At 49.4% G+C, this 70,987-nt stretch overlaps 2 long non-coding RNA genes across 3 annotated transcripts; one reads left to right on the forward strand and one right to left on the reverse strand.

The window, feature by feature from the left end:
• Positions 1–20,765: 20,765 nt before the first annotated feature.
• Positions 20,766–50,237, forward strand: LOC132653773 (uncharacterized). Of its 2 annotated transcripts, XR_009591642.1 has the most exons (5): positions 20,766–20,941; positions 21,080–21,249; positions 44,304–44,433; positions 47,714–48,233; positions 48,913–50,237. It is a non-coding gene; the product is annotated as an uncharacterized LOC132653773 (long non-coding RNA). The 2 variants fall into 2 exon arrangements; XR_009591641.1 differs by having other exon boundaries at positions 20,766–21,249.
• LOC132653774 (uncharacterized) lies at positions 44,517–46,689 on the reverse strand. The gene is made up of 3 exons (XR_009591643.1): positions 46,381–46,689; positions 45,295–45,365; positions 44,517–44,710 (listed from the first exon to the last, which is right to left on the reverse strand). It is a non-coding gene; the product is annotated as an uncharacterized LOC132653774 (long non-coding RNA).
• Positions 50,238–70,987: the final 20,750 nt, after the last annotated feature.

The following is a 70,987-nucleotide window of genomic DNA, read 5'->3' on the forward strand; positions in this document are numbered from 1 at the left end:
CAGAGGACAACCATGTGGGTTCTAGGGGTTGAACTCGGTTTTTTAGGGTATGTCCTACAGCAGGGCAAGTGCCTTTACTGTTGAACTATCCCAACAGGCACCAATCTACCTCTTACATAAGGGATTTGAACATTCCTGCGTTTGGTGTCTTCGGGAGGAAGGAGGTCCTGTAAAGTAATGCCTCTCAGATGTCAAGGACTGAATGCATCTGAATGTTCTCATCAAGTAACTTTGATGGCCATAATTTTACAGAACAAGTTTCAGGGGACTTTTTCTAGGGCAATTTCCAGTTGAATCTTCCCTAGAGGGTAAACGCCCACTGTCACTGGTAGATTGTTAGCAAAAATGCCTGCACCTATCTTCCTGAGGGTCAAACAAGCTTTCTCTCTCTGTCTCTCTCTCTGTGTTTTTGTCTCTCTCTGTGTGTCTGTCTCTCTCCTCTTCCTCCCTTCCTCTTTGTCTCTTTCTGACAAGGTTTCTGTTGTAGCCCAGGCTGGCCTTGAACCCATGATTTTCCCTCCCTAGCCTCACTAGGGTGGGATTACCGGTGTCTGCCACCATCCTGGGATCATAGTTCAAACATGGCCCTTGTTCCCAGGGAGAGATGGAGTCAGTTTCCTACTTCTTGAAGCTACAGCCCTTAAGATTTGGCTCACAGAATGTGGCAGAAGCAAGCCTGTGTCCCAAGAGGCCCAACAGGTTTCCATGTAATCTGCCTCAGCTGGCCTCTGGAGGATGAGAGGACAAAGGAGTGAGTAGCCACCCTAGCAAAGCCTGTCTTGGGCCAGCTAGGCCCTAGACAGGTGAGTGGTGGCTCAAGATGTGTGGGGGAGGCCCAAGGGAGGCAGGCTGAGGCCAGAGCAGACTTGGGAGTATGAGTAAACCAAACAGGAAGGAAACAGCACAAACTAGAGAATGTAATTTGCTCCCTTGAGCTTCCAGCTCCTAACACAGTCTATGTCCAGCAGTCCCCAGGGCCAATGAGGGCCTCCCAGATAGCAGTGAGGCAGTCCAGTAGAGCTGGCTCCAACCTCAGTGGCTGACCAAAGAAAACATGCATAAACAGTTAAGCAATGGAGTCTGCTGGCTAAGGTTAAGATGTAAACGCTGAATGTGGTGCCCAGCTCCCACAGGAGTCCCTGCTGCTCAAGTGAGCTATCCTGAGGCAGGACTCTAGGTGAGCTGTCTTCTGTCCTCTGCTGTTCTTCAACGTGAGGCACAGAAAAGCTGCTAGTTGCCTGCTCCAAGCATCTTTGCTTATCTTATCCCTTAGTAGTCATGATGTGGGCTTCTTTGGTCTGGTTTTCCTTGATGACCAGTCTATGCAGAGATCACTGGGTGGGACCCTGGCCCAGCAGGGAGGCCTTGCCTTTCCCTGCCCTTTCCTCCCATGCCCAGTCTGTCTCATGCTGAGGCAGCCCTGTTATGACTATCTTACAGACAGCAGCCGGTTGGCTGTGCTTTGGGCCCGTTAGTAATATCTACTGGATCTTCATGGCAGCTTCTAGAATAGTTTGTGAAGTCATCTAGATGGCTGATCAGCTCCTTGCTTGATGCAGAGGGGCACAGTGGATTGGGGGCTCTGCAAGGCCTCGAGCTAGGGCTGGGCTGCCTGGACCTTCTGCAGACCCTCCCCTCTAGGACATCAGAGGGACAGCGTTTCCACGTGGGTCTATTCCATGTGCCTTGTTCCCTGTGTTTAAGGAATGTCAAATGCAGGTCATTCCGTGATGCTTTCCTGTGAATGTGGGAAAGTTATTTCTCTTAGTAATTAAAACCCCTAAGATCACTGTCTACCGGGACATCCTTCTCTGTCCTTGAAGGATGACCTAGTTCATCCTAAACAGGTCCCCATCACTGGTGCTCAAAAGCCACAGACCTACCTGTGATTTGCCTGTGCATCCACGTGCTCCTGTTTTTGCACCTGCAGGCAGGGTGCCTGATGGTCTCTTCCTGTCTGAGGCCACTCCAGAGGCCCTCTGTTTGCAGCTGTCTGCCCCTGTCCTGGACTCTCTGTAGCTCGGTATGGAAACTCACGCAGAGCAGATGTTTTTGGCAAACCACTGGGCTGTAGCTAACCTGTCCAGTGGGGTGACTGCACATGTGTGAGGGTTCCTTTCCTTCTGTGACCATCTGGGCTTTCTGGTGGAGGAAGCAATAGATGTATTTATAGTGGCAATGAGTATGGAGGCCCAGTAATAAATAATGGCAGCTAAGAATTTTGGAAGCATGCCATCCTTGGAATCAAATTTCTCCCAGCTGCATCTAGGGTCAGGAGGCACCTACTGCATGCTGGATATGAGCCCCTGGTTAGAGTTGAGAGTTTCCTCAACTCTTCCTCAACAGAGAAGGAAACGGGGGCTTAGAGCAGAGCAGGAACTTGATCCAAACACCCCAGATCTATGGATCTTGTTGGGTTTCTTCCAGAATCTGGGCAAATTGAAGCTACTCCCAGAGCTGGGCGTTGGGAGACCTTGTAGGTTCAGAAGAAGCTCTGGGGAGCCCTTCTAGACACTGGGTTCCTGGTGCTGTGAACAATCACAGGCTGAGGGGACAGTAGGGTCTTCTAGGCCACAATGGCAGAGAAAAGTGCCCTTGAGAGCCTACTCTGGGGTTGTATCTTCAGAACATGTTCTGGGGCCCCCAGAAGGCCCCCAACCCTTGGGAGGCATCCTGAGGAGGAGGCAGACAACTCCTTGTGAGATGGTTAAGTCAGGAAAGTTTTGCTAAGTTTCTATCTATCTATCTATCTATCTATCTATCTATCTATCTATCTATCTATCTATCTATCTATCTACTTATGTATCCATCTCTATCTGTTTATTGGTGATTGGTTGGTTTGTACCCAGAATAAAATCCAAGGTGTAAACAAGGCAGGCAAGCCCTCTACCCTAAACTGTACTCCCATCTCCAAGTCTCATTTGAAAGTGAAGCAGAGCATGCCTTTGTGTGTGGTGTGTTTATAATAGTTACAGCGTACGTGTTGTATAAACATGTGGGTGCTTGTGGGATATGTAGGTTTGTATATACTTGAAAATGAGCTTCCGTGTACTTCTGCGGGTATATACACACATGTATTGTGGGCTGGCTTGTTAGAGCAAATACACACGGTTATGTATATAATTATAAGGATGCATGTGTATGTTTACACACATATATGTGTATGTTTACACACATGTGTGTATGTGTCAGTGAAGAACAGACCAGACCCTGGCATCATGTTAGATCTGTTTTTATTCTTCTGCAAGGGAGCAGGTGAAGGCACCGTGACAAGCCATTGGTGCCAATAGCTCCAGCCTCCTCCCAGCGTCTTTTTGCTTCAACTTTCTTGCTGAGTTCCTCATCTGGGGCCTACCACCATTTTGTTGCTGTCTAAAGATGACCAACAAAGCAATGCATGCTCCTTGTTAAAAAAAATAATCTAAAAAGTCTGCAGGCACACAAGGAAGATAAAAGTTGCACTTCGTACCCAAAGCAAGAGTCCAGCTATTGCTTAATAGAATTTTCCTCTTCAAGGTACTGCAGTGACTTAAGTGTTAGCAGAGAAGGCAACACCAATGCTGTCATTACCCAGGCCCCTGCCCTCTGACCTCACGATGAAGTCTTTGGAATCTCAAGGACTCTCTGTCACCCTGTTCCTGTTGTTGTTGGATTCTTCACGAATCACAAAGTCCTGAGTTGACTAGTCTTGTCCAAGCTGTGGAGATAGACAGGCAGCGCTGGGTCTAAACCTGACAGTTGCCTCATTTTGCTGACTCAGCCGTCCAGTCTTTCTAAACATCTGTGTCCTCACCTCTAAAATGGGGTTAAAAACAACCATCCTCAAGGGCAGTTGTCTGGGTGGGAACAACACCTGGACTTTTCTGCCTGCTTTTGGGCCTCCATCCACATCCCCACCCCACCCCCACCCCACCTGCCACTTTCTACCTTCGTTCTATATTGTAGAGCCAAGGCTCCCTGGGCTTTGGCTGCCAGATGGGGTTGGTCAAAAGAGTGGAGAGCTGAAAGAGTGGAGACTGAGGAGGTCAGGGTGTCTCTCTTCATCATCCTCTGCTTTCAGCGGTGTCTCCAACAAGAGTGCCGACTGACGTGGCTCCAGTTCCTGCTGGTGGCTTCAGATCACTGGCTCAGGTTCGTCTGTCTGCCTTCTTCCCTTGTCCTCTCCTGTCCAGGTCCTCGGCGGTGACAGTGACTTCCAGCTATCACATGTCCAGTCTGCTTTCTCAACCACTCACAGACCAGTTCCCTACATTAAGTTCCTGTGTTGAAAGGCCCGGGGCAGTTGTGCTAAAGCCCCGAGCAATGTGGATATGACCAGCAGGGCTGTGTCGGGAGGTGCTCGGTGATTTCTCATAGCCCTGTGATCTGCAGCTATGGCCCCTTATGAGCCTGTGACATTTTTACCAGTTAAATCAAGACTGTCATAAGCCCTTTCTTCTTCCTCTCCACTCAGTAGTCTCTTTTCCATTTTTGAGGTAGCACAGCCCAGGAGTAAGGGCACAGTGCTGGAGGAGGGGAGGCAGCTCAGGTTTGAATCCGATTCTTCGTTACTAGCTGGGTGACCTTGAGCCCCGGTGGGGTTGGTGTAGTTTAGTGGTAGAGCATCTTCCTAGAATGTTACCGGCTCTTGGCTTCTATCGCAGCACCGAAACACAAAAGCAAGCCAACAGCTCCGCTGCAGTATCTATAGCTAGGGTGTAAGGCCGGCTAATTAATGGAGATGATGCTTGATCACATTTATTGACCATTATGATTAAATTGCCACCACAGCCCCTTCTTTCAAGAACACAGGGGTCTTTTCACTTCGATCTGGGTCACTGGACATAAAAATGACTCACGCTCATTCTTCCGGCTAAGAGCTCAGTGGGTACGTCTGCACAGGTGCCAAGAATCCTGGGAAAAGACAGAGAACGATCCACAGCCTCCCCTTCCAACATTGGCCTTGGAGCACCCATGAGTTAAGATCACAGGATGGGAACCTCTCCGTCAAGTACAGCTGCGCATGACTGACGGACCCCTGAAGGGGTCCCTGGTGGGCGGAGCCAAGGCCTAGGGGCGGAGAGTCACCCCTAGCAGCGAGGGCCTGCGCTTTCAGGAGTGCAGACATGGTATGCTGCTGGACATGTGCTACTGCGCCTCAAGACACTTAGAAGCAGCTTTTGGACTCTCCCTGCGCCTTCTTCCCTCCCTCCAGGCTCTAGGCCGGCTTTCCCCGCAACATTTTCATTCCTTGTCTGCCCAGAAAACTTCTACAGATCCTTCAAGAGCCAGCCAAGTTGGCATCTCAGGCTTCTTCGGTGACACAGACATAATTAAACACATTCCTTCTGAGTTCTCAAGCATCTGCTACGGCACTTTCACTTCTGTGTACCCTTAATGACTCCTACATCCTTTTATCATAACACCTACAACAGCGACAGGCACAGAGGTGGCTGGCCAAACCAACAGCCCCAGCCTCAGGACTGTCGGTAGCTGTTTAGAACTCTCACCGAATGGCAGACACCACACCGATGCCTGGCGTAACATTTCCACCGGGACCCTCCCCGCTTCTCTATGAAGCCTGTGTATTTTACAGATGAGTACACAAACTGGTGCTCAGATCCACTGCACCCTGGTTCTAAACACCACTGTTTTCCCTGAAGCCCCAGCGGAAAGACAGGGGACTGGATGCTGTACCCAGATGCTGACCGGGCGCCTGCTACCAGGCCGTCACCCAAATGCCGCACGAAATAAAAGGGCATTCCGTAGCACTGACGTGCAGGGGTTCGTTAAAACGATTTCCCACGTGTTGCTCTATTTCCGGATATTCTCCCTTTCTTGGACTGAATTATTTCCTTTGGGTCAGTTCCTGGGAGTGGAACGACTGGATCGGAGATGTGGCGCTTCCTCGCTTCGCCACGTCATCTTCCGCCTTGCCGCGACCCGCGGACCGAGGAGCCAGGCGCTGGGGGCAGCCCCGGGAGCCGGCCTCCCACCTCGACCCTGGCGCGGCTGCCCCGCAGGTGCCTGGGCGCCCAGGGCCCGCGCTGCGGCGCTGAGATGGCCATCAGGGCCGCGGGATCCGCGCGCTCCCGCCGCGGCGCCTCCCCTCCCCCGCCCACCCCGCCCGCCTCCCGCCGCAGCCAGCTGCCTCGCTGGCGGCTGGATTCGGCCTGGGGGCGGGGACCAGAGCCGGCGGCCGCGCCTGGCCGTCGCAATGCTCTGCTGCCTTATTTGGAGGGACCAGAGGTGGGGAGCCAGAACGGCCAAGACGGTCGGGGAAGGAAAAATGTAGGGCAGAGGGAGGCGAGGAGACTGGGCAGAGCATCCCTCGCGGACAGGTGTGGTGTGGTGTGGGGTGTGTGTGCGTGTGCGTGTGCGTGTGCGCGTGTGCCTGTGTGAAGTCCCTTTTGCCAGCATCCCCGGGGACAGGTGGTGTGTGTGTATCTGAAGTCCCGTTCTGCGCCACTCCAGGGCTGGAACGTGGCAGCTCTCCACCCTCCTGTAGTCACCCCCAAACCCTTAGCTCACCGCAGGGAGGGGACAGCGCTGGAACCCCTCCAGCGGCGCAGGCCCGCCCCTGTGGCTAGCTGTGAGTGACAGAAGGCTCAAGGATCCTGGCTCCACTTAACCCCCACGCGTGGACCTCCTCCAGCAGTGCGGTCTTTGTATTCCACTTTGCTCTATCTGCTCTGGGTATTTCTTCTCTGGTGTAAATCCCCAAAGTCCAGAGACAACCATGAAGGCAGGAGACGCCTAGAGAAACGACAAGCCAGCCCCCAGCGAAGCAGAGCTGACCAGTCTAACCAAAGGCGGCTAGTTAAGGGCGTTCTAACTAGCTCGCCGTAGTTTTTAACATACGACTTAGGGTTGTCAGATAAAATCCCAGAACGCCCAGTTAAATTTGACTTTCGGATGGGCGATGAATAACATTTTACCCTAAGTTTATTGCATGAAATATTTGATAAAAGAATGTGTGAAATATTGCTTAGTAGTCCATAAAAAATATTTTTCGTCTAAAATAAAAATCCAAAACCAGGCACCCAATATTTTTATTTGCTAAGTCTGTCAGTGCTAATTCCTTCTTTCCTATCGTTTAAACTCTCGGATTCCATATCCTTCCCTCAGCCATCCCCTCCCCCAACCAGTTTCCTTCTTTTTGCTTTTTGGTGGAGACTTGGTTTCTCTGAGACAGTCTCTTTTAATTTCCCTCCTCCTCTGGGTTTTATTTACTTTAGCTAACTCACCCTGGGTCTCAATTTTAAAGTCTTTGATGCTACTGCTGGGGACTTGGGTTGAGGCAGCGTAAGCTTTAGGGGGATTTCCTAAGGACATTGGAAGGAAATGAAACCTCAGAAAATGTGCTCCCCTCCCCCCATTTCTTTCTAAGGAAAATGTGGGTTGAGCCCAGTTTATGTCACGGGAGCACAAACAACTGAATTAAGGTCAAAACGTTTATTTTTCAAGCCTCCACGAGCTGCAGTTCCAGCCAACAAATCATGTGTCTCTAGCTACACGGAGGTTTTCTCAGGGTTTCCATTTACAGCTGAACTTGTGCAGAGGGTCCTAGAACCTCTAGGTTCAGAGGGGCCTGAAGGATCCGAAGAGTCAGCGAGAGCAGGGCTTCCCACGCAGAGAGGAAAGTGGCCAGCTTTTAGCGGTCCCAGCACAAGCTGCCCCGGTCTCTCAATGTAAGCTCACAGGAACTGTGTTAAAAAGCAAGCAAAAAGCAACAACCCCCAAGCCTCCCCAGAAGACCGTAGCCTGGAACCTAGGAAATGAGATAGTCGGGCTTCTCGGCAGCACTCAGCTCCCTTCTGGTTGCTCGGGGCAACCCGGAAGTGTGTCACCCTTCTCTCTGTTCCTTCCTTGAATCTTCTCCTCTTCACCCTACGACCCTACGCCAGCAGGACCTGCAGTATAAACCACTCCTCACGGCGCCTCTCTCTGCTGGGTCCTCTTCTTCACCCCATGCTTGAGTTTCCTGGGACAGACACCCTCCCCATCACACACTGCCCTTGAGGCCTGCTCCCTGGGCCGCAGTGGTGCACGCCCTGCAAACACCCTAGTTTGATGGGTTACTCTCGCATTACCACGTGAATTCTTGATGTAAAGTCTGCCAGGGATGGCAGAAGACCCCCGCGTTGGGGTTTCTGAGGTTTAGACATTCTAGTCATTGTGGTACGAGGTCTTGTGTAATCGTTATTGTTTTCCAATCCTAGCTTCTTCTGCTCTGCTTTGGGGTTCACTGTCCCAAGGAAGAAACACAGAAGAAAGACCAAAAAACAAAAACAAAAACCAAACAAACCAAAAAGAAACAAAGGAAACAAAACAAAAAGAAAGAGAAGATATACTTAGATATTTTTTGCCTAGAGAGATTTGGTTCAATCCATTTTACTTAAGCCATAGCTTCCCATCATCCTTTGTAGCCCAGCTAACTTATTTTCTCTAACCAGATGGAAGGAAGGTCCTTCAGGGAGAGGAGGCTCTGGATGAACTTGGTGGGTATACTATGCCATGACTGATAAAGTCATGGGTGACTGATAAAGCCTGGGGAATCTGCAAGGGGCATTCATGCTCATGGTAAGGTTAGTTTCCTTGGAGAAGCATTTGTCCCTATGGACAGACACTATTGTTATGTGTGTCTGAGTCCAGGACCGAGAGCACCCACTGAGATTTCCGGGTTCTTGTGTCCCAGGACAAAACAAAAATTAAACAAAACAATAACAACAAAAATCCCATTAGGCCACAGAGGTAATAGAAATAGAGACAGTTTATTAAGAAAGAGAAAGGGGCTTCCAAGACTGAGCTATAAAAAGACAAGTGCTCAAAAATGCTGGGCCAGGATCTCGCCGCCCAAGTCATTTACATAGCACCTGCCCTCTCCCATGTTTGTGCATTTCTGGGCTTTTTTTTTTCGTTTCATGTAGCCCAGGTGGGGAAGTTTCTAGTCCTTTCTGGTAACAGGCTTCCTTTCATACTCTCTATACCTCCTCTCTCCGTTGGGCTGCTACCCTGCTTCCTGCTCTCAGCACTTACCAGCCACAGGGAGCCGGACCCTGCTCCCTCTGGCTTGGCGGTTCCATGAATTTCCAAAAGTCACAGTGATGCTTGAGAATCTCGGCAAGCGTTAGGATGCTGTTAGGTAGCAAGCAACAGAAACTTGACTTGGGCCATGACACCACTTCCCTTCAATTCTCTCTGTCTGTCCATCTGTAGACCTGGTTTATTTTCAGCTGGGTCCCTTGGGGTTTCAAATCTTATACCCTCCCGAATTGCATCTGTGTTCCTAGGACAGGGATAATTGGATCCTTTCGGGGCCCAGTCACAATGGCACTCCATGAAAATTTCACTCGGGACATGGCTTCAATTTAGCCTGTATTAGCCACTGGGGCAGGTGGTTTAGAATTTACGGAGCCTGGGCTGGGTCAGGGCCACACAATGATTGCCAAATAGTTGTGGAAGAGTGAGAAGATATTTGTGAACAGTTCCAAGTCTATGGAAGGGTGTCATGCAGGAGGGCGGAGGGCCCACAGGACAGGGCCAGGCGTCCCAAGTTGATTTTCAGACAATGCCCTCTTACAGAGGAGGTCTCACTTAATGTTTGTGTCAAATTTTTTTTTTTTTTTTGGTCCCTGTCCTTGGCAGGGTTCAGAATGGAAGCTGGAATGAGGCCTTGTGTGCCTGTGATTTATTAAGGATATGTTCTCAGGGGGAAATGAGGGAAGCAGTTCAGGGCAGCGAGGACACAAGCGAAGAGCCAGCTGAGGCAAAGCCCCCAGATTGTGAACGCAGCACGGGCTAACCAGGCAGGAGAGACACCTTTGCAAAGGAGCTACACATTCAAACCCTGCCTAAGCTGTGGGCAATCCTCAGGCCAGGGTGGAGACGGCAGACCCTGAGCACCCTGAGCTCACTGTATTTGTGACCATTCTCTTTGCTGTGACCAAATCTCTTCCCAGAAGCAGCGTGAGGGGCTCATTTTGGTTCACAGTTGGGTGTTTCTTTTTCAGTTAGCCAAGTTTTGTTTTTAAAATATTTACTTTTATTTAGGTGTACGTGTATTCAGGTGTAGAGCCCAGATCCCCTGGATCCCCTGTTTGATCCCCTGGATCCCCTGTTTGATCTCCTGGATCTGGAGTGACAAGTGGTTGTAAGCTACTTGAACTGGGTGATGGGAACTGAGCATGAGTCCTCTGCAGGACCAGCAATCACTCCTAACCACTGAGCCATCTCTGAGTCAGCCCTAGGTGCTTCTTAATCTAATCAAGCTGTCAATCAGGTTAACCAACATACTGTCCCCTCAGACAAGGTAACTCCAACAGTCTCAAGAAAGAGCCCAGTCACACACTGCAGGGAAAGGAGCACTTCAGACCTGGGAGGGCCAGGGGCACACTACAGGCAGAGGAGGGACCAAGGTGCAGAATGGAGTGGCAACACCACCGCTCTGGGCCAGCTGAGGCATCAGCCCCTCCAGGAGGAAAGCTCTCGACAGCTGAACGTCGCTCCTGCTCCACCCCAAGATGCTGTCTGTTTGACTGGTGCTAGGCTGACTGCTCAGCCGGCTTCACATTCTGGATCATTTGTCAACATTTAAATCTCAGGTGCTTTTCATATAAAAACAGTTCTCGTGCTCCTCTGGGGGAAAAACAACAACTAGGTTTATAAGCTTAGGCCCGCGTCTCTTCTGGTAGATGCCACAGAGTCTGGCCAAGCCCAGCAATTTCGCCCTGGGGAACAGTGCCATAGACCCCATCACTCTCTCTCATGTCCCAAGCATGTGGGCTGTAATTTTTCTTGTCAGAGAACAAAGAGGAAATGTTTTGTTCCCATATCTCTTAAGGTGAAGAGAAAAATCTGCAACCAGGAAGGTTAATACATATACCTACTATGCCTGAATCTAAAGCCTACAGCTCAGGGCGCCATTAGCTAGTGGTCTCTGTGTGTGTGAGCTGTGTGTCCCACCAGACCTCAGCCTTTCCACCCTGATCCAGATGTTGGGCCTCGCTCCTCCATCCCATTTTGTTAAAAGCAGCTGTTTTTCCCCTTCTAGCTCTCCAAGTGCTGATTTCATCTTTTTTTCCCGACAAAAGTTTAGAGCCAGGAGAGAGATGGTTTGGCAGAAAGTCAACATACTGTGGGAGGAGGAGGACGACATGGAGAAAGCCGAGGCCAAGGAGGGTCTGGCTCTGAGGACTCCAAGAAGCTGGCCATCCTGGGGATCCAGATGTGGGCGCAGCCTCGTTTGCTTTCCGAAGCTTCACTTGAAGGGATTGCCCAGAAAGCTCTTTTACTCCACAGTTTATTTCTGGGGTAGCCTGAGAGAGGTAGAGATGAGCCAGGGGGAAAAGGAAAGGGAGACATAATGGATTTCCCCTACTTCCACGCTGGAACATGGACTCCGTCCTCTCGCTTTCCTACTTCTGCTCCAGCAGCAGATTTTTGAGCCTGCATGTTTGTTGTTCTGTGATGAAAGGAGACCAAACAGTAATGGGCTAGTCAAGAGCTAACCAAATCCCAGGCTACTGGCCCACAGGCACACCAGATCTAGAAGCGGCCAGCTCATGAGGTGGCCCGCAGTTCTTGGAGTCTCACGTTGTCCTTGTTCTCTCCCCCACACCCCGCCCCGTCCACAGCAGCTTTTTACTTCTTCTTATCCGAGTCTCTCCATCCCCCAGTACAGCTGAACCAACATTTTTGAACTTTGGAAAAATTCCTTTCCCCTTAACTTTGAAAAAAAAAAAAGTTGAAAATTTCCAGAAGGAACACGTGAGTAAGACATGAAGGGAAACCCAGAAGCTGAGAAATGGTGAGCTTTCGGCCAAATAAATCTACTGCCTTGGGGAGGACCCCCGGGTGGGCACACACAGGAGGGGCGGCTGCTCCCTACAATTAATTCTCTAAGGAAGCAGGGCCTGGAGGAGGCTGCACGTGGGTTGAGGGGTCTGCTTTCATCCTGGTGGGGACCACAGCGCTTCTCCTAAATTTTGATCGTTTTTTGGGGGAAGAGGCTGTTCACTCCCACCCTGCTCAGGCCCGAGCTGGAACACCTGAGTAGCCCCAGGTTCCCTGCGTCATGTGGTCCTGCCTCTTTTGCCAAGAAAGGCACTGAATTTCTGTCTTCTCCCAGAAGTCACTGGCTCCAGGCTCCCGGTGGCTCCCTGTCTCTCAAACCCCACTCTTTCTCTCTGCCTGGTCAGCTTTCCAGAGCCTACACAGGCTGGCTCTGCTCTTAAGCAGCCATGCCCCCCGCAAATACAGTGTGGATCCTTGCTCACTAGAAGACTGTGACACTTTTAAGGTTCTCCTGGTTCTGAACTGAGGGACTGAATTTATCCTTGGGGAAACCATAGACAACTTACCCAAGTGGAATGCCATGAAGAAATGTCTCGGCTGCTGAAGGCACTTTGCCACAGCCTGATGACCAGAGTTCCATCTTCCGACCTCCACATGTGCGCTGTGCTGTGGGAGTGTGCACACAGACATACATGCTAAGTGAGGAAATGTAAAATAAAGCAACCCCCCCTTTTTTTTACATTTGCATGTTAATGTAATCAAAGGCAAAATGCAAGTGGCTTCCCTCTCCACCATCTCCCTTCTCTCCAGGGCAACCACTGTCTTCCAGGGCTGTATTATGCAAGCACATATGTGCTTAATAAAAAAAAAAATTGTATCTACCTATCCATAATTCTCTGTTGGTACCTGTGGGACATTGTTTTCAGGAGCTCTGACAGCAAAACTCTCAGATTCTCAAATCTTTTGTTTCAAAAAAAAGCACAATATTAGCATATAACCTGTGCATATCTCACCTTTGGACTATTTATAATGTTGAATACAATGTAAATGCTATGCAAATAGTTGTTAAACTGTATTGTTTAGGGCATAGTGGCCAACTGCTCAATAAAGACATGATGATTTCTGAACATTTTCAATTGTTTGGATCTATGGAAGAAGAGTTCTCCGTATCTCATTTTTTCACCTAAAATTTTTATGATTACCAATTTAAGCTCTGATCTATCTGGAGGAAGAAGATAGGGATCCATCCTTAACTTTTCCCAGAGGACTACTACCCCAATGTGGGGATGAACTGGGTTCTTATGAAACTGAGGTTCCCAAAAGGTTATGTTGACAAGCATTAATGGAGGCTAGAGAGAGGAGGGCTGCTGAGCACAGCCTTGGCCCCACAGCCTCAGCCTTGGCTCTGCCTTCTAGCACAGTTCAGTTCAGGCTACAGATTTGCAGATTGCCTGACTGAAGCAAAACCCGCCAGTTGAGATCTTCTCTTTTTGGTAGGTGTCTTGGTGACCGACTCCTCCTTTTCTTTTCCTCAATGTTAAACCACCCAGCCCTCTTCTCCTCTGCTCTTTCCTCACCTGGCACAGGGCATTCTGGGAGTTTGGTTTTCTCTAGCCTTTCTCCTCTGACTGGAGCTCTGCGGGGCTCTCCACTTGTCGGGCACCCTCTTGATCTCATCTGTATCTCATTTAACCAGCAGCGTACACTTTTAGTGGATACTCGAAGAAAACAAAGTCTAATTTAAGAAAGCCAGGATTAAGCCCTTGCTCAAGGTCCCACTTTGATAAGATCAAGGGCAGAACCAGCAATAGACTCAGCATGAGCTGTTGCCTACCAGGACGCTGTCCTCAGAAGCCAGCCACCTGCAAGACTTACAGTACTGCGAGGCTGCCAGAGAGGCCTGGTGTCCCTGGGGGCCTCAAGGTCAAGGGCATTGTCTTCAGCATTGTCTCTGCATCAGGTTGCCTTCCCATGCTGTGCTGTGAGCCCAGTCAACAGAACTCCATCTCTCTGCCTGGCCTTCTGGCTCCCATGGGTATTCTCCAGAGGCACAAGCCCACACTTGATGCTAGACACCCATGGGCTATATCGTGATAAGGAGCACAGAGCAGCCAACCCAAGGCTGGATTTCCTGGTGAAACCACCACCACCACGCATCTGGGATGCCGCCTGCAGGCCTGGTCCCGGTCTGTCTGTCCTGGCTCCTACAGTGCTGGCACGGCCCATTTTCCCAGTCATTCTTCAAAAGCCACCTGGATAATTGTTTTCTTTTCTAAATCTAAGCACATTCAAGGAGAAATGGCTTTAGCTTGGCATGTGAAAGGGCCAGGACATTACACTGCTGGATATTTGACTTGAAAAGAACCAAGAAGCTACTCCAAAGGAAACTGCCCCCTCCCCCCAAGCTGAGAAGTAGCTCCCTGCTCTTGAGGTAAAAAATGAGTGTTTTTAACTCATTTGTCACCCTCAGGGGTGCCAGATCAGCAGGTCACCAAGCTAAATGGAAGGATTCACTTTTAGGTACAATGAACAGCAGTGGTTCTGGTTCTGTCAAATCTCAGGTTCTGTCCCCCCTCCCCCCCACCTATAAGCAAACATGTGTTTTAAAGTATTTTTATTTTATGCTAAATTGAATTTCTCCTTCATTTAGATAATTTAAAAAATTGTGCGTGTGTGCGTGTGTATAATGTATGTATGTGTGGATAATGTGTGTGTGTGTGTGGATAATGTGTACATAATGTGTGTGTGTGTGTGTGTGTGTGTGTATAATGTATATAATGTGTGTGTGTGTGTATAATGTATGTGTTGTGGTGGGTATCATGTGAGCCATGGCACATATTCGGAAGCCACAGGATGACTTTGTGGAGTTGGGATCAAACTCAGGTTAGCAGGTTAGCAGGACAAATGCCTTTACTTGCTGAAGCAGCCATCTTGAGGAGGGGAGCTGGGGTTCAGGTACAGCCACTGGGAAGACCAAGTGGGCCACTGTGTGGGCTGGGGGTCTTCTGGGGAGCCCGGGGCCCAGCAGCGCTCAGCCCACAGAAGGCACAGACGCGGCGAGTCTCTTGAGCCAGGAGTGCACGATTAAGGAGGAGCAAGGCTGCCTTTGCACACAGGGGCTGCACACGTGTGCCTCAAGGGCCAGAGGGAAGAGTCAAGCCAATCCAGTGTTGTAGCTCAAACTCTCACTGCTGCCCTGAACCGAGAAGCAAAGCAAGCTAGCAAGCCCCAGGCATGATGCAGATTGCTGGTGGTGGGTGGGAAGCTGGGGAAGGGAAAAGTGTGTGTGTGTGTGTGTGTGTGTGTGTGTGTGTGTTAAGGTTTTTCTTGAACTTTCATGTTGTTAGGACCAACACACCAATGTTAGGAACCAACGCACCAATGTTGGGAAACGTAGGAATGTTGGGAAACATGAGCCTGTGGGCCTGTGGAGGTTACACGCGGGTTCACAAATCACACCACGAGATCGGTTCCACGTGGGAGGTTTATTAGGGGAAGGGGGGGTTGCAGAGAGAGAGAGAGGAGGAGAGAAAGAGAGAGTAAGAGAGTAAGGGGGGGCTCCAGGAGTTCTTATAGGGTGACTCAGGGCATGCGCAGGTAGTTCAGGTGGTCAGCGTGTCTTCACAAATGCCTGATAACTGGTCTGTCAGGTCCCTTGGGGCTGTAGAAGTGCCTGCTTACTGATCCCAACACATGTTTTCTTTTCCTTTGACAAATGCTATTTCTTATGCTTGCATAAAAAACACAAATGACCCCTCCCCACACTTTTCATAGATCCTCTACTGGTTTTTAGCACTGACTACTTGTGGGGATCCCTTAGGACTGAAAACAGAGATGCCCAGGTCTCACAGTAAGAAATTTTGATTTAGTGCGTTGGAGTGAGGCCTGCCCTGTGTAGTTAGGTGGAAAGCCCCTACGCTAAAGAAGAGAGGACAGATGAAAATGCTGCCAGATCTGGATATCCACCAGAAGTGATGGGCGTTTGCATGGCTGTGGGGCTGGATAACTCCAAGAGATGCCATTTACACAGGCTGTGACATGAAGGGTGCCTCCTAGATTTGTGTAAGTATAGATATATAATTTATGTATCCGCAGATACGGAATTTAAATACTAATTGCATCTGTTAACTCTAGCCCTCTGGGGGAGGATGAGATGACATTCTCTATGGAGGGTTTACAGCATTTTAGAAAGCTTAGTTTGCATCAGCTGAGACTTTCAAAGGTGGTAAAGGCCAGGGTACGGACTGAAAGGAGCAAAGCAAACGAAACAGCTTCAGTAGCCACGCATCAGGGTGGAGGTGAGATGCAGGAGACTGGGACGGCTGATCTGCATCTCCTGCAGACTGGGACCCCTGATGCAGGAGACTGGGACGGCTGATCTGCATCTCCTGCAGACTGGGACCCTTGATGCAGGAGACTGGGACCCCTGATGCAGGAGACTGGGACGGCTGTGGGGCCCAGGTTGGAAGACGCCACCGGGTGCTGGTCAGGAACGGCTGGCCCCTGCCTCCCTATAACCACCACACTGCCTGGCCCACTGTAGCAATTCAGCGATTACGTATTAAGTGAACAAATCCCATGATGGAATCGATCCATAACCACCTCTGTGACCCCACGAGGCCTAGATGCTGAGTGACACACAGAGGTCATATTCCTTGTTGATCCATCCATGATCCTTGTTGGTCATATCACTTGTCGATCCACTATTTATTTTTTTGTCCCTTGTTTTTGTTTGCTTTTATTACATTTGTTTAGTTGCTGTGTGCATATGTGCATCCAGCAAGGCACGGTGTTGGGAAGACAGGGGAGTCTGTTCTTTCCTTCCGCCATGCGGTGCCAGGGATTGAATCAGGTTGTTGGTCTTGGTAGCAAGTGCCTTTACCCCCTGACTTATCTCACTGGCTGTGTTAATTTTGGGAGGGGGGGGTTGGCTTTTTGACATAGGGTTTCTCTGTGTAGCTGTGGCTGTCCTGGACCCATTTTGTAGACCAAGCTGTCCCCAAACTTACAGAGATCCACCTGTCTCTGCCTCCCCCAGTGCAGGGATTACAGGTGTGTACCACTGTGCCTGGCTGACCCCATTAATTTCTTTTTGAGAGAGGGTCTTGCTATTGTAGTCCAGGCTAGCCTCAAACTGGCCATCCTTCTGCCTCAGATTCTTGAGTGCTGTGGTTGGAGGAATGTACCACAATGCCTAGGATCTAACTATCACTGCTGTAAATTTCTGAAACACTGGAGAACATTGGGGGCTTTTTGCTTCCTCCTCTGTAAATACTTCAGTATCTGCCTTCTAAACACAAGAGCAATAAAACCTCACTAGGATTTACTGAATGCAAGAGAATGGCGACAGAGGTTGTTATTCAGTGTGTAGTCCTGAGCCACATTTCTCCACTGGTCCCGTTGGTGTCCCTTATAACAGGCACCTCTGCCCACAGGGCTCTCATTGCCCTTGCTCAGTCATCTTGTCTCCCTCCTCTCATTCTGTTTGTTTGTTTGTTTGTTTTTCAAGACAGGGTTTCTCTGTGTAGCCCTGGCTGTCCTGGAACTCACTCTGTAGACCAGGCTGACCTGGATCTTAGAGATCCTCCTGTCTATGGCTACTGAATGCTGGGATTACATTTGACACCATGCCTGGCTCCTCCTCTCATTCTTTTGTTCTTCCTGGCTTGGTGTCAGGAACCTGACCCAGTATCCCTAATATCCCCTGCCAATGTGCTACTGGGATTTTGGATCTGGAGAGGGGACCAAAGGAAGTTGGAGGCTGGCAGGTGAAGCTGCGCTCAGAGCGATGTCTTAGAGTGGTCCCCAGGAGCAACCTTCTTGAGGTGGATAGATATGTCTGGGGAGGGCTGTGGGGCCTGATAGGAGCCCAGGCTTTAAAACTTGAGGACCAGAGAAGAAAATTTGGGTGGTCCCCAGCCTGTGCTGGGGGCTGGGGACAGAGAAGTTAAAGGGTTATGTTTTTAAAAAGAATTTTATTTTTATTTTCAATTATGTGTATGTGTGCATCTTGTGCGCAGGTGCCCACAGAACCCGGAGACTTCAGATCCCCCAGAGCTGGAGTTACAGGCAGCAGTGAGCTGCTCTCTGTGGGTGCTGGTCCTCAGTACGAGCATCACAGGCTTCACTGCTGAGCATCACTTCCGTCTCCAGGAAGGTTTTTTTAGGAGGTTCAGAGTGGGATGTTCTTGTTTCCTATTATTATTAGCGTTATTTTAAACAAGCTCTCCCAGTATTGCCCAGGCTGACTTTGCGCTGTGATCCTCCCAGAGCTGGGTTTACCGTCCCAGCTGCCCTGGTCTTCCTACTCCTTTTTTCCCTGTACTTAGCTTTTTATTTTGTTGCCCTAGCTGGCGTGTAACTTAGGCAAACCAGGCTAGCCTCAAATCTACAGAGATCCACCTGCCTCCACCACCCAAGCGCTGGGATTAAAAGCATATACCAACATACCCACCTCGCTCTCTGTCTTTTTAAGAGATTTTGTTGTTTGCATTTTGAGAGAGCAACTTACACAGCACAGGCTGGCCTCAGACTCACTATATAAGCTTGGAGATGGTTCCCTAAACTCCTGATCCTCCTGCCTCTACCTCCTGAGTGGGGACTGCAGGTGCACACCCTGCCTGGGTCCTCGCACAGAGACCGCAGGCAAACACATGTCCAGGGATTGTGCTCCATTCAAATGCAACTCTGCACGTGGACTGGCTTCAGGTGGCTCGATTGTGTTCTGGGTACATATGGAGGGAGGTGATTTCCTTTGTATCATATGTGATTAAAAAAAAGTACAGAGCTGGGCGTGGTGGTGCACCTTTTTAATCCCAGTACTTGGGAGGCAGTGGCAGGTGCAGCTCTGTAAATTTGAGGTCTACTTAAGTGTGTTCAGGACAGCCAGGGTTCTGTTTACACAGAGAAACCCTGTCTCGAAAAACAAACAAACAAACAAACAAACAAGTGCAGAAACCCAGTTGTGGTTATAATGTTCTTGTGGACTGCATACAGTTTACTCTTGTTCATTCAAATGCTGTTTTCTTTACCCCGCTACCTGGTTTCAATCCAGGCATTGCGTTGTGGTGTATATTCCAACCATCGCCTATCTCAAGTTCATGTAAACAGGCCATCATTTGTTCTCTGGATTGCCAATAAAAGCTGACTAGCCAAAGCTGAGCAATACAGAGGATACCTCGGGACATCTTCGTCTGGTGAGGAGAGGAGAAGGGAAAGGAAGTGAGGACAGATCGGTGAGGAGAGGACCGGGAAATCTAGGATATGATTAAAAGACAAGAATAATGTGGGAAATCTGAGTGGGAGGAAGCTATGCTGGCTTGGAGGTTAGGGTGGAGCAATTACTGTGCAGCACTGTGCTCCAGGCTAATTAAATAAATCCTAGTCTCCTGAGTCTTTATTGATTATGATAGTGGATTACATAATTCTGCCACGATAATTATAGGGCTAATAATAAATGTTACTAGCGTTTATTTTTAAAATTACCACAACACCCAGTGTTTTAAACTAAGATTCTGTTCCAGGATCCAACAGACCAGACTAACAACCACAATGGAATCACCTGTGCCACCACTGTGTATCACTAAGGGAAAACTAAGTTGCTATTTGAGAAGCTCTAGTTAGGGGCGGGGTCGGGAGCTGAACTTCCTTACCAGGCCAGGGTCAGTCTCATAGTGAAGCCTGTCGGTGTAACTGGAGGTTAGTCCATCAGCTTTCTTTTCTTCTGTCTGATAACTCTGCCTCTCAAAGAAAGTCGCTCTTGAATGTCCAATCTGCTTTTTCCTCTTTGCCACCGGCCCTGTCCTGCCCTTTTCTGAGTGAAATGTTTCCTTATTCTAGAATCACTAAATGAAGCTACTTTATTCCTTGGCAAGTGAGGGCTGTGAATGCCCACAGGAGGGACGAATTTTCCTGGAGGGTTCCCCACAGGGCTTCTTTAGAGCCGGACACTAGACCACAGAGGGAGTCTCCATTTCCTGCTGTGTGAGCCCAGGACTCTTTATTTTTAGAGTGGGCGAGGAACTGGCAGAAGCCAGGGCATATCTGGAGTCCTTTGTCGTTTTGGCCTAGGCTCAGCTTCCCCACCTGTAAAATGGGGCTGCGGACAACGTCAGCAAGACAATCCTACCCGCTAACGCCTCGGGAGCGCCAGACTTCTGCTAAGCCACCAGATCCATGACAGTTTTGCAATGGCAGTTACACACTGAGAAAATGTCCTAGGACACACCGATGCTGCTCACATCGATGGCATGTGTGAAGTACGGGTGGAACTCCCGCATGAGGCCGAGTTGTCTGCGGCTGGAACACAGCCCCTACAGCGACTACGGTGGTGCGCACGCGCAGGGGGCGGGCAGGGGGATTGCTAAGTGTCAAGGAAGGGGCGGCACCGAGGCCTGGGCAAGCTGTCCGTCTCTCCACCATGCTCTTCGCGGGCCGAGTTCTGCAGAGCCTTAGAGAAGGAAAGTCAGAACTACTGTCCTGGGGCTCATGGAAGCTCCGGTCAGTGTATGACCTGGAATGTCATTCGCTGAAGCGTTCACGGCTTGACTCGTGATGTTTAAATATTTAGACAGACGGCTTGTGGGTTACCTTTCGGACCCTTGTCACAGGCCTGACTGGAGCTCAGGGATGGTGCACCATCAGGCCCAGCACAATGCACCTTTAAGCTTGTTGCCTGAGAGAGTCAGATTGGGAGCTGAGGAGGGGCTGAGAGCAAAGCAATGACCAAGCTGTGAGGAGCATTGCCAAGAGCTCCAGGCCATCCCTAACTTCATGCCCCAGTGGGCTCCAAATGCAGAGCTCAGCAAACCTCTAGACGATGGAGTTCAAAGTGCAGTCACGTGAGGGATAGGCCATGGGACCCTCCAGGAAGGAGATCCTTCAGAACCTCCTTCTGACCCATTTAGGAGAAGCTAGGCATAAGGCTGCCACGGAGAGGGGACGAGGGGATGAAGGGAGGAGGGGGAAGGAGGGGAGGGAGAAGGAGGGGGAGAGGGGACAGTGTTTAGCTCATTCTGATTTGACTCTGACCCAGGAGCTTCATCCGCATCACAGGCTGCACGCTCGCTCTAGCTCATGCTTAGGGAGCCGTCAGCCTGCTGGCTGGAGGGCAAGGGGTCCTCACCGCTGGAGGGGAGGCACTCAGCGGTCAGCAGAGCAGGTGTGGGTAGGTGTTTGGAACGGAAGTATATGTTGCCCAGCGGAAAAAATCAGAAGATTCTTGAAACTTAAAGAAAAAAAAAGTATCAAAGCCAGAAGCTTTGGCGGTGGGAGATTCTCTTCAGCGCTTTCCCACCTCTCACAGCAGGGTGAAGGCTACGAGGTTGGCAGCTGAAGTTCATCTAGTCTCTTGAGGAGCAGCGTGGCTATGCGTCTCGTCCCCTGAAATCTGCCTTTCCCTGGCAGAGGGCAGATTTCCCGAGATGGGCTTGAGTTCCTCTTTTTCCTCTGGTCGGGAAATTCTGAAAGCATGAGGTAAGCTGTGTGGGTGAGAAGGAATGTACATCGTGGATTTGCTGGGCACCCATCCTTGGAAAGGAGCCGCTGTGGGCACAGTCTGCTCAGATGGGCCTCTTGGAACAGAAGCAGGGACTCCTGGGAGGTGGCTAGGGTCACTTTGGTTGCCTGGAGCTAATTAAGAAGAGGTTGCCAGCAAGGCAGAGCCTTTCCATGGCTCAGCCGGAGAGACCCAGATCTGTGCTGTGCAGGCTGTACCACCTAGGCTGGGGAGACCTGGCCGCCCATCTCAGAAAGGGGACCCAAAGCTGCCCCAGCAGGGCTTTGGAGGAGAGCCACTGTGTGGCAAGCCCCGTCCCTAAAGGGGCGCTGGAGTGGGTGGCTCTCCTAATTTCCTTTCTGTTACTGTATGCATACTGTATAAATGGCAACTTAAGGGAGAAAGGGTCGAATTTTAGCTCACAGCTCCTGGTTACATAGCAGGGAAGTCAAGCCAGCTGGAATTTAAAACACATCACATCCACAGTCAAGAGCAGAGAGAAATGAATGGAGACATGCTGACTCATGTCTCCATTTATATACCCAGAACCCAAAGCCAGGGACTGGTGCCTCCCACTGTTGGTCTGGGTCTTCACACATCAGTTAACACAATCGAGACTGTCCCCCACAGGCGGGCTCAATCTAGACAATCCATCACTGAGACTCCCTGTCTTGATTCTACACCGTGTTGGCTATTAAACCACCACAGCTGCCATCCTGTAACTCCCATTTAGGTTGGTTGGGCCAACAAGGCAGAGTTTCACCCCTGAGATTTGCTGCTATCTTCGAGGGAGGGCATCGTATCTTGGAGAGGGGGCAGGGACTCCAGAGAGTGTGGGGGCTGGAGAACCACGTGTCAGCTTCTCAGAGGATAAGGTGCTGTCACAGCTGTCTGGAAACGGGAATCTTCTTCCCAAACACTTTCCAGGAAGGTGTATGGAAGCTGAGTAAATGTCTTGGAGGAGTTTTGAGGTAATACTTACCTCATCTGGGAATACAGAGGTGAGGGCAGCAACTCTGGAGAGACCAATGGTTTTAGAATCCCTGACTCTGGGCTTACCTTCTCCCACAGCACCTGCTACCTTCCAGAGCACTTCCTGTCTCCTCTTCCCCCTTTCAGCCATGAATAGAGTATGTCCCGATTCTTGGAGCTGCTGTAAGGAGTACCCACAGATTACGGTGGTCAGCAATGACGTTCAGCAATGACTATTTATTCTTGTACTTCCATGGCCCTAAGCCCAAAAGGAAGAGGTTGGCAGGGTCGTGCTGTCTTCGGAGGCTCCAGGGACACTCTTAGTTTCATCCTGCTTCTGGTGACTCCAGGCAGCTCTCAGCTTGTGACTGAGTCAGTCCATGAATAGTGAAATGGTTTTTTTCCTTCTCTTGGGCCTCTTCTCTGCTGTACGCAAGGTGATCTTCTCTTGATGTCTTTAACTTAATTATTCTGTCTTTTCCAGCAAGGTCATGTTCACAGGTTCTAGACCTAGGTAAGGATGTATGTTTTGAGCTAGACTAATGAGGTGCTCATTCACCCACTATAGAGTGTTTCTGTGAGTAGGTCCTGGCTGGGCCAGGTCCTTGGACAGGACAGTGCAGTTCTCTCTGCTTTGAATGAAGTCCCCTGGGCCAGACCACCCTGAGGCTTTCGTTTGTTTGTCTGCGGAAGTGGCTGGTGAACTCCAGGCTCTCTTCTTTCTAGCATATACCCAGAGCAGCTCCTGTCAGTCCCTTGGCATCCGTTATGGTGGCTTTGGCCTACTCTAGGGTTTTACAGACATATGTACATGTGCCCACCCACATGTAGCTTATCACAGCAGAGTACTGTCAGCCTGCCGCTTCCGAGGGTTCCGCATGTGTGGATTTCACCAACCTCAGCTAGAAAATAGGAAAACATTATACTTACTCTATGTGTGAAGTGTGTGGCTGGAGATTAGAACCGTCATTGTCCTCCTGGGTGTGTCTAGTTCCTGACATTGCAACACAAGGCTGTCATCTACAATGTTCTCTCTCAAGAGTGGTACAGTTGGGTTATTAAAAATAAAACCCATAAAAACACTCTCATAATCATTCAGTTAGGTTCATGGGTTCATGCTGGGTTGCTGGTTGGCAGCATCTGCGACAACAGAGCATGGCAGTGATCTATCGGCTGTTTACTTGTTAGGACTGACCTAGAGGTGATGGGGGTATGTAAATATTACAACATCAAGTGTGAGGGCCCGAGCAGCCATGCATTATGGCGTCGGTAATAAATTGGGCTTTGTGTCCGAATCTTCCCTGTCTCTAGGTGATTCTGACTTTGGCTACAGTGAGAACAGTATTGCTCTAGGCACACAGAAAAGTCCTGTTTCTGAGAAGCTGCCTCCTCTGCAGGCAGTCAGCTTGAGTGGAAGAAGCTTTATGGATAACCAACGGAGGAATCTGATATTCAGCGAAACCATACGGATGGCCTGTCTGGGGATATCTTTCCATGTCTTCTAAAGATTCAAATTTCAATATTTCTTGGAAAATAATTGATGCGTCTGGCAGCCCAGTGCACTGCACTCTCAGGAGCCAGTGAGCTGAGGCCAAACATGAGCCACCCCGAGACAGGTGCCGTGAGACAGGATTCACCCGTTAGCTCTGGGTCCCATTCCTCCTCAGCGTAAGTGCTGAGCCCCTCATTTGCATCACCGCATCAGCTGCTACAGGGAATCTGGATTTCAATTCCAATATGTGTGTGTGTGGGGGGGGGCATAGATTTATAGCCTGAGGCAACGGCTAACTTCACATTTTACCTTGGTGAGGCCGTGGTACCCGGACGTGTGGACCAGCTGCAGTCTGGAAGCTGCTGTGAAGGTTGTGCTGCTGTTGTTTGTTTTTGACGGGGTCTCACCATGTAGCCCTGGCTGCCCTAGAACTCGAAATGTAGACCAGGCTGCTAGTGAACTGATCCTGCTGCCTATGCCTCCAGAGTACTAGAATTAAAGGCATTCACCACTGTGCTGCACTGGGATTTCTTTTTAAAGACAAGGTTTATTTACAGCTCAGGCTAACCTTTAGCTCACTGTGTAGATGAGGCTGGCCTTTGGGCTTAGTCTTCCCATTACCTCATGAGCATGAGGATACAGGGGAGTGCCACCTGCTTTTTTTTTTTTTTTTTTTAAGATGGCACTGGGAATCAACCTTGGGTTTTGAGCATGCTAGGCAAACACTCTACCAACTGAGCTATACCCCAGCCCTCCGGTGAAGACATTTTAGAAGTTAACATTGAACTAGTGGACTTGAGTGAAACAGATTACTCTCTCTAAAGCAAGAGGTGGTGATGACCTTCCAAGGAAGGCGACTGACTCCCCCAAGGAAAGGGGAATTTGCTGGCACTCTGTTTTCAGACAAGTGCAGCATCACCTTGTCTCTGGGCTCAGGCCTGCTCACCTTCCATGTAGACTGTGGGCCAGCTCCTAAAAATCTCTTCTCTCCTTTCTTTTTCTTTCCCCCTTCTTCCTCTCTTCTCTCTCCATTAGCATCACCAGTAATAAGACATAGTAACACCATGTTCCTTTTGACATGATAAGGACACATGACATTTTAATGGTATGTTTTCTGAAAGTATTTGTCCGTCTTAGTTAAGGTTTCTATCGCTGTGAAAAGACAACATGGCCATGACAACTCTTATATAGGAAAACATTTGACTGGGGCTGGCTTACAGTTCAGAAGTTTAGTCCATTAACATCATGGTGGGAAGCACGGTGGCATGCAGGCAGACATGGTGCTGGAGAGGGAGCTGAGAGTTCCACATCTGGATCCGCAGGCAGCAGGAAGAGCCAGTGAGTCACTGGGTCTGGCTTGAGCTTCTGAAGCCTCAAAGCCCACCCCCAGTGACACACAATGCCATTGCCCATGAGCCTATGGGGGCCATTTTCACCACAAAGTCCTATGAGAACACATCAACAAACACAAAATGAGAACTATTTTGCCAAGTCACAGCAGGCAAGGACAGACAGAAACTGTCCCAGACCAGAAGAAATTGTAACCAAATGTAGCATGAGTAGATTGTCTACACAACGAGAAGCCTGTGGTTCAGTTGACACAGAATGACTTATTTCACCAATGCTGCTTTTTTTGTGCTTAGGCAAGATGCTGACACTGGAGAAATCAGGCTGAGGAATACAGGGGAAGTCTTAGTACTTTTTTTTTTTTTTTTTAGCTTTCCCATAGATATACAATTTTAAAATTATAAGTTAAAAATCCAAACAGCTCAATGGCCAGGCAGTGAGATACCTGGCTCCATCCCCTTCATGCTTGGTAGATCCTTCAGGGGACTGAGCAGGGCTCCAAGACTGCCATGTAGGCTCAGCCACAGGAAGTCCCCCGTCAGATACCGCACACCTTGTCTCTTCACCTCAAAGGCCGCCTGTTCTGTGACCTGCTGCCTCTGGGGCCTGTGAATGCTGCCAAGCAGAAAGAAGCAGGCGAGGCTGTACCAGAGAATCAGCTTTGCCAACTTGGCTCCAGCAGAAGATGAAGCCCTTAACCCAGCATTTGGGCTTTGATTACAGGTAGTAGGTGACACCTCCTCCTGAGAGTGGCCCAGCTGTGTGCACATCTCCAGAAACACGGGAAGTAGGTCCTTCAAAGGCAGTGGCACTTTTCTACATGCTTCCGGTTATGTTGGGTCCTGGGATCTATTTGTGAGTGGCCAGCCTGGGGGGAGTGCTGGGATGAAGGGCCCATTCTTAAAAAACAAAAACCAACAAAAACGACCGTTTTCTGATGCAGACTGGGAGCTCTGCCTTCAGAGATGGAGGCATCAGTAATAGCATAGTAATTGTAAGCAGTAAGTAGTAATCAGCCAAATGCCGTGCCGATGTTATTAACGGTGTTTGCTGAGTGTTCTAGCCTCCCGGGCCACTCAGGGCCTCCCGGGCCACTCAGGGCCACTCAGGGCCTCCCGGGCCACTCAGGGCCACTCAGGGCCACTCAGGGCCTCCCGGGCCACTCAGGGCCTCCCGGGCCCCTCAGGGCCACTCAGGGCCGAGTTGAATGTGTTCAGTCCTACTTAATCTTTGTCGTCGCCTCGTGTTTTCATCACACTGTGTCAGTGACAGAGCAGTCACGGAAAGGAACTGACTTGAAGTTTACCTAGTTTCTGGGCGGCAAACAAGCTCTGAAGTGGACCGCTCAGGACGGTGGTGGGCCCCAACATCAGCACACACCTCACCCACATATCCCACTGTTGGCACGGAGTTTTGAACCCCAGCAGAAGGCGGGAGTCAGGTAGCTTCTGAAGCATGTAGGGAAAGGAGAATGGGGGTGAAGTGAGCTATTTTCCCCAGCTCACCATATCCATTCCGCTCATATCCATCTGTGAGGGTCACCTTCCAGGGAGCCACCTCAGTCTCTGTACAACACTGAACTCAAAGAGGCCTGGAGATTCCTGAGTGCACCTTGGACTTTGCAGAGCTGTGCTGATGTTCATTTCTAGGAGACTGCACATAGCTGCCCTTTCTCTTTCCATCCTGTGGCTATTACCAAGCCATTCTGAAACCAAAAGTTCTTAAAACAGTGGTGTCTGCAGAGAGAGCCTTGCTGTTTTCAACATCTCCCATGAGCACGTGTGGCCAGGATGTAGCAGGCCACATGCTGTGTGCCCCGTGAGTTTGCTGCCGTTCCACGGGTACCATTATGTCATCAAATTGCTCTAATGGGGTCAACTGCTCTTTGTCAGCCTGTGGTGGAGCAGAAGCATCTTGAAGCTTCAACTCTCGACCTCAGCGTCCTAGGGAGCTGCACTCCCCACCCCCATAGCCAGATGCTAAATGCCAGTTATGGAAGTTTGGTTCCTTCTCTCAGGGAACATGTCATTGCAGTAATTTTTTTTTTCCCAAGTGGCCACGGATCTCTCTGTTTAGGTGTGGCCTGTGTGGTCCCAGAAACCATCACAACAATGCTGTCTAATGACCTCTGGTAATGGTGGCTTTGCCCTAGCTCGTCGTGCTGTGCATCAAGGCTCCTGAACAAGCAATATGTGGTCAGGATGAATGAGGGGTTGTCTCTAATTTCCTTTAAATTGAATTAATTTACACGTGAGTAGAAATGTGCTCTCACAGGTAGCTATGAATGGGCGGCACAGCTCTCCAATAAAGGAGATTCCGAACTTGGGTTGTGGTTGGGTTTGGGATTGAGACACATGCCACCATACACACCTGTGCCCTGACGCATCCCCCGTACAGGGACGCAGCCAGAAACAAATAGTTTGTTCTCCATCTTAAGTACAAGTGGGGCAGGTCCGTTCTCAGCCCTTTGCACAGGGTCGTGACTGTGATGGCTTGAGTGAGAAATTTCCCTCAGGGGCTCACTTGGACCCCATTAGTGGTGTAGTCTGGGGAGTTTTGGGAACCTTTTGGAGATGGAGCCTTCTTGGGGGAATGCTTTCCTGGGTGCAGGCTTAGAGGGCTTACAACTTCTCCCCACTTCTGGTTCTTCCTCTCCTCCCACCCCCTCTTCTTCGTATTTGCTGTGAAGATGTGTTGAAGATAAAGCTTCCGGCTCCGGCTGCTTGCCCCCCCCATCACAGATGCTCCCTCTGCAACTGTAAGCCAAACCCTTTCTTCCATTTTGGGGTGCACTGTGTGAGGGTGTGTGTGAGGGTGGGCCATTACAGAACAATTCAGTTGTGAATTATTCTGTAATGACCCATCACTGGCCTCATATTTTTGTAAATATACGTCTTTCCTCACCTACCTGAGGCAATCTAGAATTGTGTTTGATTGGCTTTAATGAAGAACTGACAGCCCCTATCAAGGCAGGAAGTAGAGGGCGGAACTTCTGGACAGAGAGAGGGTCTCTGGGAGAAGAGGCAGATGGAGGGTGTGAGACATAGGAAGGGCTGAGAGAGAGGTAAATCCACGTGGCTGGTCATGGGCTAGAATAGTTGGATGAGCTAATTGAGAGTCTGCCCAACTAAGGCCCAAGCTTTTAAATATTAATAAGTTTCCATGTCTTTATTTAACTGCTGTAGGGTCCAAGGAAGTCTGTTATATTCCATAAGTTGCTTTTGGTATGGTGTTTTATCACAGCCACAAAAAGTAATTCATGCAATGACCTTGGGCAGTTCAGCAGGAAGGAAGGAAGAGATGTCAAAGCGATATCTGCCTGTATCAGGAATGACCACCCTTGCCTCTGGGACTCCTGGCCCAAGGTTGTTGGAGGAGAAAACAGACTCAGCAAATGCTATTGCTCTTCCTAAGCTTCATAGTGTGAAGGCAGCCAAAGCAAAGTTCAAACCCAGGCCCACTGAGTCAAAGACATTTCCCTAGGGGCCTAGGGGTTGTCTTTCGGCTCCTGGATGACTCTGACATTTACCAGATGGTTGCCGGGATGTCCTGGAGTCGAGGGGTCAGCACCAGAAGCTGCCGCTTGCCTTGGTCCTGTGCTTAGGGACTCGTGACCACTCTCGGCAAACCAGCCCTGCCGTATCCCAGCGCCAGCTTCACTCTGGTGCTAAAAATATCCAAGATGACAAGAACTGGGCTTCTACAGTCAAAGGACAACATATGTTTCTCATTTTGGCTTTTTCTTACTTAATTCTCTAGACATGGATTAAATATAAAAAAAAGACTTCCTGACCAAAGATTTGGAAGATGCTGGAAAGGCCGTTCAATGGTGAGCTTACTGTCCAGAGAATTCTTTTACAGGCCTCTTTTTAAATTAAAAATATTATTTGACAGTATAATACGTGTATGTAATAAATTTTAGGTGTTTTCCCTCCCCTTTACTCTCCTATTCCTCCCCCTTCTCTGAAATACTTCTTTCCAATAGGTCTTGCTCCTACTTACAGTGTGTGTGTGTGTGTGTGTGTGTGTGTGTGTGTGTGTGTGCACGCATGTATTCGTGTGTGTCTGTATAAATAGGATGATGTTCATGAACATGGGTGGGAGGTTATTTGCTGGACATGGACAACACCATGAAGAAAGCGACAACCCTTCTCCTAGCCACAGTTAGCAGTCAGTAGTCTCTCATGTGCTCCTTCCTCTCCCAAGGTGAAATGTTGCCTGGCCCAGTTTTGTGTAGGTGACCACAGTCACAGTGAGTTCATGAGTGTTTTCACTATGAATTCACTGCACTGGCCCTCAGCTTCCTGTCCCCTCTTCTGCATGCAATGTGCCTTGAGCCTTGCTCTCTCCCTCTTCCTCTCTCTGTCCCTCTCCTCCTTCTCCCTTTCCCTCTGTGTGTGTGTGGGGGGGTAAGAATTCCATAGTCGTTTAGTTTTTGTACTTTGACTAGTTGTGAGCCTTTGAAGTAACCATTGTCTACTGTAAAAAGAAGTCTCTGGTGAAGGTTAAACGCTGCACTAATATGTGGGTGTTCAGTATTTACAAAGTAGTTTGAAGGCTCCAGAGATGGCTCAGTGGTTAAGAGCATTGTTGCTCTTGCAGAGGAACTGGGTTTGGTTCCCAGCATTCACCTGGTAGCTCACGTTCATCTGATATCTCCTTCTGACCTCTGAGGAGAACAGACATACACATGGTACATATATACATGTGCAGGCAAAACAGTTACACGCAAAAAAACAAAATAAATCTAAAAGGCCTATTTTAGAAGACAATTTGATACCATGTTTACTTAGCAAAATCGTGTAGTAGGCGCTGCTCTGGGGCCTAGCCTCTTAGGTACAGATGCTTCGTGGCATTGATACCAAGCTCGAGTTCCCTCCTGGAGTGGGCTTCAGCAGACGGTTGGTTGCCCCTCTAACATCGCACCACTGTTGTACCAATAGCTGCATTTGCCAGGCCTGCCATTGCTGTAGCTGGTAGAGTTCACAGTCGTGTGAGAGCGTTGATGACTTCTCTCTCCCCGCAGCGTGTACAGCACCTTCTAGCACTATGCAAGCTAGCCGGCAGGAAAAGGCTTCCAGGTCAGCTTCAGCTTGCTTCCCTCAAGTCATGAGAACACAGTGTGTGGGTCTTCAGCCGAGGCTCTCATCATCAAGCTCTGGTGGGCAGACAGGAGCAGTGACATCTGCCAGTATTAATTTGGGGACGTCTCTGTGAGCTCCCTGACCAACAGCTTGTAGGGAGGTATCCTATAGCTGACACCAAGATTTTTGTTTAATAACCTATGGTTTCTGGGAAGAGCTTTATCCCTCCCCTATGTGGGATACCTCCATTCAAACTTTTTTTAAAATTATATTTTTAATAAACCTATGAGTAGGTTTCCTCATGCTGTGGTGACCCCTCAACCATAAAATTATTCCATTGCTACTTTATAACTGTAATGTCGCTACTGTTATGGGTTGTAATGCAAATATCTGTGTGCTTCAATGGCTTTGGGCAACCCTATTCCCAGAGGGGTTGTGACCCACAGGTTGAGAAACCACTGCTCCTCAGGCCCTGTCTGTGGAGCTCAGATGTGTGCCCCTGGGTCCCAGTTTCACAGCTGCCTCGCAGAATCCCTGAGGGAACTCTGAAAACCATGCAGCTACCCAGGACTCCCTCCACTCTGGCCCAGGGTAATTCTGGAGGCCAGGGACTTTGGGAAGCAGGCAGCTTCTCCTGAGGCTTGGGGTCAGCCTCCTTTGGACAAAGCCTGGTGACCTAGGCTGCTTCAGATGTGGTGGATGGGTTCTTAAGCATAGCCTAGAATGGTCCCCCTACCCCCAAGCTCAGTCCTCTGCCACCCCTCCTCAGCCATGGCTTCCTAGAATCCTTGGCAGCTAGAGGGGAGCAACAGACCCTGTGGCCTGTGGGCTGGGCCAGGCAGGAACGCCTGTCTGGGCCTCATGTCTCTCCCACTCTTGTTTCTGGCACCAGCACTGTGGTCCCCAGCCAGATGCACACATGGCCTGAGCCGGCTCTGAGCGGAGCTGGGAAGAACAAGCGTTGGTGCCGCGGGCTGGCATGTTCAGCCCTTTGGCCCTCCATGTCCTCAACTCCCTTCTCACTCTCCATCTTTAGGTTTCTGACTCCTTCCCTCTGCACCCTGTCCCTTCACTGTTTCTCTTTCCCCACCCCCAGGGCCTCACCTGCCTTTTCTCTTTCCCCACGCTGAGTTTTCTAGAAAGCCAGGGCCCCTGCTTGGGCAGAGCTGGCTGCACTGGCATGCTCTTTACAAACAAGGAGGCCTTGGAGCCGGGCAATATTACAAGAGGTTGATAGGGGGACATGAGCCCTGGGCCTGCCCTCCAAGAGCTCCTTCTAGGGGCGAGCCAGACATGCCGCTTCTGTGTGAGTGAGGTTGCTTCAGCTTTTATTCTTAGCGAACAAAGAATATTGAGTATATTTGTGGGGTTCACGGTGCGGTTTTGACAGAGGCAGATTTTGTGGGACATTTATATCAGGTTAATTCATGCAAGCCATTGTCTCATATTTATGTTTTTTTTATAGTGTGAACATTTCAACATTTTGTTGATAACATTTCATATTTTTTAATAGTGAGAGCATTTCAAATGTATTATTTCAGTAATTTAAAAAATGCACGATACTTAGTATTAACTGGGACAACCATGAGGTACAATATAGTTTTGGATTTCTTGCTTGTGTGTTCCTTAACCTATGTATACTGTAGTGAAAGTTTTGGTTTCTTTCGTGTGTATTTGTTTTGGTCCCAAATGTGGGATGTGGAAATGTTTTTAGTTCATCATCAGTTGAAAACAAACTCATGAGAAGGCAGGAAGAGAGGCACATCGGAGGGCTGTGATGTCATGCTTGAGGCTGTCTCGTGCAAGGGGCGTGGACTCTGAGAAGGAGACAACGCTTTTGCAGGGCACATGCGACACTTCACCTCACAAAGAGAAACGCTGCAGAGGACTTCTTGCGGCACTCCAGCTGTCTTGCTGCTTTCGTCAGATTTGGCTGAGTCCTGCTGTTTCTGCTGAATTGTGTCGCTGCTGTTGAATTGTGTCTACTGTTGTATGTTGCTGTTTGGTGTTGGCTATTTGACTGGACTGCTGGTATCCGGACAATGATGAGTGGACTTGCCCCAAGGAACTGTGTCTAAAAAGGTCCACAACCGCTTTTCCTAATAACCTTCTTTCTCCTCTACCTCTGGTCAGTGGGTTGGAAGGGAGCTAGAAGTGTTTAAGAACCCTAATAAAACAGGCTTTAAGGAAACCTAAGCCTACAGCACACTTTGGCATTCCACCCGCACACTGCACTCCCTGTGCCACGCTCCTTGGAGAGTGCTGTTCATTATGTTGCTTTAGGTCCCATTTTTCCAGATTCGGCATAGAAAGGGAAATCAGATGGCTTTGCCATTCTGAGCCTAACTTCTCCATGGGCATCAACTACATAGTTTAAATGACAGGTTCTCCTTTCTATTTGTTACTTATCTTTAAAAAGCTATTATTTATTTATTTATTTATTTATTTTAATTTATGTGTATGTGTGTGTGCCTGTTTGTCTGTATATACACCATGGTGGGGCAGGTGCCCTCAGAGGCCGTAGGAGGCCAGAGAAGGTATTAGATTGTCTGAAACTAGAATTACAGGCAGTCGTTAGCTGTCTTATGGGTGCTGGCAGCTGAACAGAGGTGGTTTGCAGGAACAGCCCATGTTCTGAACCGCTGCGCTATGCCTCCTGCCTCAGGGTCTCCTTTTTAAAGGCTGAATAATATTCTGTCATGCCTCCATTTCCACATGGAACCTAGGTTGGCTTCGTACCCTGTACGAACTGGGAGTGCCAGTTTCAATCACTGGAGGTCCTATCCTCAAGGGAGAGCCTCGATCATTCAGTGGCTCCACTTTTAACTTTTGGAGGAGCCTCCATTCTCCATCTGCCTCATCTGCATCCCCTACCCACAGAGCCAGAGGCATTTGAACAGTACCCTAAAAAGCTGACCTCAAGCTGAAGACATTAGCTGTTGTTTCAGTGGGGCAGTATCCATGAAGACCCGGCCTGGCTGTATGAAGTCAGGCAAGCATCTGGGAGGAAGGAAAACAAAACAAAATAATACAAAAACTCAGCTTGGGGGAGCTGGGCTAAGTCAAGTTCAAGGTGGAGAGTGTACCCCCAAATAGAAGTGCAGGTACACGCCGTAGCTCCTGAATATGCTCCTCTTAGATTCACAGATGCTATCCAAGCTAAAACTCGTAGGACGGTCTCAGAAAGAAAGGCTGGGGTCTGATTTACAGTTCCGGAAGCCCACTGTGGCTACCCAAGAGACTGGACCAGATGTCTACATCTACGGAAGCAGGCCACTCAAATCTTGAGGGCTGACATCTAAAAGAGGGAAGAAGCGAGGAGGGGGAGAAGAAGTAGATGCCCTGAGTGAGATTAGGACTTAGGGACTGGGAGGCAGGAAGGAGGAGAAGGCCGGACAGGATGGCACCGGCTTCTTTGTGTGGTCAGTTCTCTGATGGACACTTGGCTAGTCAGTTCTGCTGTCAAACAAACTATCCCGTCACCTCAGTGGCTTCCATCAACGCACTTTCTGCATCCCGGAGGCTGGTCTGGCTGTAGGCGGATGAGCCTGAGAAAGGCTGACCTGGATTTTCTGGGCCAGGACTCAAGGTGGCTTCAATGCATTCATTCCATGTGGCTTTATTCTAGGGCCACAACTAAGAGCAGTTAGTACTGGGCCCAAGCTCTTGGCAGGGAGAATAGCAGGGTGCTTGCCACATAAGCATCCTTAACATCGTCGTTTGAATCACATCTAGTACACAAGGCAAGCACAAAGCCATCAGAGGAGACAGGACATAAGGTACCCAAGGGCTAGGGCTGGGGCCAATCTTCTCTGGCCATCAAGTGAGGCTTCCTGCTTCCCCTGGACCAACAAAGGTCAGCTGAGTGACATACTTTTAAAGGGCCCCTGTACACATAACTGAGGTCACCAGGGTGATAGTTATAAATATTTCTGTCCACCTGCCCACCTGTTTGTCCTGCCTGAGTACAGCGAACAGGGCCTTGACCCTTACGGTTCCGGAGGTGGGATGACAAAGATGGAGGGTGGGATCTGTTGAGGGCCCTGTCACTCCCTGGTGGCAGGAAGGCATGATGTGAAGAGAGAGCAAGAGTCACAGCCTCTCGACCTTTCAGGCTGGTCAGGGGCAGCACCCCCTGAGCTAACCACCTCACATAGCCGTCTCCCAGGCCTGCAGCTCTGGGTATTCCACCTCAAACACATGCTCGCTGAGGGTGCTAACAAACGCCCACAGCTTGTCTGTTCTCTCCCAGGCCAGCTAGTTCCTTCTGTGAGGGAAGAATAGTCAGAACCTAACCTGCCTTCTAACACAGAAAATAAGATTCTAGTGTCCTAAGGCCAAACCATGCCCTCAGATGGGGCTCCCAACAAGAATTTCAAAATTAACCAATATGTAAGCATTATTACTTTGGAACTAAAGTCAGCTCTCAAATAGGGCCTTAATCATCCAAGCATTTACTAAGTAGTTTATTGATAAGTTTGAAGCAGGCAACCCACGACAGGACCCAGGCTTGTTACTTTTTATGCCGTTGTCTGTAACAACTAGCTTCTAGCTTGAAGTTGTCTTCATATTGTAATGTGGCCGCCAGAGCTCCGGCCATCACAGGAGCTGCAGGCTTTTCCTGCAGGCTTTGTAGATGCCCCTGAAGGACTGAGACACTCTTCTTACGAGACACGAGCCTACACCTAGCTCCGAGAAGACAGGGGAATGCGGCTTTAGGGTGACAGTGCCTCCCAGGCACATTGGGTTTCTGTTATTTCCATGTTATTAGCCATGGCTTGAGGGTGTTTGGAAGTTCAGTTTCCAGTGTGGCAATGGTGGGGTGGCGGGACCCGTGAGAGTTGGAGCCTAGTGGAAGGCTGCTATGGGTGGAGGTTGGCGTCAAGGTCAGATTATTAGTGGCCTGAGGGAATGGATTAGTTCTCAGAGGCTAAGCTGTTGGGAGTATATTCCCATCATTCCAGGGGTTAAGATTCCTGTCTTGACTTGTGGTCTCTCATGCGTGTTTATTGTGATGCCAGAAGGCTCTCTCCAGAGCCACACAGATGCCAGCACCATATTCATAAGCCCACAGGACCCAGTTAATGAACGTGCTTTCAGTATAAAATGCCCAGCTTCAGGTATTTTGTTACAGCATCAGAAATCCAATTAATAGATTTTACCAAGCCACAAAGGGGACATAAAAATTGAGGGGAGACTGGGGCTCCTTCTCCCTCCCTCCCCAAGCAAAGAAGCAGCATAATATTACACACAGCTGGGGCTCTATACCAGACCAAGGGCCCCTAGGCTCAATTCCCGTCTCTTCCATTACTTACTGCACAGTTTGAGCAGAATCAAAATCTCTCTGAGCCTTCAGATGCCTCTTCTAAAAAAATGGGCTGTTGTTCACAGCTGCCTTTCCATGATAACAGTGACCACACGGGACCAAGAACCTGGTGATTTATAACATACTAGACTGGTTTTAAAACCTGAAAAATTAGGAAGATTGAAAACACAGCAGAAACCTATTTAGCCTAGAAGGGACCATTGCCTGGATGGGTGGCTTCTACCTTGACAGCTGTCCTGTCTCCCAAACCCGTGGTTATTAATGTATGGCCAGAGCATGGGAGTAGACGGGACCCAGAGTGAGGACAGAGCTGGCCCCGCTGAGGTGGAAAGCATGTTAGTGATCTTTCTGTTAATGTAACACAAACACACTAGAAAATCAAGTTATAAAGTAGGAAGGTTTCAGGAGCTTCAGTTCCTGGTCTCTTGGTCCTGTTGCTCTGAGTGTGCAGCACCACAAAGATGTACAAACATATCGTGGTGGGAACATGTACCCCAGAGGCCTGTAGGCAGCCTGGAAGTGAGAGAGGGAATGCCAATTCCCTTGTAAGGGCACACTCCAGTGGCCTAACTTCCTCCTTCTAGGCCCTTCCACTTAGAAGATCCACCTTTAGTGTGCAGGCTCGGTCCAGGGGCCTTTGTAGGAGACATCAGATGTAAACTGTAGCGGTGCTCTTCTCTGTTGGAGGAGCCGTGTGCCTTGCAGGGATGCTTCCCTTTGATCCCGTAGCTCTTACCCATTCCAGTTCGTTCTCTGCCCAACAGGCAACTACTGCACAGCCCTCTGGGTAAGGTCTCCATCTATTACTGCCGCTGATGGTTCCTGGCGTGGCCTGAGTATGGCAGGGTACTGATCCCTGTGGTTGCTCCTCCATGTTAACCGGGATTGAGGTCACCCGAATGTTCTCCTGGACTGGGCCTTCTAGAAGCTTCCCCTGGGTGGTTGGCAGTGAACCTGGGAGATCAGTGGGGAGACTGACCATCCACCTTAGCACGCTTTTCCCATGTGGCAAAGAAGCTGGGCTCTGAGAAGGAATGGCCCCAAAGCCAACGATTCAAGGGGAAGGGGGAGAGTACCTTGCTAGATAGAAGGGTCACACTTCTGTGGAGTCAGGGCCTCAAGAGCAGACTTCCCTGTCCATGAGGAGGCATGTCTTCAGGGCTGGGAAGAACCACAGCAGCACCTCAGATACCAGCTGCTACACCTGCCCTGCTTGGGTGCTGAAATCACTCCCAGGCTTAAACCACCAAGGCCAAGTGTGACCCCAGAGACTTCTGTGGTCGGTGTTGTGAGGTTTGGTGTGGGCATCCTGATACTAGAAATCTCCTGGGGTTGTTTGAATGTGCAGTCAAGGTTGGCAGCCGTGGCTAACCCAGCTGTGAATAAAACCAAACTAGACCATAAAACCCAGGGAAGGCAAGAAGGCAAGGACAGGCCCATGAGGCCTAGGGGGAGACTGGTCCACACCCTTGTTAGTCCTCCATTGCTATAACAAAACACCTAAATGATGGATTTATACAGAGAAGGGGTTACATGAGCTCACAGGCTTGGAGGACCCACTGCTTTGGGCCTCAGAAGGGTGTGACAGGTGACGATGATGGGGGGTATGCAGTAGAGACGAGGTTTTCTTATGACCAGGAATCCAAAGGGAAAGAAGAGGAAGTAACCAAGGAACTGTAGCCCTCCTCCTCCCGCTATGCATACCCCAAATGACTAAGGACTTCCTACTAGACCTCCCTCCTACTGGCTGCACCACCTCCCAGCATTCCACACAGGAATGAAGCCTTTGTCCAGGCCTCTGGGCAGTACTCAAGGTCCAGGCCATAGTAGCTCCCTCCCCGTGTTGGCATGGTTTCCTGCGAGGCTGTTGCTGTTAAGTGTGGCTGGATCTGCCAAGTTTAAAAAGCCACCCCTAGGCATCCTTGGTCTCATGCTTTGGTCCTGATTTGGTCAAGTTCTCCCTATTGCCTTTACCAGAAGTTAACTTGGTATAATTAACCAATTCATATGGCCTAAGTTCTCATCAAAAGGCCATCAACGCGCTTGTTGGGGGCTTGGGATCAGCAAGCCTTTCCACAGTTAGGATACCTTTCCTTCAGATGGGTGGCACCTCATTTCAGAAGCGTGCTCATGAATAGTCATGGTTCTGTCTTCTGGCCTCGCACACTAGAAAACACGATTTATTCCTTAGGCTAATGAGCTCTTCAGTTTCTTTCATGGTAGAGAAAGCGGTCTTGTTTTTTCTGGATAATTTATTTTTGGTGCTAGTCCATTTTCTGGAAGCGATCTTTCCATTAAGATGCTGAACACGTTTTAAGAGAAAAGTGGGGCCGAGAAAAACCCTGCACAGAGGAGCCTGCCCACCTGGGGATGGCACAAGAGCTGCACTCGAGACTGGTGCCAGTGAGGCTGGAGGGTGAGACGGCCATTAAGGAGCGCGTTTGTGCTGGGGAACACTGAGGTGGGGTCCTGTGAAATGCACAGAGCTCACAGCAAGACAGCAGGGGAATGAGCTAATGACACATCAGAACCTGGTCCACTCGCCTGCTGGAGCATGGGGAGAAACCCCTGCCTCTGCCTCTCTCTCATCTTCATCTGGCTCCAGCACCCCATCCACATAGCTCCTCCCCTTCCACCTGCCCTGTGAACTCAGTGGCCCTCACTTCCATTCCTGCCCTCTGTGCCCTGCTGGCTGCCAGGGTGGCTGGAGTCCTGGGGGTAGCACAGATGCAGTGGCAGCAGCTGCCGTCTGCTGAGAGTCAGTCTGTGGGAGGCTCTAGAGAGAAACCAGAAGCAGCAGGTGTGGAGAGAGGACCTTTCTGTTTATGTAGAGCTGCAGGGAGAACATCGTGCAGCCCCAGCAGCAACAGGCACGGCAGCCAAAGGTGGGGCTTTTTCTCTTCTCCTGGTGGCTCCTCCAGTAGCAAAGTGCTACAGCTCTCTGAAGTTATTACTTTTTAATCAATCAATCAATTATGTGTTTGTGTGTGCACCTGTACGAGTTTATATGCTGCATGTGAGTGCAGTTACCTGGGGAGACCAGAAGGGGGCATTGGATCTCTGGAATGGGAGCTGCAGACAGTTGTGAGCCTCCTAACTTCAATGCTGGGACCTTCACTAGAGTCCTCTAAAGAGCTGGAGTAGACCTTCACCACTGAGTCATCTCTCTAGCCCCTTTTCTTCTGTGGGTATTAATCCTCAAGAGTCTTTTCCTTTCCCTGGGAGCCCTATGAGCCCTTCCAATACTGCTCCTGCTTAGTGACAGGAAACACATTCTAAGCTGCTCTCTGTCTGCCTGAAACAGCCAACAGCATAAGATCCAATAGAACCATGCTCCCCACTCTTACGATACACCCCAAAAGGAAGTTTAATTTATGAATTAAGCATGGTAAGAGACCAAGTCAGTAATAGTAGAATAAAACAACTATAAAATATGTACAGCCATAAATGTTATTCAGGACTTAGACATGATTTAAGAATGAAATGTTATTTCTGCCACTGACTACGGGCAGCTGAAACTGCCATAAGTAAAACCACAGATAAGGGAGAGACTACTGTATGCTGGTGGCCAGTTTCCTGCGTTAAATTCCTCATGTTTGAGGTAACTGAGGAGACCCCTGCTTCTCCAACTGAACAGAGACAGTTTTAGGGGTTACCAGAGCTGTGCAAAGATTTCTATCCCTCTCAGGAGATAAATGACATCTGGGCACGGCTGTGCTATTCTTTTACAACTTTCACTTCAGTGTGACACATACTCTTAGCCTTCAGCTAAAGCATGGTCCCCTGGGCTGAGGTTTCCAGGTCCGTCCCAACCCTGGCCATTGCCACTACCTGTTCCTGGTGTTTTCCAAAGCTGGAGTCATGTCTCCAGCTGTGGTTATTCCAGAGCAAGAGCAACAGAGTTTTGGCCTCCTGCCATCCCCCTCTCACTGCTGTGAGAAGGTACAGCCACTCTGGGGAGACTCCTCCTCAGCTAATCCTTCCTAGAAGTGCCTTCATCCAATTCATATCTGACCAGGTGGGCAGCCAAGAGTATCCATCACACCAAAGCCTCTGGGGATCCCCCCTTGGGAGAACAAAGTACCTTCGCCTTCCTAATCTGAAGCGTGTAGATGGTCTCTGGTTGTAGGAGAAAGCCCCAGAGAAAGGCGGGAGCTCATTGGAATGGCAGAACGGCTGGAGAGGAGTGAGCTCCCGTAACCTGTGCTGTAACACCCTCCGCCACTGATAGTGCGTGGCTGTGATACCTGGAGACAGGCATCTCTTTTGTGACTGTGAGTGGCGAGCAAGACGGTGACAGCCACACTGAAGTGGGGGATCCGTTGGTATCCCTTGCTGCTGCACTAAAACTGAGCGAGCATTCCTAGTTCATGAAATAACTGTGTCTGAAATTCTCCAAGCCACTATTACCGCGGTGTCCTGTTACTTGTGGTTAAAGTAAATTCCACTTGAAACAGAGCTGTGGAATGAGGAGTTGAGAAAGCCAGCCCAAGCTTCGCAGACACTGACACTCAGTCCCAGGGTTGGTTTTGAGGGGAGTCTAAATGAGATTGTAGGTTAGCAGACAGGTAGCCCGGGTGGGGAAGCTGCAATCACTCCTTGCTGAGGGACTCGGTTCTTAGTGCTGTGGCTAATGACTGTGTACTTTGGATCTTCTTTTATCATCTGATCCTACATTAAGACGCCATCTGACACTAATTGTTGGTTTCTCAGATGCTCTGCTATTCTGCAGTGGCTCAAAGGTCACTAATAAAGTCTTGGCCAGTTTATTAATAGTCACAGCTATTTTTACTTCTGCTGGTTGTGGCGCAGCTCTGTGTGGGACTGCAAGTGAAGGGACACTGCTTTCCTTTGGTCTCCACGGCAGGAGCTGGTGTCAGGGAAAGGGTTGTGTAGGATACCCTGGCACCATCAGGGTAAGTGGCTTTGGGGAGAGGCACAATTACAAATTGCCTCCTTGTCAAGATCCCTTTGTTGCAGGTGTTAGAAGTCCAATTCAAGCACACCAATTCAAGGGAACATGTTGGCCCCAGTGGCACTGCAGTGATGACATTCACACAGGGCTGGCTCCAGCAGCTCTGGTGAGGCACAGACCCTCTGTGCTCTGTGCGCCTTCCTTTGCTCTTTGTTTCTCTCCACTGCCCTTTCTCATTCTGTTTTCTCCTCATGGGCATGAGCTCTCTCTCTCTCTCTGTCTCTCTCTCTCACACCACACCTATCTCATCCCATCTTGTTTCTATTTTCCCTTATTCTGCTCAATTCCTGTGCCATGCAAAATGGCAGCCAGGGTCCTGGGTGTTTCCAAGTTTTTGTAGCCTTTCCCAGACCCTCTATAAGCAAAGGACCCTGATTGGGCAGCCCTGGGTCCATCACAGTGCCCAAGATTCTGATTGGTTGTCAATGCCTACAGCAGTGGGTGGCCATGAGAGAGATAGAGCTCAGGAAGAAGCCATGAACAGAGGAGCAACCAGAGCAGCCAGCAGAAGGAAGCTAGGAATGATGCTAGACAGACAGACAGACAGACATGTGGAGTGGCTGTTGCTCCCACCACAGCTTCCTTCTTAGGCCCAAGATCCAAATTCCATGGTCAGCCATCCCTCACCTAAGCCAACCAGCAGGTTTTACCCTCTGACGCCTTTGTGATGTTGAGGAGGACAGACAGGCTCACTGCCTCTCTACATGCAGGTAGATCTGGGTTGAGACTCTTTCTGAGACAAGGACTGAGAACAGGCTCTTTGAGGGACACACCCAGGGCATGGGGGTGAGTACATGGACAAGGAAGGAAGGACATTGATAAAGTGGGTGTGTTAATGAAATCAGGAAACAGGACTCAGGTGTGCTTCCCCCAGACCTTTGGAAAAGTGATACCAAATTTTATCTTTCTATGGCAGTGCATACCTGTAATCCCAGCAGAAGCATCAAGGCCAGCCCGGACTGCCTGGGATCTATCTGTGGCCCATTTGTGGCCCACACCAAGTGTGGAGGGAAGCACAGCGACTCCTCTCAGACAGAGAGATGCAGGTGTTCTGGAAGGCAGCTCTGGGAAACGCCTATGCCTGGCCTCTGACATTATAAAGGACTCCAGAACTGGGTCCCATGGCCCTCTGTGGCTATCTGTTAATTGCTACCTCTGCATTTGGCAACACTTACCAGTGGGCATACAGGTTCTCACCACATGGACTGGATTGATTGATATGTTAACAAAAAAGGTTTTGTTTTCAGAAATGAAGATTCTAAATGTTTCATATGAAACTCCCACCTGGATCCTGTTGAGAATTTCTTGCTATGACTGCTTATTCTCTGGCCCTAATTAAAGAGCTTGGCAGTTATCTGGGATAGTTAAAACCTTTAGACTCTTCAGAAATAGAGACAGGGTGAGGTAAACCAGAGACTGATGCACTGGAGTGTTCTTTAGATCAACTTTTGCCTGTGGAACTCCTGATAAAAAAAGCATTCCCTGTTATAAAGGGAAGCCTGGCTATGATGGGCCACTTCCCAGCCTCCAACAAACAGCAAACAGCCCCCTACAAGCCAGTTTTTCCATTTTTCAGATGTCAAAGGTAGATATCTTTTCACAGGCATGAATGCCTCCAAACATCAGTTCTTGCAAATCAAGGGCTGGCAAGGACTCTGGCTTCTTTGTTCCTAAGGGGGTAGAGCAGAAACCCTGGTACAGGATGGCCAGGATGAGTGGTTGAGCTTAGACGATCGCAGATTTCTGCCTGCAGCAGAGGTAACCCTGCCACAGCTGCTGGCTGTGGGCAGGTCGCTTACCCTCTCTGGGATCCAGTTGTTGGCTCAGAAAGTGAGGGTTAATCATGTGGCTGACTTAAGGTCCTGATGCTTCCCTGTCCTCTCCGAGGTCAGCTACATAGGGTGTCACCTTCCCTGGAAAATCCTTAACACAGTCATCCAGGAAGTCACCTGGGGAGCAATCTGAGTTGGCAGGAGAACTGAAATCTATTTATCATCCTTTAACCCCAAATTGTCCTCTGTGAACATGTAAATCATGGGGCTATAAACTATGCTCACAAATTTAGGCCTCTGCCTGCTCATGTCACTAAAGTTTTATTAGAACGATCAGATCACATTTCCACGCTGCATCTAATGCTAGTTTTAAGCTGCAGTGGCAGAGATGAAGACTGGTTGGTGTGGGACCCTTCCCTTTGGCCTGAAGGGGCTGGATATTCACTGCCAGATTCTTTATAAGGAAAGTTTGCCACCCTGGATATAAATCTCTCTCCTTGGCTCTAGTCTTTTCTTCAGGCCACAATGAGACTCTTCTTTGTGCCTGAGATCTTTGGAGCTGAGCGATGTCCCAAGGGCTTATGGGCAGTTGGCATTCTTGAGTTGAGAGAAGGGAAGAGAGACGCCAAGAGAAAAAATATGAGGAATGAAAATGTTGGAAAGGGTAGAAGAAGATGGTGGGGGTGGGGTGGGGGCTCCTCTGTGCTTCATCGCAGGGGCACACCAGTGCTTAGAGAGCTCCTCAGCCTGGCCTCATGCCCAGGCTGGGACTCAGCCACCTTCCTCAGCTCTGTACTCAGAAACCCAGGCCAGCAGGCACCCACTGGCCACCATGGAACTTGGCCGTGGAAAGCATAGGCTCACGCCCTTGTATGTTTTCCTGGTGAGAATGACAGCCCTTTCCTGGTCTCTAGAAAATCACAATCACCAGCATTAGCAGGCGGTTGCCTTCAGTGGCCTCCCGAAGCTCTCTGTTGTGTGGGTGCATCTGGTACTGCCTGTGGGATCGGCCCCTTGTGCAGCTGAGTGCTGTAGCCTACTGTAGTGCATACCATACACCCACATCCTTCTCTCCCTCTTCTCCAGAGCCATCAGCATCCTTTTCCTGTGTGTTCTGCTGCCTGTGGCTCACATCCAGGACTTGCTTGGTCACTGCGGCACCTGGGGAGTCCATAGTCGATGACTAATGTGTAGGAGGACAAAGGGCCAGAAAAATCCCATTGTCTCCGGATTCCATCCTGCCTTGGGCTCCCTGAAGGATGGTGGGCAGGGGCCTTATCAAGTTGGAATACGTACAGTGCAGAACATCTGTCTGACTCGGATGACACAGATTACTTTTTCTTCTGGGTGGCGTGGTGTTTGAATGAGAACGGCCTCCACAGGCTCACATATTTGAATGTTTGGTTCTCAGTTGGTGGACTGTTTAGGAAGGATTAAGAGGTGTGGCTTTCTTGAAAGAGCTGTGTGTGTGTATGTGGGGGGGGGGCTTTCTGCTTTCCAAAGTCCACACAGGGCCCCCGGTTTGCTCTCTGCATGCTGCCTGCAGAAGATGTAAGCTCGTAGCGACTGCTCCGGTGCCATGCCTGCCTGCCTGCTACCCTGTCCACATGATCATCATGGACTAGCCCTTAAGTAAACCCCTAATTAAATGCTTCCTTTATGAGCTGCCTTGGTCACGGTGCCTCTTCACAGCACTATAACAATGACTAAGACTGTTTTTGTTTTATTTTGTTTTTGACAGAGTCTCATTCTGTAGTCCAGGCTAGCTCCAAACATACCATCCTCCTGCCTTAGTCTTTTGCGTGCTAGTATTACAGCCATGTAGGCCACACCAGACTTGCCATTTTAAGCGAAGACAATGCTATGGTTTGAATGTCCTCTTCTAAACTCAACTTGAAATTAAATTGCCCTTGTAGCAACACTGACAGGTAGGTCCCTAAGGGGTGATAAATTATTCATTACTGTGGAAGTAAAGTCCTGATTAAAAAACAAATAAGCAAAAAACAAAGTTGAGCTTGATTTATTTTTTCTTTCCCTGTTCTTCTCTGCCATGTTCCAATACAGCATAGAGACCCTCCCAGCATCCAGAGTCACAAGCCAAGTGAGTGAGCGCTGGTAGGGTGGCATCCTGTCACACCAGCAGACCCTGGCCTCGGAGTCTGTTGTTGGCAGAGAGTGAGAAGACAGGTCAAAGGTGAGCGCTCTCAGGTCCTGGTCCCACACACAAGCCTTGCCGCTGAGAAGCCCCTTCTAAACCGTGGCAGAGTAGGCAGGGTGGGAGAGGTCTGAGGACCTGTCTTGCGGCTCATTCCCAGAGCGAATGGACTGGGAAGGGACTGGGGTGGGAGCAGGCGGGAGGCTCCTGAAGAAGTAGTCCAGGCTGAGTTCAGTTCCTATTGATCACCTGACTGAAGATCCGGGAGGCATGGCCTCTGCAGGTCAGAAGGCAGATGTTGGCAGGCTGCAGTCACCTGAAGGATCCAGGGAGAGCTGACTCTGGCCTTCTCAGGCTCTCGGAAGCCAGCTGTCCTCTTCTGCAGGGCCCCTGCCGCTGCTCAGTCATCGCGTCCCCAAACCTCTGCTTCTGCATCTTGCTGTGGTCCCTGTTTCTGCTCCCCCATCCCTGACTCACAACCTTCGTGGACCTTGGGCAAGCCTCCATAATCCAGGATCATCTCGCCATCTGGGAACCTTCGTTTATGCACATCTGCCAGGTCCCTTTCCCCATACAAGCTGACTTAGTCACAGGTCCCAGAGATCAGGACACAGACGTGTGGGAGGGAGGTGTGACTCTGCCCACACTTTCAGCAGAGCTAGGGATCAGGCTTTGGCCTATTTGGGTCCAAGCAGATGGCTGATGCCGCATGGGTACAGCCATTTTCCTAGATCCACAGCTGTAACTGGCCCCTCTCCGGCCCCCTTCCCTGTCCAGCTTCCCTCCTGCTCTGATCCACTGCTCCTGGCATACTGCCTCACTAAACCACTTGCACCAAATAGCAGGGAGCATCCCAGGATAATGTGCTTGCCCAGCACCCCAGTGCTCCAGCGTGCTTACCTGGAATGGCAGGCTGGGACTGTGAGTTCTCTTCAGATCAGGGGAGGAGCCCTGTCTTCGGATTTCTATTGCTGTGAAGAGATAACATGACCACATCAACTCTGTTTTTGTTTTGTTTTTCTAGATAGGGTTTCTCTGTGTTGCCCTGTCTGTCCTTGAACTCACTCTATAGACCAGGCTGACCTCAAACTCAGGCAACTCTTATAGAAAACATTTAATTGGGGCTGGCTTACTGTTGGGAGGTTTAGTCCATTGTTGTCCTGGCGGGAAACATGGCAGCTTGCAGGCAGGCATGGTGCGAGAGAGGTAGCTAAGAGTTCTACATCTGGATCTGCAGGCAGCTGGAAGAGAACTGGCTGGCAAAGCCCACCGCCTAGTGACACACTTTCTCCAACAAAGCCATGCCTCTTAGGAGTGCCAACCCCCTATGGGACAACCATTCAAATGCCTCAGTCTATGGGGGGCATTTCTCTTCAAACCATTGCAGGTTCTGTGGTCATAAGGCCACAGTCTCCAAGCTGCAGGCTTGCGTTAGCAGCTGCCTGTGCTTAGCTGCCAGCCAAAAGCAGTGGCTGGCAGCACAGTGTGCCTGCAGCTGTGGCCAGTCACATCCTGAGTTTGGAGGCCTCCTGCCCACTGCAGAAGGTATGGTCATTGGGTACAGAATTCCAACTCTTTCGCTGATGGGTGTAGAAATGCCTGGGAAGATTTCAGCAAGGACGTGACATGGTCCAGTGACCCTGGGGGCAGTCTTGCTGGCCACCGGTGGGAAGCACAGTGGTGGGGCTGAGGGGCCAGGAACCCAAGGGATGGGGGAAGCTACAGTGCTATTCCTAGAAGGGAGGGTGAAGGATTGGCTGGCCGCACCCCCGCCCCTATAAACAGTGTTCTCAGTAAACGGAGCAGGAGACCCGGGCTCAGCTTCTGGCCTCACAGCCCCAAAGTCAGACACCTCTTCACCTCTGGTTGCTAAGTGATGTGGAGTCTGCCATTATGGCCCCAATCGGAGCCTTGTCCAGTCACTCTACCTTAGAGGTAGTCATTTCCCACCCAGCCATGGCCGACCCGCCTCCAGTCACTACTTACTCTTGAGTTTCAGAGCTGAGTTTCTGCCTCTCAGAAGAACATGGCCCTGTTCTTGAGATATCCTGGCACCCCGGGGTGGATGCGACAGTCCAGAGCCTCTGTGGCCTGGTGGCTTGGCTTAGCCTGGCTTGGCTGGGGGAGGGGATCTGGATGTACGTCCAGGTTTGATAAGCCCTGTTATATACACATTGGAGTCACCTGGGCGCTTCTTTAAAGCGCCTGCGAGACCCGACTCCCCCGACTGCACACCTGAGCAATCAGATGAGGGTCTTTGGGTAGGATGGTTTCTGCCCCTTTTTATTTCTCATGTGGCTCCTGTGTGCAGCCAAGAAATACAAGCTGTTCCTGTTGGGGACAGCACAGTGTGTCTCTGGCATGTGACTCAGTCCACTATTCACAGAGTCCTTGCACCATCCACATGACGTTCATGGGACCGTGAGACTCTGAGTCTGCGGGTTTTGTTGTTTTCCGAGACAGGATTTCTCTGTGTGGCCCAGGCTGTTCTGGAACTCACACTGTAGACCAGGCTGGCCTTGAACTCACAGAGATCCTCTGCCTCTGCCTTCAGGGTGCTGGGATTATAAGTGTGTGCCACCCACTGCCTGGCCAGCCTGTGTGTTTAATAGGATACAGGAAGCAAGCTGTGTTGTGGGGGTCCCCAGATGTTCAGGGAGGCAGGGTCCAGCCAACAAAGAGTCTGGACAAGCTGTAAAGACAAGCCACTAGCTGATGTGGCTGCTTCTGAGCAGTGAGCATGGCCAGCCTGACCCTGGGCCTGGCAATAGCCCAGGTGGGGCTCCCTGAGTTATCACCTGTCATCCAACAGTCCCCTGACCCTTTGCAGAGCCAACGGCTTGAAAATGGGCAGCCTGCAGAGAGTGATGGGGCAGGGTTGGAAGCTAGCCAGGTCTCTGGGGAACACTGGCCCTTCTCATTGCCTATGGCTGATGAAAGAGGGAGAAAGGGTGGGTGGTGGTGGGCGCTAGGCCGGATAAGTAGGATAAATGGGATAAGCACCCAGTCTAGGCCGATGGAAGATGCTGTGGGACTTTCCCAATTTCTAGAGGGGAAGTTAGTCTCAGAGCCAATGCTCACTGCCAGGAAAGTTCATGCTTATCTAGGAAAACGTGAGCCCATGAAAGCCTAGAGCAAAAGCCAAGCACTCTCCCTGTACCTGTTTGCCTCGCAGTCCCTTTCCAGGGACTTCCTCTCTGCTGGGAGAATCCTGGGTTCCAGAGCCATGACTGCATGGGGACCTTAGCCAAATATATCTAAAGAAGAAGCTTAATTTAAGGAACTTGGATAGAGGAATCAACTACACATTTCCCCACAGAAGAAACAGAAATGCTACAAAGTCCTTGGCAAGACACTCAGTATCACGAGTCACAAAAGAAATGCCAACAGCAAGGATGTACCACGTGACACCGGCATTTAAAGAAGAGAAAGAAGAGAGCAGGTGTGAGAATGATGAGAATGTGGCTTGGTGGTGGCCTGGCATGTGCAAGGCCCTGGGTTTAACCCCCAGTACAATAGGAAAAAGAAGCTAAACCAAGATGGCGGGTGAGCCAGCGACATAGGCAGGATACACTCCAGGGACCCGGGACCTGGTCATTGGCTGTGACCCTCTCGCAGCAGTGCCGTTCACGGCAGTTGTAGAAGGAGGAAACTCAAATATCCAATGGATACATGCAAACTGTGGAACATCTTCGCTGGAATAGTGCCCACTTGTGAAAATGAACGCGACACTGATACGCGCTGTAGAAGATGAACCTCGAGACAATGTCCGGTGGAAGAAACCAGACACCAAAGGACGAATGTCACATGACTGCGTTTATGAAAAGTACTCAGAACAGGTAAATCCATACAGACAACCCAGACTGATTGTTTTCAGGGCCTTGGGAAGGGGGTAATTGGATGCAGTGGTAAAGAAGTCTAACCGGCCTGGACTCCCACGCAAGACACATGGGACTGCGTGTGCCCCCAGCTCCTAGTGAAAGCTTTGAGCGTGCTGGCTTTTTTCTTATACTTTTCAGGACTCCACTGTCTGGGGCAGCAGTTCTCAACCTGTGGGTCGTGACTCCTCTGGGGGTCACATATCAGATCTCTTGCATATTATATGTTTACATTATGAGTCACAACCTGAGCAAAACTACAGGTTTAGAGTGGCAATGAAATAGTTTCGTGGGTGGGGGTCAGCAGGACATAAAGACCTGAATTATAGGGTGGCGGTGTTAGGAAGGTTGAGAACTGCGGCTCTAGAGAACTCTGCCCCACACCAGTTGACCAAGACAATCTCCCACACGTAAACCCGCAGGCCAAGCTGATCTAGGCAATTCCTCAGTTGAAGCTTTCAGGTGACGGTGTCAGTGGTGTCAAATTGACAGGTTTGTTTCGACGCAGTTTGAGGATATAATCCTTCATGTTAGGAAATCCATGGCGGCAGGAGGTGGAGGGAGCTGGTCGCAGGCATGCCCACTCAGGAAGCAGGGAGATTGAGGCTGGCACCTAACTCATTTCCTCTTTTCCATTCAGATTTGGAGCCCAGCTCGTTCTCCAGTCCCTCAGCAGACTCCTGCGCGCCAAGGCCCATTACCCAGCCCGAGCTCACACACTTTTCCTGGATTCACTTTCCCTGTCTCTCACCTGCACTTCCTGGATCTACGCCCACACAAGATGCCTGTGCACACGCCCTTGCCTCAGACCTTAGGTGAACCCGAACTAAGACATGGCAAAAGCAGAGAGTTTGAAGCCAGAGGAAAGGGAGATGTTGCCAGACTGGGGAAGTAGCGGGTGTGGTAGCCTTGAAAGAAGCCCCTGAAAGGGAGTGGAAGGGAGATGATGGCTGAGGGCTAAGGGCAGAATGAGGCAGAGACTGCGAGTGAGCACTGCTTTGGGGAATCAGGAGAAGCTGGGAGAGGGCCCTTTCAATTTTCAGACTTTCCCTTTCTTGAATCCTCATTGTGGTTGTACCCTGCCTCCAGTCCTCCACAGAGATCTCCAGAATCCTCTGGGAGGTGGTGTAATCTTGTAAATTTCCCCTGATGACTGTTCTTACACTCAAAGGCTTGGCACGCTTCAGAAGCCTGGATCTCCCCCTCAACAGCGTAACACAGCCCCTGGGCCCATGCTGCGCTTGGAGGTGCTGTTGGCTGCTTTTAAGTTGGCCTTCCACATCCACCCAGCCACCCCCAGCAGTGAGGTAAGCAGCAGCTGGTGGCAGAAAAAGAGACACAGATAACATAGGCGTGTGTCCCAAGTCAGTCAGGAAGCCCATGGGGGCCTGAAACTGGGATGCAGAAAATAGATCTCCCAGGTGAAGCCTCAGGCTGACAAGCTAAGCTACACGCTTCCAGAGGAGAAGGAGAAAAGGAATTTTTCTCTCTGGTCTGTCTGGACCTATGGTTACCAGCAGCACAGACGGAAGTGAGGAGCCAGGTGCTGTCTTACCAGGTAGAAAATGTCCTCTGGTTGGCCTGGGCCCCACTGCTAATGGCAGGTTCTCAGAATTCCTGTTCTGCCTCGGGGCCTCTCAGAGTAGCTGAGGGTTGACCAATCCTAATTCCAAGGCAGGAGGCCAGGGGCTAGAACGGGTAAGAGGCAAGGGAGGGTAGAGAGAGTGGACGGGCTGACTTTCCCTCTTCAGGGACAAAGGACACTAGCCCTGCCTACAGGATGACAGGGAATGGAAGAAAAGGTGTGTATTGTGTGTGTTTGTGTATGTGTGTGTGTATGTGATATAAAGATATAAAAGGCCCTTCAGGATCAACAACATACATCATCTTCATGAAGTTAGGACAATAAAACTGTAAATTTTTTTTTTTAAATTTAAAGTTTGAATAAACAAGAAGCAGACATAATGATTATAAATTTAATACTTACAGCCAGTGCTTTCGTTGTTATTGCTTTTAAAAATTGAAACAGTGTCTCACTGTGTAGCTCAGGCAGGCCTAGACCTCATTATGTAACCCAGGCTGGCCTTAAACTCAGGGCAATTCTCCTGTCTCAACCTCCCAAGTGTTGGGGTTACAGGTAGGAGCCACCTTGCCTAGACATAGGTGTCTTCAAATACTTTTTCTGTTTGTTTTTTTATTTTTTTGAGACAGGGTTTCTCTGTGTAGCCTTGGACTCGCTTTGTAGACCAGGCTGGCCTTGAACTCACAGAGATCTGTCTGCCTTTGCCTCCCCCAGTCCTAGGATTACAGGCATGTGCCGACACATCCACCTGCCTTTAAATAACTTTTATAGCCATTATTTATTTCTGGATGTGTGAGCACATGACATTGCATGAATGTGGAGTCTGTTCTCTTTCTGCCACATGGGTCCTGGGGATCAAACTCAAGTTACCAGGGTTAGCAGCAAGACCCTTTCCCACAGTGTCACCTCACTGGGCCCTGATGAGTGCTTCCAATTGTTTTTTCTTTCAAAGCTATTTTAATCACATGTATGAGTGTGTCTGAGCACATGAGCATAGGTCCCATGGAGTCCAAAGGTCAGATCTCTTCAGAGACAGAGATAGAGACACTTGTCAGTTGCCTGCTGTAGGTGCTGGGAACTCAATCCAGGTCCTCTGCCAGAGTAGCGCGTGCCCCTCACCACTGAGCCATCTCTCCAGCCCCCAATAGGTGCTTTCAAAGACAATTCTAAGGTGCTCAGCCCTTAGGCCTCTGGGCTCCATGCAAGCTTTTCTCTACCACAGGAGACTTCAGCAGAAGAATTTGTGGATGCATTCAACTAGCTCTCAAAGAAAACTGAGTCGACCTCTGTAGGATTCCCTGCTCCCTTCCCCCCAGTATGGTGTCAATACTCTGCCGTGGCCAAGTTCCGTTAGCCCATAAGACACTGCTGAAACCAGGGTGTTAGGAAGAGCCCACCCAGCCCAGCATGAGCCACAAGGATCCCACTGACGCCAGCTCAGTTTCTTTCTATACCTGGACAGAGGCCCATAGAGAAAAGCCCACAAAGATGACAGCAGGCAGAGCTGAGTCCCCCTGACAGAATGCTCTGCTTTTTCATCCCATGTTATTGCTTATTGTTATTTGCCCTACTCAAGAATAATTGAAGCCAGAATTTTTTTTTATATTTCAGAGTTGTGTGTGTGCACATAAATGCTTGTGTGTGCGTGTGAATGTGTGTATGTGTGCGCCTGTGCGTACATGTGCATGCATGCGCATACTCGCACCCTGTAGCATTTCCCTTGGCATTTCCCTGTGAAGAACACATCTCGTACCTGCTCAGGGCGGCCGCCTTTATCTTTCAGTCTCAGTTCAGATGTCACCTCCTCAGAGGGCCTCCTTGTTCCCTTTACACATTCCTTCCTCCCTCTGCTCACTTCCTTCCTGTGTGTCTGTGTGTCCTACGCATCTAAAATCTCTTCATTGTTAGCGTGTTGTGGTTTCCTCCATAAAGGGTGATTCTGCTGACTGTCCCACCAGCTTCTAGAACGAGCCTGAGAGCTGGGCCTTCATGACCAGATCTTTTCTGAGTACCTGCTTTGTGCCTGGTATAACTTTACCACCTGGCATCCAGAGAAGAACTGACCCCTGCTGCCCTAGGGTGGGAGCTGAGTTTCCCCCAGGAGGCTGTGTGTGAAGCCTCTCCTCTGTGGAAGCCAGGAGCAAGGCAGAACAAAGAGGCGCTGGTCCAGCACACAGTGAGCAGGCACCTACCGGCTGCAGCCGTTGCCTCGGGCTCTCTGTTCCTGGCGTTCCAGTTATCTGCGATCGTGTACCAAATTATTCCTCCAACTGCAGGCTCAAGACACAGGTTTCATTATTTTCTTTTTAATAGTATCTCTTGCTTTTCTGGGAAACACAGCCTACCGTGTGGAGGCTTGTGGAGCTCCAGCTCCTCTGCTGTGGTCTAGTGAGAATTATGTGTGAAAACTAGAGTGGTAGACAAGGAATCAAAGCCATTAGCCGATGGCCCTGGTGCAGAATGCCCGGGGGTCATCCTCTTCTTGCCTTTCACACCCAAGGCAGTTGTCTTTTGTCCCCTTTTACCACAGTCCATAGTGACCTTGGAATAAAAACATTCCTCAAGCTGTATCTTCAGACACTGAGGAGGGAAAAGGGTCAAGCTTAAGGAGCGTTCCTGGTTAGGCTCAGTGAGCAATGTGGGCAGCAGTTCCCTTTGAAGTTGCTGGCAGCCTGTTTGTTTTCTGTCTCATACATCTGTCCTTTCTGGAATGTCATAGATGTGAAAGCAGAAGGTAGCTGTTTGGGTCGGGCTTCTTACGCTTAGCACGGGCGTTCACCTCCATTTGCACTGTTGTCTGGTGGGCTCTTTCTCTGTCATGGAAGGCTGTCTTACAGTTTACCCCAGTCCTGTTTGCCAGCTCTGGGATTCTTTAGCTGGAAGCCAACTAGAACCTCAAGAGACAAAGTGGATGAGAACTGAGATCTAAGGGTCTGGCTGGGAATGGAGAAGGTGGGGTAGGGCCATGCCATACCATTGGAAGCTCCTACGTACAGTCTGAAGGATTCTTTGGAACATACTTTGAAGCCTGATCTTGATGCTTAGAGACAGGCCCATCTCTATTTCACTGTCCATTTTGTAACATTGTGGGTTTCCTACTGTCACAATACGGGCCGTCCCCTATGTCTGGGACCCTTGGCTCTCAGACAGCCACAGACTCACCAACTCCATTCCCGTATCTCTACAGCGGCTCCAGCTGTCTCTGTTGAGTGCTGCAAACTGTGTCCAGGCTCCGTCACCCTCCCTGCCCTGTCCAGCCTCTGCTCAGGGCCTCTAACTCCATCTAGCCTGCTAAGCAACAGGCCTGTCCCCTGCCGGAATACACATTCTGTGTTAGGGAGCTTCGTTTTACTTTCTTTTCCTGTTGCTGTGGTATAATTCCCAGACAAGAAGAACTTTCAGAGAGAGAGAGGCTTTATTCATCTCATGATTCCGGGTTATGGTCCATCGCTGTGTGGATGTCAAGGCAGGAACTTGAAGCAGCCAGTCACAGCCACAGTCGGGAGCAGAGAAAATTGATGCCCGAGCTTACAGCTCATTTCACCATCTCCTTTCTACAGTCCTGGACCACAGGAGAAGCTGCCACATCCTTTTAAGATGAGTCCATATCAGTTAATGTAATCAAGTCAGTTCCCCTAGACAAGCCCACAGGCTAACCTGAGCTGGACAGTCCCTCACGAAGACTCTCTTCCCGGGTGATTCGACAATGTGCTGAGTTGAAAGTTGAAACTAACCATCTCATTCTTCTCTCTCAAACGCTTAGAGAGTGCCTGGAAAATTGCAGATCAGTAACACTGAGTGAACTAATGACAATGGGACAGGACAATGGGATCAGAACCTGTGCTAACTGATTCAATGACCAGCTTTGCTATCTTTACATTAACCACCTGGATGCCCTGAAAATAGTAATAATGCCAAGCAGCACAAAGCCCTAGTAGCCACATGAAAATCAGTATGTATTGTGGGCTACTAAAAAAAAAAAAAAAAAAAAAAAGGCTATATCCTAGGATGTTATAACCATCACCTCTAGGTAGCTTTGGAAAGCAGAAATGTACCACACGGTTCTGGAGGCTAAGTTTCAAATCCTGGTGTCAGTGGAGCCTGCTCTTCTGGCCCCTACAGTGAGGACCTTCCAGCATCTATTAAACACTGCCGATCATTGGCTGTCCTGGTTGGCTAATAGCTTTCCATTTCTGAGTCTAACCTCAATTTCTTAATTTCTTCTTTGCTGTTTTGCTTTGTTGGCCTCATACTTTCCTTTGGCCCTGGAATCCTGGCTGTTTCTCGGTCTGTTTCTCAGGCACAACACTCCTTTTCCATCACTCTGTACTTTGTGATTACCCTGTGAATTCTACAGAGAACATTCATGTAAGGTTTTCTGCCAGCCATTCAACCTCTTGGAAGACAGAGCTCTGGAAGTGGGCTGGGGTCCAGGGACGAGGCTTTTAGTTGGGAGTTGACCCCAGAAGATATTGATGGGGGTTGGAGGGGAGAAAGAGGACCCAGGTGTCTGAAGTCATTACTAACCACAGCCTTAACTGCTTCTCAGGGGAACCCGGGAAGCAGTGTGGTCCTGTCCTCAGGGTGAATCCTCGGGGAGGAAAGAGGAAGATCCTCCTGGGCGCCCTTCTGGGTACCCTGCGCATGGGTACCAGAGACAAGTGCTGTATAAACAGAAGCAGGAGGGTGGGTGGACGTCAAGGGAACAGTCCTTTCCAAAGAAGTGCACCATTCCGTTAACATACGCTGTGGGGCACGACCTGACCATGTGCTAGGACTGGCCCTGGGGTGCCATCCGGTAGGCGGTACGGGCACTTAAATGGGCTATTGCTTGGCATTGCCATGGGCACTCTGAGGGCTCTTAGGGGAGGAGATAGCAGGCCTCGGAAGAGAGGGGACTAGAGGAAGCACTAGGTAGTTGTGAAGGTTAATCTCTGTGTAGGAAAAACACGGTTTGTGGGGGCGTGTGGAAAGAGTGTGTGTTTACCTCTCAGGGGCCCGAATGAGAGTGGGATGTGGGGACAGGGAGGGCAGCTGCCAATGTCAGGCTGAAGACAAAGAGGAGTGTCCACCACGGACATGACCGAAGCAGACATTGGGTTGAAAAGCTTTCTCTGGTGGCTATGGGTGAGCACAAGGATGGCAGCAGCATATGGCTTAAGAGTGTTTTCTCCGAAAATCCTCAGCACCCATATCAAAAGATGGGCGTGGCTACGGGTGCCTAAAACTTAGCATCGGGGTTCCGGAGAGCTGGCTGGCCAGCCACCGAAGCGCTGTGTCAAGGCACTGTTATAGGCAGCAGCAGAAGAAAACATGCGGTGCGTGTGCATCACACACATGATGTAGAAGGTGAAGGCCAGCTAGTCGTGATACAGTTGGTAGGCGTGAGAGACGGCTGAGGCTGTGGCTCAGGCAGCGCACTCAGGTGAACGTGTTTTCTTATACACAGAAGCACACTCTAAAAAAACCAGTGAAATTCAGAATAGTAACATGTAAATCAGTGGCTGTGGTGGCTAGTGTCATACCATCACACGATGGTGAAGACAAGAGGTCTTTCTTTCCACTTTTGGCATGTGTGTGTGTCCGTGGTGTGCAAATGTGCTCTCCTGTGGTAGTTATGTTTTCTGTTACTGTGAAAAAGACCATGACCAAAGGCGACATGGGGAGGAAAAGCTTATTTCCTCCTCCAGGCCATAGCCCTCCACTGCGGGAGGTCAGGGCCTCAGGGACTCAGTGCGGGGACCTGGAGACAGGCACTGGAGCAGACACCATGGAGGAGGGTGGTTGGCTGCCTGCCAGGCCTGCTTTCTTAGATGGCATAGGCCTCCCTGGTCGGGGGTGGCTCCACCCTCAGCGGGCTGGGCCCTCCGTGTCAATCTTCATTGAAGAAAGTGCCCCACAGACCTGCCTGTGGGCAATCTGACAGGGGCCTTTTCTCAACTCAGTTTCCTCTTCCCAGATAACTTTAGATGTGTCGGGTTGACAAGAAACTTCCAGGACAGTGTTTGTATGTGTTTGCGCACATGTGTGAACAGGATTGGAGCCCAAAGGCTGACGTCAGGTGTCTTTCTCAATCACTCTTCTCTTTAAGTTTTGGGGCACACAGGGCTCGCTGGGCCCTCCAGTCCGGCTAGCCAGACCCCCCTCCAGGACCACCTGGTCCCTGCCTCCTGAGCCCTGAGAGCGGGCTGCCTCGCCCACCTAGATGCAGAGGGTCTGACCTTGCTTCCTTTGCCCCTGAGCTATCCTCCCGGCTCCCTTGGCTTTCTTTCTTATCAATTCGTGTGCATATGTGCATTCCCATAAAGTGAACCAAGTACAAATGCAGTTCCCTTCTCTTCGAGGGTTCTTAGGCTCCACTCCCCTACCCTGTGGGCATGCGCCAGTAAGATTCTTTTTATTGCTTCAGACATATTTTGTGCATTTCTAACATTTTCCTCTTCTTACAAGTGATAATACCGCAACACTCTCTTCAGCATCTTCAGCATGTTGCTTTTTTTTTTTTAAACTTAATATATCTCAGAGGCACTTCTATCCCAGAGCATAAAGAGCCGCTTTAAGAGGCCAGAGAGTGTTCCCTAGGTGGATCTAATGGACTTAGCCCACCCACACCCATCCATGGCTGATGAGCCCAGTGTCTGCCCATCACAAGCAATGACAGGCATGCACACACTTTTTTTTTAGGAAGGAAGGGAGGGAGAGAAAGAAGAGAGAAGCAGAGAGGGAGGGAGGGAGAAAGGGAAGCGAACATTTATTGGATGCGTGTTTTAAGTGCCAGGCCTGTTGTTAAACTCTGCAGAGTTCTGGCCCTTGAAGCCAGCCTAACAATGACTCTCAAAGCTCTGTGGCTTTTCTTGCTCTGTGAGAATTCCTTGTGGCCTCTGTAACAGGGTGGGGAGAAGGGAAAAAGCAGAGGCAGGGCTGCATGGCTCTGAATGGTGCGCCAGGCTGGGCTTTATGTGGAGGCATTCAGCTGCGAACACTGTGGCACCCCTCACATATAGGCACATGGGTAGCCTAGGGTTATGAGTTTGCCATGATATATTTAGTAGGAGCCCTTGAGTGGTGCCCGGAGCCAGAGCGTAAATAGCTGCTTACACGGTCATTTAAAGTGAACACACAGAAAGCGGCTGTAATTGCAGAGCTCAGGAAATGCTGTACTTGAGAGCCATTCTGAAATGACATGCTATGTGACCCAATATTTTTCCAGAATGCGGAGGCTTCTTTGATCTCTCAGGCAAACCACCCTTGCACAATGACTGGTTCACAGCAGCTCTCCAGACAGACATGCCCATCACAGCGGGGTAGGGGTTGATGGCTAGGATGCCCTGAGATGGGCATCCCTAGCTTGAAGCTCTGCCTGAGTTCATCGAGACCACGTGGAAGGTGGCACCTGTAGGCACTGGGGGTGGGGAGGGAAGACAGTGAGGAAGCCTGTATTGATAGGCAGTGTCATAAATGGAGAATCCTTCAGAGCTGTCCGGCAACGGGCATTCACTCCACCAACATCCTCCCGTCCTGGCTGGGGGAGCCTTGGAAAGGAGTCATGGTGGAACCCCTGGTCTGCCCTGCCTGCCCCGGTCTGGTACTCAAGAGAGAAACTCAAGAGAGAAGCTGCTGATTGGCCCTGTGCGAATTTGACCAAACCTCCTGTCTTAGCGTTCTATGAAGGTGAAGAGACACCAGGACCACGGCAACTCTTAGAAAGGAAAGCATTTAATTAGGGTTTGCTTACAGTTTCAGAGGTTTAGTCAATTTTCATCATGGTGGGGAGCCTGGCAGACATGGTGCTGGAGAAGGAGCTGAGGGTTCTACATCAGGATCCGAAGGCAGCCGGGCTTTTGAAACCTCAAAGCCCACCCCCATTGACACACTTCTAACAAGGCCAAACCTACCCCAACAAGGCCACACCTCCTAATCCTTCTCAAGCAGTGCCACACCCTGGTCACTAAGCATTCAAATACGTGAGCCCCTGGAGGGTGGCATTGTTATTCGAACCACCACACCTCGGGGTGAACTCTCACAAATGGTTCCCAGGTTCCTTCCTTCCTTCCATCCTTCCTTCCTTCCTTCCTTCCTTCCTTAATTAATTAATTTTGTTATTTTAAAAAGACTTTTAATCAGTTTTTTGTGAATTTTACATCATGCAACCCAATCCCACTCATCTTCCTGTTCCACCATAACTGTTCTCCACCCTTGGAACCTCCCTCCAATGACTTGGTTGTTTCTGTTCAGATATTTTTTTCCCCATGAATACACTTTTTTAAAGACGCCATTCTGAGCCTGAGAGATGGCTCAGCAGATAATGGTGCTTGCTGGGTCAGTAAGGCTAGAACCCGAGTTCTGTCCTCAGAACCACCTGAAGGGGGAAGGAGAGCAGATTCCACTAGATCGTACTCTGATCTCCACACTTCTGCTGAGGCCCTCACACCTCCCAGCCTGTACACACACAATCGTACCAAATACAGTTAAGTGCAGAGATAAAGAAGTCGTAGTCCTCAGACTGTCCTTTACGCCATTTCCTTCATCTAAAAACTCAGGCATTAGAAATCTACCCTCATCTATGAGCCAGTTATATCAACTTCTTTTACACAATTTTTAGTGTTTCTCATTTTCTTTCTTTTTTATTTTATATGTTTATTTATTTGTTTTTAATTTGTTCTTGAGACAGATCCTGGTGTAAACAACAAACATCCCAATGTGCGCAAACAGCTTTAGTTCGTGTTCATGCACTCCACTAGCCTGTCTTTCAGGGGCCCAGCAACCTCTCCATCATCACCTGTGGCCAGTTATGGTCCAGATAAAAATAACCCGCCCACCACCCTGTGCTCTCTCTTTCTGTCTCTCTGTCTCTTTTTCTCTTTCTTGTCTCTGTCATGGGTGCTCTCCTCTCTTCTCCCTCCCCCTTTCCCATAATAAACCTTTTTTTATACCAAATATGTTGCATGGCCTTAATCATTCTTATAATAGCTTTTCTTGCTAATGTTCATTGCAGTGAGTCATTGGTGTGGTTCGAGGCCTCTGGCTTCTGCTGTACCATCAATAATGGAGTCTCATCGGACTCCTCAGATATCCTGTTGCCTTGTGTTTTGGAGATCCTGTGGCTTTGGTTCTGGAGAACCAGCCCTTTCAAGCATTCTGGAAGTTTGTAGATGGGGTAGATGTTGAGGGCCAACTCAAAGCCCTGAGTCTGGGCCTGGGTGGTAGTTGAGTTGGTCAGCCTGAGAGCTCTCCCATGCTCACACCATTGGGACCAGCTCTCCTGCACCCACGTCACCAGGGTCAGCTGCTCAGCACTGCCGAGATGAGGGTCGAGGGCCCATCTGACCGGCTCTCACGCCCTCCCCCATGACTCAGGCTAGCATTGGGGGCCAGCTCTCCTCGCTGCTACAGGTGGCCAGGGGATGGGGTCATCTCTCCTGCAACCACACCACCATAGCCAACAAGGGAAGGCCATCCCCAACCCCTGACCATGCGCATGTCCCCACAACCCACAACTAGGGCCAGCTCTACTCTGCTTCCCAGGCGAAGTGTAGGGCTATCTCCCTACTGCTGCAGCTGGCCAGGGCCAGGGCCAGCTCTGCACAGCCTTCAAACATCAGCATGGCTGCAGGTGGCAGCCCAGACCAGGGATGTCCACATGGTTTGTTGGTGACAGACCCCTGCTGCTGTACGGCCCTGGACCCAGCCAAGGCCCTTGGAGGCAGCACAGGCCAGGACCTCACCACGGCCTCAGACAGCATTGCCGGCTAGCCACACCAGGCCGTTCCTCACTACCCTTGGGTCTCTAGTTCCACCTCTCTTTTTGTGTACACCTGTTTTTCTTTCTCTTCCATCGCTGCACCACTTACTTGCTCACCTTGTAGCATCCGGGGCCCCTCTGGGTGTCTGGGGTCATCTGAGCAGTGCTATGCCTCGCCCATGCTATGTAGTTCCAGGAGGGGTCCCCAGCTGTCTACATGCTGCAAGAGCCAAACAAGACAAGGTGAACTCCTGGGTACAGCTGTGGACTTAGGACATGCCTGTGCTGGGAGGAGTGCCAGCCTTGTCCTGCCATCGAGGGCTGCTTCTTAGGTACCCAGGTTAGGAGACCCTTAAACCCAAGGTGGAACAAAGAACCAGAGAGCCAGGTTTGCACATGGTTCCTAAGATATCCTGGAATTTGAAACCTTCCCCTAAGAAAAGTCATAGCAAATGAATTTGAGCCATGGCTGATGGCCCCTGACTTAACAACGGTTCTACTTGATGGTTTTTGTTTGCTTGTTTATTTGTTTGTTTTGCTTGGCTCTGATGGAGTGAAGGCAGGAGAACCTGTACTTTGGGTCTCCATCTTTTCTAGGTGAGTGATGTGCTATGATCCTCTCTGGTGATGCTCGTGGTGGCAGAGACCCACAGTCACACTCGAACACCTCCAGTGACTTCAGGGGGTTGGTGGCTGAGCTGGGGTGCTCAGGAGGTTAGGCCAGATGGTGCAGTTCCTTCCTTTAGCTTATGATGGCTGTGTTGAGTTCTACTGTAGAGCAAGGCATTTGAAACTTGAAAGATGGGAGCAGAATCAGAATGTTCTTTGAATGGGACTCAAATGGCTTCATTCTTACTGAGAACAATGACAGCGTAGGTCAGTGGAAGAAGTACCAGGGTGGTAACTGCCGACAGATTATGAACAGGTTGTAGTAGCCAACCATGACACTCTCACTTCCACCTCCAAGATGCCTCACTTCCCTGCTTCTCCTGGAGAAATGATGCCCCAAATGCTGTGGCCATTGCACAGTTCCTCAGTTTATGACTTAGTTAAAATTCCACTAGGATAGAAAAAGCTGAAAATGTAGACATCTTCAATTGCTTATACCTTGGTTTAAATGAAAAATCTTTTTAAGATGAAAAGAATATCACTTAAAAAACAAAAAAATCACTTAAAAATATCACTTAAAAAAACAAAACCTTTACAGATGAAATGATTGATGGTTGCGATCCTTAGCAGCAATAAGATTGCCTATAAATCGATAATGATAGAATTGGGCCAAGGTGATCATATGCTATTTGTACAGATGTTTAACTTTTTCAATAATGAAAAGTTGAGGAAAATGTTAAAACTTGTGAGGTTTGTTAATGAATGGATTTTAAAAATGGGAACACGAAAAGAATTAGAATCAACAACCAGTAATAAAACTTCTGAGGCTGGGCAGTTAATCCCAGCCCTCAGGAGGCAGAAGCAGGCAAATCTCTGAGTTCCAGGACAGCCAGGGCTATACAGAGAAACCCCACCTCAAAAAAACAAAACCCCATACAAACAAACAAATCCTTCCAAAATTGCTGTAAGACAAAAATAAATGGCCCTCCCTGACCTTCCCCAGGGTTGAGACTCAGTCTTTGGCTGGGTGCTAGCCGCAGGCACACTGCTGCTGGCTGAGCTGTACCCTCCACCCACCTTTTCTCTCTTTAAGTTGATTCAGTCCAGGTATTTGTTACAATAGCAGAAAACGGAGTCACACAAAGGATGTCACATTCTGTGCAGCTTAGCTGCTCTGACAGAGGAAGTGAAACACTTTGAGGGCCAGCCCCTCTCTGAGAGGCATTCAGGACCGGCCAGACAGGCCACGCCTTCCTGAGACCCCTCACTCCTTCCAAAGTCCAAATAGTCATCAGGAAAGATGGCTGCATTTTGTCCTTGGCTGTGCTTTCCATTATTGTACAGCTTGGTAACTTCTCACAAGCAGGATGTGTAGGTGAGGAGCACCTGGGTCAAGAGGAACTACGGTGCAAGAGGCCTCCTCAGCCTCTAGCCTTTGCAGCCTCACAGCCTCATGGAACCGTCTAGCACATGCTCTCAGTGTACGGTTTTTGTTTTTGTTTTTGTTTTTTTTGCCAACAAGGGATCTCTGTATAATTCAGATAGTCTGCTTTCGTTGCACTGGGTTGCATTCATTCATTTATCCACTCCATGTAATTATTATCCACTCTGTTCATGCCCTTACTGATGGTGGGTATTGTAAGAAATAATTATAACAGTCCATTCTCAATATGAGGTGTGCTCAGAGTTCATGAGTTACAGAGGTACCAGGTCCCTTTTCTCCCTTACCTGGTGGTCTGCTGAGTGACTGAGTCTAGGATTGCCAGTGAGTCTCAAGCCCCAAATTCCTCATCAGATGAGGCTTTTGTGTCCTAGGCTAATGACCAATAGAGAAGAGAAGAGGAATTTATCTTGAGAGGATTTTTAAACTCACTGTCTTGCAATAACTCATCACAGTCAGTCATTTTTGCTTTAGCTCCATGTGGGGTCCCTTTCTGTGGAATTATAGATTAAAAACTGTTCCATTCTCACTCCACTCTTGGATTTATTATTAAATTCTTAATAGCTTAAATTCTATGGCCCCTCTGTTGAGACCTACTTTACTTCTTAGCATCACTGCGGCACCTCTGTTAACACCTGCTGTCGCCTTTAGCATATCAGAAGCCATTCTGCCTCCCTGTTTCCATGTTGATCATAAGGTGAAATTAAGTTCAAGTTCTCAGGCCCCGACATGTCTGAGACCAGAATGCAATTCAATAGTTCAATACTTGCTGCTTAGAATAAAACAACAGATGATAAATGCATGTTCTGCTTGAGCTAAAGATAAATATATGTTCTGTTAGAGTCAAGACAGCAACATCCTGCAATGTTCTTTACGCCCAGGAAGCTGGAAAGCCCGCAAGAGCTCCCCTACCCTAAATCCCAGTCAATCAGCTTAAAGTGCTTTGTCTAGTTACAATGCACTTGGAACAAACACTTGGAACAAAATCGATTATGTTTAGCTAGTCAAAATGTGGGAATGCTGATCCCCCCTCACTTCCTACACCTGGTTACCTGGCGGTTACCTAGTTACAGTTTTTCCATATAAAAAAACCTGTCTCAGAAACAGACCAGAGTCATAGTCCAGATTAGGGCCCTGATCAGTCAGGTTTTGTTCAGTGTTCAATAAAATTCCGTCAGTCTGAGTCTGGTGTCTGAGTGGTCAGTGTGTGGCTGTTCCTGAACCCATAACAATCACCTTATTTCTAGAAGTGTTTGGTTTCTAACTTGGAATGATCATGGGTCCTGAGAACCTCCCTGAAGGTGTCTTTTGGGCCATAACAGAGCCTCTCCCTGAAGCTACACCCAGGAGGCAGCCGCAGGGTTTGGGGTGAAAGCTGCTGTTCACTGCTCCAAAGGACTGCCAAGCAGTTTCTTTTCTTTAGGGGGCAGATTTTGCTATCCTAAGGGTTTGGGTCCTTCTAGTTTTGAGGTGCAATGTACATAGCTGTTTCAGGAAACACTTAATTTTTGCTTTAAAGGAAGCTACACCCTCCCATGGCCTCTAACAAAGAGCCCGGACCCTGTGGGACCACATTCCTTCTTCCCCGCACCCAGCCACATGAGGCTCTGTGAGCCACCAACTCCTACCCTGATGCTGGAGGGCAGATGAGATTCTGATGGCCTCGGGAGGAGCACAGTGGAGAATCCCAGGTCCTGGGGGCTCTGCTTTATGTCCCTTTGTTATCGGGAGCCTTGAGAATGTCAGAGCAGCCACCCAGACCTGCTGTACAGAAGTGTGACGGAGAGAGCAGAATGGGGATGTAATGGGGAAGGGAAGAAAGAGACAGAGACAGAGACAGAGGCAGCAAGCAATGGCTGAAAGAAACACAACCGAGCTGTGCAGAGGCAGAGCAAAGTGGAGAGAGAGGGGAGGGACCTACAAAGAGCAAGGTGGGAAGGAATGGAGCCTTGGGGCATCCGAGTGTGACCTGAGGGAAAATCTATATTTTCAAATAGGTGACAGTTGTGATTTGCTACCAAATTATTGCTAGGGGTGACTTCAATTTGAAAATTTCACAGGACCCAATTCAAAAGGCTCCAGAGAAATGAGATAAGCAGGCCATAGCATCCAGAGAGAGCAGAGGCTCCTCTGGATGGTTTCAAGGCCCCACCCAAGGATAAACTAGAGCAGAGGTTCTCAATCTTCTTAATGCTGTGATCCTTTACTATAGTTCCTCATGTTGTGGCGATCCCCAACCATAAAATTATTTTCATAATGTAAATATCTGATGTGTTTTCTGATGGTCTTAGGCAACCCCTGTGAAAAGGTCATTCAACCCCCCCCCAAAGGGGTCGAGACCCACAGTTTGAGAACAACTGAACGAGAGGCTCTGTCTTTTGGCTGTGCAGCTTCCAAGTCCCACCCAGAGGGAGGTCTCTGGATGGCCCTTCCCCAGGACAAGGACACAGGTGACAGGTCTCCTTGTGGCATCCAGCCCTAGGCCCTGCTGTCGGCACCTGCCCTGGATCTACAGCACTCAATGCCTCTGCTCCTAGGAGGGTCTCCCTCAGAACTGTGCGCCTGTTATGGAGGATGTAGAGGAACTGAGGCTAAAGCTGAAATGCAGATGGGGCCCAATCTTGTGGTGGCCCAACCTTGCCCACATTGGTTTACTTTTGTCCCTGCCCTGATTTCAACTAACCTTACCTGACAAGATAAGAGGGTAGCTTGAGGGCTATAACTTGTAAACTAGATTCTACAAAGCTTGAGTAAGTCCGGCCATTGTCTTTCTCAAACCCAGAGGCTTGCTAGGGCTTGCTCAGATGTAACAAGAGACAGGGACTCCAGATGTCTCAGACCTGGGTACTGGCAGTCAGGAAGACAGAGGACAATGAGGTGTTTGTCTGTGGGTGGCTGATTGCATAGCAAAGAGGAGGGTGACATAACAGCCAGCCCCCAAAACATATATTCTTTCTTGCACGGTGTCATGATTTGAATGTTTCTCCCCCTCCAAGAGCTGAAAACTTAATCCCCCAAATCATGTTATGTGTTAAAGTTCTGTGGATGTAGGACCTTTGGGAGGCAGAGTCAGAAGTCACGAGGGAGGAGGCTCTGTGGCGGCATGTGTGGCTTTATGAGAAGAGCAGAGACACCAGGGTGCACAGAGAGCCATCTTGTTCTGTGCTATCAGCCACAGTATGGTGGAGCAGAAGGACCCTCCCGGCTGCAAGGCCTGTGCGGGCCGTGCTCATGGATTTTCTGGCCTCCAACAGACTGCTATCTATAACATGCCTTCTTTCAAGTGTGTTGGCCTAGAAAATATAAACAGACTAAGATATGGTCAAAAACTGTGCTCAGGAAGTACCTGTTCATCAGAAATGACATATCCCGGGACCCTCTGCATACTGAGGGTATATGACCCCACTCATGGAATGTGAAAAGAGATGAAGTGGCTAAGAAAAAGGTGTATCTTCTCCATCTTCTTGACTTAATGCAAAGTCAGGGACAGATGAGGCCACAGGACTATAAGATTTTAGATTTCCAAATTAACATGTAGAAGGCGTGTGTGTGTGTGTGTGTGTGTGTGTGTGTGTGTGTGTGTGCATGCACCCATACCCTCACCCTAGTCTTCAAGTCAGCAAGAAGAAAACCTATATTGTCTCAGGTTTTTTTTGTTTGTTTGTTTTTGTTTTTTGTGTTATAGTAGCACCTGTTACTATAAACTACCAATGAAGTCATCAGAAATTAGACCCTAGGAAGGAGGTCACAGGGCAGGATGATGGGTGAGGTTTGGGCTGAACTCAAGCTAACACTTTCCACCTTGGGAGTATGACATGAACAAAGGAACAATGAGCTTTGAGTGTCCTATGATGGCCTCATTGAAACCCTCAAAGTCACCAATAAACTTAGAGGGCCATCATTGGCCACCTCTTCACAGCTTGTCCACTTCCACTACCTTGATGTTGGTGAACTGCCCCAAATGGTGCCTTGGACCTAGGCCAGGACTCAGCAAATCATTGGCTTGTCCTAAGACTTGACATCTGGAGCTAAGCAGCAGCCCCAGTCTTTCTGGGCAACTCCAGGTCTTGTGACCACTCCTACACTGTGGACGTTGTAGTTGCTGTCACAGAGAACAAAAGCTGATGGGCAGAGACTGAGCTGATAGCCAGAGAGTAGGGACAGTGCTAGCCACAGACAGCAGCTGCCCGAGGCCCAGGCTTGCCCTCTCCTTCTCACACTAATTTGTGATAATTCATAAGTGTTTCCTTTCAGCTACTTGCCTTTCTGGTCCCGGCAAGTGCTAACTGGGTTTTTGTCATATACACATGTAAAATTCCAATTACTATCACAGTGAAGTCAGCGTTTTGTGCCTTTGTGTTGGGCTGTGGGCAAGGATGTCCCGGGAAGATCTGGAAGAGGTGGGGTTCTATAAGCTGTGTTAAGAGCCTCTGCTTACCCTTTGGAAACGGGAGGTAGTGACAGTTTTCGTCACTTGTCAACTTGACTGGAGTATGAAAGCCACAGGCTAACAAAGCACACCTCTGAGTATGAAGGTGTTTCTAGAGGCCTTAGATCTGAAGGGGCTCTGATCTGAAGGTTTAACCCCTGGATGGATTCATAATAGCATGGCATTATTGAGGGTGGTGAAAGGCAGGAGGCAGGGCAGAGCGGAACAGATCTCTGGAGGGGTGTCCCTGGGCTGTTTCTCTTCCTGGCTCCTCTTCCTGTACCCTCCTTTTTCTCTGCTTTCTTGTCGTCATCATGTGAACCCCTCTCTGCCTCCCTGCAAGCATGAACTGAAACCCTCTAAAGTCATTAGTCCAAATTAACCTTTCATCCCTTAAATTGTTTGTGTCCGGTGTTTTCATCACAACAACAAACAAACAAATACAGAGATTGTGGTAGGAATTGAGAGAAAACAAATGAATCCCATCTCCAACCCTTCATACTGACATCACAGCATCTGCCTTCCCTCTGCTCTTTCTGGCCATCCTCTCTGATAGACACGATCATCTCCTGAACCCTGGAGCAATAATGCTTGACCTGGCACCCCGATGGTAGATGTGGCTTGCAGGGAAACCAGAATCAGAATTAGCGGGGTGGTTTTGCTTTCCAAAAGAGGAAGCTCAGAAATGAACAGACATTTAACCAAAGAGAGTCTACAGATGGCAAATAAACACATGAAAAGATGCTCATTGGCTTCAGCCACTGGGGAAATGCAAATCAAAGCCATGATGAGAGATCATCACACACCTATCGGGATGGCTGAAATGGAATGCCAGGGATGCTGGAGAGAAGCCGGATTGCTCATCTGTGGCTAGTGGAATGTTCGGTGGTTCGGCCAACTCTGCAAAATGCGTGGAAGTTTCCTTTAAAAGCTAAACTGTCATACAACTAGATATTGCATTCCTACACACTTCCCCTAGAGAAATGAAAATAGATTCATGCAGAAGCGGAGGTCAAATATTCACGGTAGCCATGGTGTCATGGCTGTGAGTCTGCATCAGGCCAAGTGGTCTCCAGCGAGAGACAGAAGAAGGAATAATTATCACAGGCAACTTGAATGAGTCTCTAGGAAATTAAGCCATAAGAGCATCAAGCTCCCAAATGATCCTGATTAGATATCTCTTCTTCAGAATTTATTTTTGTTTTTTAACAAAGTTAATTAATTATTTATTATTATGTTTATATGACATATATTTTTAAATCATGTGTATGTGCACACAAGTGAAGGTGCCCACAGAATCCAGAGGTGATGGGGCTCCTGGAGCTATATTATAGGTGCTTGAGAGCCACCTGGCATGGGTGCTGGGAACCAAACTCTGGTCCTCTGGAAAGGCAGTAAGTGATCTTAACTGCTGAGCCTTCTTTCCCTCCTCCTCCTCCTCCTGCTCCTCCTCCTCCTCCTCGTCCTCGTCCTCGTCCTCCTCCTCCTTCTTCTTCTTCAAATTATTTACTTGTATTTTTTATTCATGACTGTGTGTATGTATATGTATGTGTGTGAGTGTGTGTGTGTGTGTGTGTGTGTGTGTGTGTGTGTGTGGTATGAGTGTAGGTGTCTTAGGAGGCCAGAGGAAGGTAGTTCCCCTAGAGTTGGAGCTCTAGGTGATTGTGAGATGCACCACATGGATGCTGGAAACCAAACTTGGGTCCTCTAGAAGAGCAGCATATACCTTTAACTGCCAGATCATCTCTAACAAATTTTTGAGATGAGTAGGTAGCAGGAGTCAAGGAAGAAGTAGGCTTGGAAGGGAGGAAGGTGTAGCTATTCAACTTCACCTAAGGCTCCCAAGGCTTGGAAATGCTGTGTGTGTGTGTGTGTGTGTGTGTGTGTGTGTGTGTGTGTGTGCATGTGCGTGCACTATGCTAGTAAGATATTATACTGAAATTTAGCAAGATGTTCCCACTAGAGACACTGAGTATAAAGGTACAGAGATATCTGGCATGATTTTTTAAAACAAGGGCACATGATTCTACAGTTATACCAAAATTAAAACTTTGACCAAAACCGAGCAAAACCCAATTTTGCCAAAGCATTGTAGAGTGAAGCAGAGCAGGCAAGGACAGGAGGAGGCTCTGCCATGGTATTCCCATGGTTTGTTTCTGTGGCTTCTAGCCTGGAAGGTGCTCCAAGCTGTGCTGTGGAGGCTGGCTAGAACTCCAACAGCTGGCCACCCTCAGCTGCTTTCTAGATTGAAGAACCAGAAGATAGAGCGAGTTTATCGCTGCCACTGTAAACTGAGGAGAATATAAGAAAGGTGAGTACCAGAAAGATGACCCAGGTTCTGAATGATGGCCTACTCGGCTCTGACCCTCAACAAAGCATATGTAAGGAGAACCCTCAGTCAATACTGGGGCTGAACTGCTGCCGGAGGTGGACTTCAAAGTTGAGTCTGTACAAGCTCACTTCTTTATAAAGCAAGCAAGCAAACGAGCAAGCAGACGGCTCTACAGAGAAATGTAACAATTCAGAGTTGTATCTAGCCAATGTGACTACCTCATAAAGCAAACCAACTGAAAAGCTTTACTGAGTGATCTTCAGAGAAATGCAACAGAATCCAGAGCCCTCATCGAAGAGTATCCACAGTGCTTACTGTACCACTTAAAATGAGCACATAAGGAAAACCTAGGTGTTCTGTTCAGGTCTCACTTCTGCCTCATACATGAGAACTGTCAGTTCTACCTCAGCCTAGCTTGACCTTTCCACAAAGCCCTTTGCCTGGCCTACCATCTCAGACCTGAGTTCCCACCTAAGGCTCCTCGTCGATATCCATCTCTACTTCTACCCTGGCTTGTTCCTCACATGGAAGCCAGAGAGAGGCCTTTCTTTCCTCGTTACTCACCTCTGCGGCATCATCCAGAAACCCTGACCTGCCTGCCTCTAGGGCCCCATCTTCTGCTCCTAGCCTTCCTCATTATCACTCTCCTCTCACCAGCTGCCCTGTGCCCCTTCAGCATCCTTGCCTCCTTTGTACAGGTCCATCTGCCTGATACTCACAGTTCAGTTTTCAGCTCAATGTCATCTTCTCAGATAGCTCTTCCCAACAACATCATCTCCCAAGGTAGCTCAGCAGTCACTATCACAGTCCCTAGTCCTAGTTTTTTTCTAAAGCACTGAGCCACTTCTTGAGCAAAAAGTCAGCAACAATTTTCAACAGAAGTTCTTTTTTTTTTTTTTTTTTTTTCTGAGAATGAATGACTCTATATTAGGACATATTAAGACAACTGGTCTCAAACAGCAGCTACGAAGGATAAATTCCAGGGACTCCCTGTTCCATGTCAGACTTCAATGTGTTTTCTTTCTGCGTAGTACAGGGTCCCTGCCATTGTCTGCTCTGCTTCTTGAACTTTGGCCTGTAAGAACAAACAAGAGAATGAGGACAGGAGTCACTGTGCTGAATGTTCTACCCTACCCCGATCTCTGTGCTAGGTCTCTGTGGCAGTTGCTGGACAAGAACAGCGATGGAGGATGTGGTGGCTTCTTTCTAAGTTACCATGTTGGTACAGCCCCGCCCAGGACAGAGTCCAACAGTGGTCTGTGGATCCTAGCAGCTGGGTCACATTGATCACCGGTGGACACATGTCACTTAGTCCACTGCCTGTACAATTGGGAAGCCGAAAGATAAAGGTCCTGCCTACCCCGCACCTCCCGGGAGATTTTGAAACCATCCCGTGACCCCAAGGGAGCCTGCAATCAAGTTAAGTGTGAACACGCCCTACGAATGTCTGTAAGCCTGAATGTGTGATAAGAGAAAGAGAGACACGTGCTCTCACAGTGCAGGAAGGTGTGGACACACAATCACACACACTGTTAAAGACTCGTGATAAGAGAGATGGCTCAGTGGATAACACACTTCCCTTGCAATCCTGAGGACCAGAGTTGAGAGTCCTGGACCCTACCTATAAGCTGGATGTCTGTGGTGGTAGCAACGTATGATCTCAAAACTTAGGAGGCAGAGACAAAGGGCCCCTCAAGCAAGATGGCTAGCTGGACTAGCTGGAGTGGACAGGCTCTGTTTTCAGAGGGAGTTCGTGTGTGTGTTGGGGGTATAGGGTAATTTGACGACAGAATTGTGTCGGGTGGAGGGTCATTGGCTGGAGCCCACATGTGCAGGTAGGGGTCTGATTGGAGAGGAGACTGCACTGCGGCACTGGGAAGCACCTGGTGCCGTGGAATGGGGCGTGAGAGGGCTGTGGTGAGCTGGGCACAGGCATGCCTGGAGAGGCACCAGCTGCCACTCAGCTTCCAGCTGCTGGTTGCCATGGTGTCCTCGCCTTCATTTCTTTAAAGAGAGCTGGATTTTCATGCAGTGTCCCCAACTTTAGAATGCCGTAACAAATGGAGGAGGAGGAGAAATGGTACAGGTCACAGAGGCAGACCACAAAGGAGCTACTCCCAGGGAGCTAAAGCCGAGGAGGGCAGAGGGAGTGGTCTGAGCCCTGGGTGGCACTTTGAGAAGGTGATAGCCAGGAGGTGCGGAGGGGGTGAAAGAAAGGATTTCCTGAAGAGGTCAGGAAAGCACGTCAGGGTGTGGAGACGACGCAGCCTTGAGCGTTGGGCCTAGGGCGCACCGAGGTGACATCAGGCCTCTTGTCCCTGGCAAGCAGACCTCTCCACCCTTACCGTCATGGTTTCCCTGATTGCTGGGTCCCAGGGAGCCTCTCTCTGGGCCCTGACTCAGATCCCCATCACAACCCCAAAGTGACTGTTTCATGCCTGACACACCAGGAGTTTTTAAGCGAAGACATGTAAAGCGAACAAGTAAGAATTAAGAATAAAATGAAGTGAAATGAAATGAAGACACGTTCCTTCGTGTAAATGAGAACTGAGATGGACGCCACTGTGCTTCTCCCAGAGT

This window comes from Meriones unguiculatus, chromosome 4 (genome assembly GCF_030254825.1).
Source record: "Meriones unguiculatus strain TT.TT164.6M chromosome 4, Bangor_MerUng_6.1, whole genome shotgun sequence".
NCBI lineage: Eukaryota > Metazoa > Chordata > Mammalia > Rodentia > Muridae > Meriones > Meriones unguiculatus.